The following is a 70521-nucleotide window of genomic DNA, read 5'->3' as shown; positions in this document are numbered from 1 at the left end:
GATCCCCAGTGCCGTCAGGTACCTTCCGGTGATACAATGCGTACAAGCTTTCCGCTGGTCTGGTGCTCGGCTTATTTAGGATGAAATGCTTGGGAAATGGGTCTTTGACTCCAGCTTGAGTAGAAGAAAAATACCTTTTGCCATGGCGCTTTTTGGCCACAGATGCCCTTTCACCATAAAAATACATAACTGATGATGATGAAGTTCATTTACAGTGCTTTAAAAAAAATCTGCAGCAGTTCACAAATCAATGTATACAATTGTATGGGCTCAATAGTGCACTTCTGATATTTTGCACCAGACAAATAGAAAAGCGCTAGGGGCCAGTAGACGAGTTATTTCAGTGATTATAAGATGCCAGTTTGAGCCCTCAAAATATGAACTAAAGTTCAAAGAAGTGTCTGCGGATTACATGTTGGATGCATGTTGCACGGCTCCAAAACTGACCTGCCCCTGTTGAAGCAGGCAGAACACACCCCAACTTCATGGAACATTTTATGACTATAGGAGAATATCCTGTCCATGGTTTTTCATGTTGGCCCAGTGTGCAAATTAATGCTCCAGAGCAAAAGTAACACACAAATGGTTTTTCCTGCATGTGGATTTGCATATGATGATATATGTTGGCCTTGTCTGCAAAAGCCATGGCACACGTCAGGGTGCACTGACATGGCTTCTGCCTCGTGTGACTGCGAAGATGTGCCGTTGAGTTGCTCTTCTGTGCAAAGCTCTTTTGCTGCAATGGGTACAACCAAAGGGGTGCTCTTCAGTGTGTGTCCACCTATAACACTTGAAGCTGTTGTGGAAAGGTGTGGTGTAGCCACACTTTACACAGGTACTGCTGCGTTTAGGCTTTGTTGAGGTGGTGCATCACATCAGCTAAATGTGGTGACCAAACCTGCGTAATGGAATAAGGCATAATTGCTCAAAATGAAAGGGTATGCCTCAGTGAATATATTAGCATAGGCCCGTCTATCAAGAGGAGATAATTCATGGTGACAATATTCTTTACAGTACAACGCTATAGCGCTCCACTATGGCATCTTTCTTCTTTCACTCCCACCTTCCTCCACTCCCTAACGGTGCAGTTGTGGTGTCTGTCAAGAAATGGGACAGTTACTATGCCTTCCATTTCCTGACAACCAATCCACTGAGAAGAGAGACAATTACTGCGCCCTTTATTTTTCTTAAAACTAATTTTTCTTTGACTATGAACAACAATTACCTAATGCTGCAATTAAATATGTGTGCTTGATCATGCTTTCCACAAGGACTTCTGCTGCACTTGCGATGTCTTTGGAAGACAGATCCCTGGCACGTAACAAAAGAGCTTCTAAGGTTTTTGAGTGAACCCGCACCTCTGACTAAGCATGCATGAGCATGGCACAACTGACGTCCATACGTTAAGTTTTTTTCACAACAAACAGAGCTCTCGCGGAAAGCCAGAACTGTCAGCTCAGCCTTCTGTCCGCATTGACAATGCATCAATGGGAGTGCCACATGCCATCAACACTGAACTGCCAAGTGCAGCATGTGTCAGGCTCCGACGGTTCTGCGAAAATAACCCAAACGACAAATTGATGCTTGCATAATGCCTCGAGGGCTGAATGACCCCACAACTACAGAAATTGGAAGCGCGCTTTTAAGGATTCTGCTGTGCCTCTGCACAAGAAGCGTTAAATTTCCCTTAGGTAGCGCGCCAATGCTGAAACTCTGCAAAATGTTCCGTTTACTTTTGTCTCGGGGAGCTCGCATTGAACTAACCACTTCAAGTAAAATGTCAGTTTAACTTAGCTAAAGGCAAGTGCCTTTACGTTAAACCGTTAAGACAGCCTTTAGTCTTACTATAGCCTTAGCTGTTGACCTTACAATGCTGAAAAATCCCAGAACGTCGATTATGAAGCGCCGGCATTTCGCTTGACAAGCACATCACAACAGATCTGATTTCTGCAACTTGAGCATAAAAGGTGCCGAGCTGTTCCCAATGCAAAGTTCAGTGTAAGCGCACATCATTTGTTTTCTGTCTGTACAAAATGCTTCACTGCAAACACAACACATATACACCAATGTAATGTCATTAATAAGATTGCAAACATTCGTAGTTATATTGTAGTTCATACTTGTCGCCATAGGTGATGCATACTGAGTTGGAGCTTTTTTAACCATGTAAAAGGCCATTTAAAAGCCGCTTTAATAAAAAAAATGTTTAGAAAGAAATCAAGCCACATAATTAACGGTTCAAAATGTTGAAAGCATTTTATATAGCAATGTATTTCGTTTATTGCGATATACTGCTAAACATATTTAGCATATATTAAGCAATGTATTTAGGGACGATGAAAAGAAATGTGAACAGCATGAATGGTGTGCGCGCTCACATTTTTTTCGTGATGCTTTTGCATCGGTGGCAGCAAAAAGACACTGGAGTCGTCTATGATACATTTTACGACCACGTACTCTAACATGTTTTTTTATTACCCAGGTAAAAATCACGATGTGAAAAAAACTCGAACAGCAGAGCACGTAGGCACCACGTAATTTGCATTTCTTTTCATCGCAACTGTATGTTCAGGTAATGCCATCCGAAGTCAGCAGTGCTTGTGCGGCCATACCGATGCGGTGGTTAGAACGCCCTGTTAATGCAGAAAAAATATGCACACTCTTGCATGCTACTAGACTTACTTAATTCATATACAAAAATGTGCTGTTTACAACATACCTTTGTCTGGCGGAGAAAATTATAATGGTGACAGCATATGCATCAACATGCGCGGCTAAAGGAACACGAAAAGTCTAGGGAAAACATTGTCGTTACTAACCTTGCTATGCGCTGCACTGCCTAAAAGAGAAAAAAAGAAAAAAATTAGCTGCAGTTTAACTACTGCTGAACCTGGTGAGAGCGAAAGCTGTGTATAGGGAGCTTGCACGAAACTGGCGACGCTATGCATTCTAGGTAGTCCGCCACAGCAGTCGACGCAGCCACCGCATGTGGAGCATGAAAATAGTGCTGACGTGATGGTATACTGTTAAATGTGTCATGAGCTTTAACAGCTGAAACGTAACGAAAGCAAAGCGCAGAAATTAAAGACATGACGGGCTGACTGCGGGTTGTTCAGGATACTGAAGATAAGCTTAATTGCATGAGTGCGAGATGGCAGATGAGCTCTCAGGGCGACGCCTACACGAATGGCTAACACGAACGTTTGTACGTTCATGCCACTTTGTGTCAGCTGCGTAAATGATCTGCCCCTGAATTCTACGCTTCGCAGTGCAGGTACCTGGCGACGCGTCTGCCTAGTTTTTTTCACCTCCTGCCTCTCGAATGTACAAAAGCTGAGGATTGCTGACGACACTGACTACCCTTGGTTACGCGCGTGCATTTCCCAAGTCAACCGTCGAAACTATTCGACTGTCGAAACTTTTGAACGACTGTTTGACGTGCACGCGTATCATACTCTACATAAAACAGCAGGGCAGCAAAACGCAAGCAAGCTTCGCCGTTGCTGGCCTTGCGAATGCATGCTGAGGGAATGTCGCCGTCACTTTCGTGAGGACCCACACATCCACGGGTTGCTTGTTCAGACTTCGTGAGCGGTTCACCTGAGCATAAATCATAACGACAAAAAAATAATAAGGATTTGTATCTCAGTACTAGTATCCTTGCCTGTGTTCTGAGGATCACACGGTGTCGGCCGTGTGCGTTTTCACGCATGGCTCGCGTACGCCTCTCCCTGAATCCATGGGTCCACGCCGTACTGCTCTGCCTTTTCCTCACAGCACGCCCGATCTTTCGGGCCGAGCGTCGACGCATACGTTCCCGAAGAAACTGCTCACATCTTCCACGCAGATAGGGGTGGCGCACGAGCAAACCTGTGCTGGCTTGGTTGTTTGTCGAAGACGATGCGGCACTCGGTCAGCTGTTTGAAGCCTGCATGGTTGCGCGGCATCGACTCATGCTGTCTAGGACGGCAAGATGGCGGACTACCCAGAATGCATAGCGTCGCCGGCGTCCGTGCAAGCTCACTTGGCGTCTGTAACGTTGAGTGCGTTCTGCACATTGGATAGCGCGCCCACCCTGCCACTATACCTGCCACCCTGGAAGGCACGTGCGTGGCAGTTAAGTTAATAGTTGATCGCGAGAGCTTGGTCACCAAATGAACGCTGCGGCCTAGCTCAACACCCTCTAAATACTTTCTTCAGGCCTCTCCAGGCCCTCCTTTCCACACGCGCTACGTCACGCCAAGTGTCCGGTCAGGCTGCTCACCAAGCGCGGCTCCGCTCCGCTCGGTTGTCTCCCTCGATGTGCTCGCGCTTGCCCGGGCAAGCACAGACACGAACGCAGTCTTGCAGTGAGCGTCTAGCTGCTGCTTGAGTCTTTCAGCCTGGCGTTGGGTGCATTTCCGTTCGCTCCTCGCACGGCTGTGTCTGTTTCGTGTGGCCGTTTCTTGTGTGGCGTGCGTACCTGTGCTAGCGCACGAATGGGAAACTGATTGCCTGCCGTGTAGCGAGTGCAACTTCGTGAAACATGGGCCGGTGCTGTGTTCCCGGGTGCCGCGGGAACTACCAGAATGGTCCCAAAGTACGTGTTTATTGCTTCCCAAGAGACGAAGTACGAAGAAAAGCCTGGTTGCGAGCCATTCCACGGAAGGATTTCACACCTACAGAGCATTCGAGGGTAAGACTCTGAAATATTGCTTAATAGGCGCTGGTAATTATCTTAGTTGTGAGCTGTCGCTCCCGGAAAGGCATGCTGTCTTTGTAGGCAATGATATCACTTCTTACACTTATGTATGAATTGTCCAGGAAGCATTTAGTTCTGTGGATGTGCATAAGGCTTGTGTAAAAGCTGTGTAAATATGTAAAAGCTGTTCACTATTCAGACTCTTTTTACTTAGTGTTTTAGGCAATGGAGAGTCATGGCGAATGGCCTTGCTTCATTTTCTCGTGCAGGTGTGTGAACTGCACTTCCACGCAGGCGACTTCATTACGACGTTGTCACACCAAGATGAACTGACAGGGAAAATAATAGAGGTGAAGCGTGACAGGCTACAGTTGAAGATTGATGCTGCGCCTTCTGTTTTTCCAAACTGCCCAAAATACTTGTCCTCAACGCCTGGACGGAGTGAATCGCCAGAGACGAAAAAAGCAAGAAGGGAAAACGCTGCTTTGCAGGAGGCTATGAGGAAGTCACTTCAGTCTAATGAGCTTGAACAGAAAAGAAACAAAGTTTCATCTTACGAGGAGTTCAAATCTAAGTTGCCTGGAATCTGCAACACGAAATTCTGGACCGTTTCTGTCGATGAGCAGTGCGTTAGGTTCCTTCTCATCGAGAATGATCCTTCACCTAATGTGAAATGCGCCTTGGTAGTTCTCCCTGATCTGTCACTTTCTGTTTTCTTGAATGGAGTGAAGCTTCTGTCGCTTCCTTCAGGCAGGATTCTGCCAGCTCAAGTATGCGACACCTCCAGCCTGTCCTTGCTGCTAGAAGAACTCGAGATAGGCTTGCATAATATACCTGAGGTGACGAAAGAGTCGAAACATACTAAAGTATTGCAGTTTGTCGGTTCACTGCTTGGAGACCTCATTGAGGACAGTGATACGACGAAAGAACAGTCTTCTTTGCTGAAATTTCTGGTTGAGCAGATAGAGCTTCTCCTCGCGAAACAGCATGTGTATAGCGCAGAGCTGCTGGTATTCGCCAGTATTTTGAATTCAATTTCTCCTCACGCATATCACTTCACAAGAGCTGCATCAAGAATCATTCTGCCCCATCCTTCCACACTGCGCCGTGTTTGCTCAAATTACAAAGCTGACCCTCTTGTGGAGCAAAATCAACCGCACTGTCTCTCCTACATCCGAGAATGAGTCAAATCAATGAAAGACCACGAGAAGACAGTGACCCTGATGATCGATGAGATCCACATAAAACCATACTTCGACTACAAAGGGGGCACAATAGTAGGATCGTCGGTTCATTCAACGGAACCAGCAACAACAGCCCATGTGTTCATGGTACAATCACTCCTTTCTGCAAACAAGGACGTCATTCACATATTACCTGTGAGCAAACTGAGCGCAGAAATTTTGCACGAGCATGCTAAGAACATAATCATTAATGTTGAGAAAATGGGGCTCAAAATTATCGCTGTGATAACGGACAACAATGCTCTGAACCGCAAGATGATGTCGTTATTTGCTACAAGTCCTCAGGTGAGCATTGTCTATCCCCATCCAGCCGATAACGCTCGCCCTCTTTTCTACGTGGTCGATCCTGTGCATCTCTTGAAGTGCATTAGGAACAATTGGATTAACCAGAAAAACCCTGGAACATGCCTCTATTTCCCTGAAATGGACTTGAGTGGAGCAATGCCCGAAGGGCCTCCTCGTATGAAAGCTGCTTCTTTCGCAGCTGTGCGGCAGCTTTATTCTTCAGAGAAGACGTCGCTTGTGAAGGCTGCTTACAGACTGAACGCAAAAGCCGTGAATCCAACCTCAATGGAGCGGCAAAATGTAAAGCTCGCTCTCGACGTCATTAATCAGTTTGTTTCAAATGCCCTCAGGACACATGGTTCCGCGTTCAAGATTCCTCAAGCTGAGTCGACTGCTCTTTTCATTGACGTTATCCTCACATGGTGGCAAATAGTCAATGTTAAGACCCCTTGCAAAGGCCAGAGGCTAAGGGACAGCATGCAAGACCCTGTAAGGTCTGTTGATGACACACAGTTAGCTTTCCTGAGCGGCGTTGTGGACTGGTTGGACGCTTGGGCAAGAATAAACATCACCAGTGGCTCGCTGACGAAAGAGACTCACAGTGCTTTGCGACTGACATGCTATTCTCTGGTAGAACTCTCGCGCTACTGCTTAGAAGAACTTCACTTCAAGTACGTACTGCTGGGCAAATTTCAGACGGATGCGCTAGAAGACCGGTTCGGCCGTTACCGCCAGCTGGCAGGATCACAGTACCACATTTCCGTGCGTCAGCTCTACGAATGTGAGAAGAAGCTTCGTCTTCAAAAACTTTTGACATTTCCACGCGAGGAAACAGAGTTTGAAGACGTAAGTGAGGATCTTGTCCCATGCAACTTTTCTGTGGCTGTCAGCGACGACGATATTACACACGCCCACTCTGACATGGATGCTATTGTCTACATTGCAGGATACGCTGCTCATGCTGCTTTAAAGAAGCTTTCATGTTCTGATTGCTTCAGCACATTGGTGATTGAAAATCGAGAGATCGAAGCGGAAAATACTGCCATGATAGCTAACCTGTCGAGAGGAGGGCTGAAGTTTCCCCAGCCATGCACAGTTCACATGGTACTGATGACTAAACTAGTTGCAGAGAAGTTGTCTTTTGGAGCAACCGCGGAAGATTTTCTCTCCTGTAGAAATCAACGTGGTGTCGTGATTTCACAGACGATTTCCCTCCTGGACGAACACGACATTGAGACATGTGAAAATGGCCACACTGCACAAACTCTCCTGCGCTTGGTAGTACGCGTTGCAACCAACGTTGTTCTAAACAACTTTTGCAAACTAAGAAATGATGCCATACAAGACAATGCGCAGCAGAAGGCCGCAGCCCGGAAAGCAGCAACGCTTAAGAAGAAGTAAGTTTTATTCCCAAGCAATAAAAATGCTTTGCGCACACTTCATTGCTGGTGTCTCGTCGTTTTTTATTGTAAGGGTCAGATTAGCTGTACAAATACTCAACAGCGCAACATTATTGTGAGTGTCATTATTGCTGTGTGTGAAAGCTTTAAGCAAAACACAATACAGAATAAAACTAACACAATGCGCAGTAGACGGTGTTTTTTTTTTCAATGTTCACGAACTTCTACTTTAACAACTAGATATACGCATGTGCGGTCTGTGCGGATGGATTTTACCGCACGGCAGACATCATGTACGTGATAGAACCTAATAATTAGATGATTAATTGAAATTAACTAATCAATTTTTTATTATAATGACCAATAATGCGAAATTGGCGGCCGTATGCTAAATTGTTTATTATAAAAAACTGTATTAGCAGCTCGAACTTTCTTGACAATAAGGTGTTCTGCAATAAAAAAAATATATAAAGCAGATAAAATGATAGCCTAAGGCGCGCACAAACTAGCGAATTTCTTTTCTGCAGCAACGACAAAAATGAAAATGAAGGAATCACTTATAAGGCAGCTACGTACGGCAGTACCCGAATAGTGCAGACGGGCGCGGCGCGCTGAAATCGCGGAGCGCGGGGCCTGCACGGTCCCTTGGCGTGACGTCACGCGGCCGGTGGAGAGGCCTTAGCATTGAGAGGGTGTTGCCTAGCTATTGCTGCAGTGGCCCTTGTCTGCCACAACGTTGTCTCTCACTACCGCCACGTGCCTCAAAACGGCATCCACTGAGAGTGCCGGTTATGCACGCTCTTATCCTTTCCTCAAAATCATCCGAGTGTAGAACGTCGTCAACGCCAATAACACATGAACGCCGAAGATATAGCTTCCGTGCCGCGTTTGTGCCACAATTGCCATTGCCAGCTAGCGCATGCAGCGCACATCTGTCACTACCGCCACGTAGCTTAATTAATGCGCAACTGAGGTGTCCACTGCCACAGGCGCCAGTTATGCGCCCTTCATTTCCTCAAGATCATCGGAGTCTAGTAAGAACGTTGTCAACGCGTGAACACAATGAACGCCGATGATATATCTTCAAGGCCGCGTTTCTGCCACAACGTTGTCAATGCCAACTTGCCTTTCCTTTGCTTTCAAAGCTCTCGCTCTTCATCGGTTTCGGCACAGCTCTGTAGCAGCTGAAGGTCAAAGCGGCGGAGTCTGCGAAACTCGCGGAACATATAGTGTAGTAAAGCTTTCGCTTTGAAACGAGAAAAACGAAGTTGTTACCCTCACACAATGGCACATGCCCACATAGGGAGATTGGAAAGGATAATAATTATTGAATTGATTTTTGGGGAAAGGAAATGGCGCAGTATCTATCCCATATATCGTTGGACACCTGAACCACGCCGTAAGGGAAGGGATAAAGGAGGGACTGAAAGAAGAAGGGAAGAGAGCCCATAGTGGAGGGCTCCGGTGTAATTTCGACCACCTGGGGATCTTTGATGTGCACTGATGTCGCCCCGCAATAATAATAATAATTGGTTTTTGGGGAAAGGAAACGGCGCAGTATCTGTCTCATATATCGTTGGACACCTGAACCGCGCCGTAAGGGAAGGGATAAAGGAGGGAGTGAAAGAAGAAAGGAAGAAGAGGGGCCGTAGTGGAGGGCTCCGGAATAATTTCGACCACCTGGGGATCTTTAACGTGCACTGACATCGCACAGCACACGGGCGCCTTAGCGTTTTTCCTCCATAAAAACGCAGCCGCCGCGGTCGGGTTCGAACCCGGGATCTCCGGATCAGTAGTCGAGCGCCTAACCACTGAGCCACCGCGGCGGGTTTCGCCCAGCACACAGAGTTTAATTTTCGGATAAATCTTTTCATGGACGAAAAAAAAGAATGCTGAGGAAAGAAGAAGTAAAAAAAAAAGGAACAGCGAAATGAAATAATAAAGTGTTTTGGGGGAAAGGAAATGGCGCAGTATCTGTCTCATATATCGTTGGACACCTGAACAGCGCCGTAAGGGAAGGGATAAAGGAGGGAGTGCAAGAAGAAAGGAAGAAAGAGGTGCCGTAGTGGAGGGCTCCGGAATAATTTCGACCACCTGGGGATTTTTAACGTGCACTGTCATCGCACAGTACACGGGCGCCTTTGCGTTTTTCCTCCATAAAAACGCAGCCGCCGCGGTCGGGTTCGAACCCGGGAACTCCGGATCAGTACTCGAGCGCCCTAACCACTAAGCCACCGCGGCGGGTTCGAAATGAAACGGGAAACACATAACGCACGCATTCCTCCTCGCTGAACGAAGTTGCTCGCCGGATTTGAACGATCTACAACGGCCGCTACCCGCAGCGGTGGCTCAGTGGTTAGGCGCTCGGCTACTTACGACGCGGTTTGATCAGGCGTCCCCCGAGATGTGAGACAGATACTGCGCCATCGATATATGAGACAGATACTGCGCCATTTCCTTCACCCAAAAACCAATTTTCCGCCGCGATGGCTGAGTGGTTAGGATGCTCGGCAACTGATCCGGAGTTCACGGGTTCGAACCCGACCGCGGCGGCTACGTTTTTATAGAGGAAAAACGCTAAGACGCCCGTACGCTGTGCGATGTCAGTGCACGTTAAAGATCCCTAGGTGGTCGAAATTATTCCGGAGACCTCTACTATGGCACCTCTTTCTTCCTTTCTTCTTTCACTCCCTCCTTTATTCCTTCCCTTACGACGTGGTTCAGGTGTCCAACGATATATGGGACAGATATTGCGCCATTTTCTTTCCCCAAAAACCAATTATTATTATTATTATTATTATTAGCCACAGCGTGGAGTTGCCACAATACATGCATCTCTAGTCAATTATGGCCTGAACGAAACTGTTTTCTGAACGCTTATTTCCCAGTGCAGGTCTACCAGTAAACTGAGTGTATGCCTCATAATAATCGGTGTACTCAACAATTGTAGCAAATATGTAGCCCCATCATCCGCTATAGTTCCGATCATTTTTCGACTGAATGTCTTAATTTACTGCTGCCTAAAAGTTTTAAAGCGAAAGGTTTACTACGCCATGTCCCACGAGTTTCGCCGACTGCATCGCTTTGACATTCAGCGACCTTCAGCGCGCGGCGTATGTGAAGGTGCGCCAAAATCAATGAAGTGTGTAAAACAAAGGAAAGGCGCATAACTTGCCCCCTGGAGAAGTGGACACCCCAGTGTGGTAGTGCGCTGCATGCGTTGGCATTGACGTTTGGCGGAAACGCGGCACTGAAGATAGGCCGTCGGCGTTCACTGTGTTCATTGGCGTTTACAACGTTTTAGACCGATGATTTTGAGTAGAGTAAGGGAGCATTCCCTTGGTCAGTGGCCGCCTCAATCGCGCTTTGAGGTACGTGATAGAGTGAGAGAGATATGCATGCATTAGCGCTGACAACGTTGTGGCAGACACGCGGCACTGCAGCAATAGGCTGCAGCGTTCATTGGGTGACCAAACTCTCGTGATCAACCATTAACTATCACCTGCCAGGATGGGTGTGCTGCCTATCCAGTGTGCGGAACGCACTCAACGTTACAGACGCTAAGCCGCGTATACAGTTGCCCGATACACCACAGCTTTCGCTCTCTAACAATGGTTAAACCCCAGCTAATTTTTTTTCTCTGTCAGGCACTTTCAGAACGCAAAAAAAATATGAATGCGGAAGCTCCGAAATGCCGATCTGTGCCACTTGCGTCGCTTTCCGCGAATGTCACTGACTGCGCATATACCAGCATGGCGGTTGTTTCCAGCCTAGACGCTAGACTGCGCCACCTTCCCAATACGGTTAATAATAATAATAATTGGTTTTTGGGGGAAAGGAAATGGCGCAGTATCTGTCTCATATATCGTTGGACACCTGAACCGCACCGTAAGGGAAGGGATAAAGGAGGGAGTGAAAGAAGAAAGGAAGAAGAGGTGCCGTAGTGGAGGGCTCCGGAATAATTTCGACCACCTGGGGATCTTTAACGTACACTGACATCGCACAGCACACGGACGCCTTAGCGTTTTTCCTCCATAAAAACGCAGCCGCCGTGGTCGGGTTCGAACCCGGGAACTCTGGACCAATACGGTTGTACGGTTTTACAAATTTTTCGTCCTCCATTGTTATACACCGTTTTCGCGGCGAGGAGGAAAATAGCCTCGAACTCTGCGCGCACAGCGCCGCTCCTCTGGCGGCAGGGGCACGCACCAAAACATGGTGCGCAAAATACGCATGCGCTACGCAGTCTTTTGCGCGACGTAATAACCGATTTTTGGGGAAATTATTTATTTAAAGGAAATGCCGCAGTATCTGTCTCATATAATCGCGATTTTTATTGTCTGTATTCCTGAGAATCTACTCCTGTCTTACTATTGTTCAAGCATTCTGTTATCTTTAATAATGTTCGCTGATTGTTTTGTTTTACTTTGATGTTAACTTCGCTTAATGTTCTTGTTGCTTTTTCTGTGAAAAGAACACGTTGTTTTCAAACTGTCTCGCCTGCGATAATGCTTTCGAGGCGACGCATGTACTCTGTAAATAAATAAATATATCGGCGGACACCTGATCCGGGCCGTAAGAGAAGGGATAAAGGAGGGAGTGATATAAGAAAGAAAGAAAAAGGTGCCGTAGTGGAGGGCTCCGGAACAATTACGACCACCCACGTGCACTGACATCGCACGGGCGCCTTTGCGTTCGTGTGCTATGTCAGTGCACGTTAAAGATCGAAGGAGTTGGAAAGCGTTTTGCGTCTAGATGTCGCCACGAATCGAGACTCAAGATTGTCCGGCTACCACAGGGCTGTTGGTGGGTGGAGTAACTACTGTCAGAAGCGAAAAAACAAATATATCCAAAAACATGAGAAACGCATCGACAGCCGCGGTATGCACGTGGACAAAGGCTGTTTCAGTTGCACAGCCTCACAGACGAGGGGCGCCTTTAGATTGCAAGCATCAACCAGAAGGGTTAAATCCTGACGGCCGCGTCTCATGCGTGCTCTGAACACTTTGTTGGTGGAGAACGGATGGTCGAAAACCTAAATGCGCGGAAGGTACTAATGATATTAATAATTGCTTTTGAGGGAAAGGAAATGGCGCAGTATGTCTCATATATCGTTGGACACCTGAACCGCGCCTTAAGGGAAGGGATAGAGGAGGGAGTGAAAGAACAAAGGAAGAAAGAGGTGCCCGTAGTGGAGGGCTCCGGAATAATTTAGACCACCTGGGGATCTTTAACTTGCACTGACATCGCACAGCACACGGGCGCCTTAGAGTTTTCCTCCATAAAAACGAAGCCGCCGCGGTCGGGTTCGAACCCGGGATCTCCGGATCAGTAGTCGAGCGCCCTAACCACTGAGCCACCGCGGCTGGTTGAAGGTACAAATGGCAGAAAAAGTTTGCGGGTTGCGGATTCCGGTTCCGCGCGTTGACAGAGCAGCTGCGCAAGGCCTCCGCCGCTGGCGCTCCGTCAAAGGCTGAGGCTTCATACATACCTCGCGTTTTTCGGCTTTGCTATGAAGTAGCCCTTTCGCGCTGGGTGCCTGCATTCCGGAAGACATGTGAACGATTTTGTGCATTATGGTGATGCATTTAGTCAGAAGCTGATAGGATTGTGGCCACGAACTGCAGAGAGGGTACGTGAATCGCGCAGCAGCGACTGCAGAACTGATTAACAACGAATGCACATACAACGAAGCATGGAGCTGTTATAGGCCATGAACTCAACAAACCCTCAGTTTTCTATGCTTGACTTCTCCACTTCCAGCTGCCCACCACGTGTTCGAACCGCTTTATTCGACCAGGGCATGTTGAGGACGCTGAGCAATGCTCCGGAGCCCAACGGTCCCGTGGCGTGTCACATAATGCGGCACTTGGGCTGCTTACTACCGCCGCTAGTGGTGGTAAAGGAGGAACCCGTGCGAAGGAAGCCCCTTGACTGGCTGACCATGGACACGGGCGAGGCGGCCTTGTCCCGCTTGTCGGGCACGTCGGTGTAGACGCGAAAGTAGAGAATCACGCGTGTCCGTGACTGCTGCTGGTCGGCCCCTGCTGCGTCGGGAGCGACCTCGGACTTGCTGGGAGCCGACGCGTTGATCTTGCTCAGGCCTCGGCCCGATGACGGGTGGTAGTCCACAGTCAGGGACTCGGCGCATAGGATGTTGCCGCCTGCGAACGCCGACGCATGTATACGCTGTATGAGACTGCAGCAGCTCATTAGAGACGCGTACCGTGGTTATACTCACTGGCTGTGGCGTTTGAACGCGGAAGCACGAGTTAAAGGGGGTTTATTCCCATCTTCGGCGACATCATTTCGACGAAATCGTAGAAGAATCGTGTGCCACTCACTGCGGCGGCCGCGCTATCGTGGGCCTTCCCTTGTGATCTCCACAACCAACACATACTTAACCACCGTGCAGCGGCCACTCCGGCTGACAGATATATGGCGCCATTATAGTATACGCATGCGTATTGGCCCCGTCCATGAGGTAATGTGACTGCGCTATCCCCCATGCAGTACATGAACTAAAATTGAAATGATACGGAGAATATTAGCAAGGTATCTACCCTCGCGTGCCCTACTTCTAGGAAAGCCCGGCTGCCCCTTCTGCTGTGCTCACTCAAGAGTTGCGTAACCGTCATACTATGCCGAGCTGCCACATCAACATTTTTACACGCGACTCGGGCATCTCCACATGCTTTGCAGATGGGTTTGCCTTGTTTCGTAAGTGTGAAATAGCGTGTGAGAGGTGGGTCTAATAATAAGCCGACATAAAATTACTTCAACAAAGCGTTCTTGATGACTACATTACTTCCCTACTTCGATGATCGGTTTAAATGGGTGCAGTTTGTTGTTGAGTTCGGTGTCTCATGAAGCCCGCCATTAGGCTCTCAGTTTACTCTTTGTAAACTTCATGCAATCTTTATGCGGTATAAGTACTTTTTTCACTTCGGTGTTACGAGCATGTGTGGCAGGCACGTATCCAAGGGAGGGGGTGAGCCCCCCCCCCCCCCCCCCCCCTGAGCAGTGTCCTTGTTAGGCATAGTCCCTGCCCCCCCCCCCTCCCCGGGGCTTCGCCCTAAACAACTACCTCGGGACCCTCGCGAAAAAAAAGTTCTGGCTACGTGCCTGATGTGTGGCACATTCATCAGCTCTCTCGTTCTCGCCGACCCCACGCGGCTAGGGGCCCAGCACAGCTTAATTACATGTACATGTGCTTCAGCTATTATTACACTGAGTAAAGATGAGATATGGGCGAGAACCAGAAAAAGATGGCCCGGCTCCTGGGACAAAGTTTCGCTGCAAAAAATGCAAATTCGAACCGCTGTACAAGAAGACAGCAGTGCTGTTCTACCATAAGAACAAGGTGACCAGAGAAATCATATCACGTTCATAATCTAGGACAAAATTGCATCAGCAATCCTGTGACATATTAGGTGACAAGGAAATTCAATATCTGGACTTGCACTGGCATAGGTTGTTTACCCCCTTTTGCCGTTTTTGTTTTTTATTTATTTTATTTTTATATTCTATTGTTTACGTTCACAATATATTACCACTTTTCGTTCTTCAATAAACTCAGTTGCTAGTCGTCGCTTGTCTTGCCTTCGTCCCGCCTTTGTTGCGCTGTTCACCCACCATTAATGCGCACCATGAAAGATATTATTACGTTATGTATCATGTTATATATCACGTTATGTATCCTTCAGTCTATATGTACTGAACGCATAACGGACTGGTTATTTTTTCCATCAAGTTCATTTTCACTATGAAAAATGTAGTTTTTAGAATACACCCCTGAGGTAGACATTTCTCCTGGGCAAAATTAATTGGAACAGTTCCACCTAAGGCTACTCGGAATAAGCGGTCGGCTAGGAAGTTGCTCAAGCAGTTCAGAATCCTGCCGGGAATGAGATTTGAGAAAGGGGCGTTCGTGCTGCAGGGAACGCGACCGAGCTGCGGGCGATTACAACTCACGCAGTGCGACGCTCCAGAGGCTCATCTTGGCCTTGAGAGCGCGGATGGACTCGGCGACGGGCAACTCTCTGCCATCGCTGCGTCCCATCGTTGGCAGGAACACCCGGTGCGACAGGCAGCGCGGAAATCGGAGGCTGCGGAAATCCCCCGCACTCTCGGGGAACGTGCTGTACACGATGCGCAGCACCTTCAGGTAGCGCACCAGCGAGCGAACCTTGCGAGACAGCGCCGTGCCCGGGGGAACGTCTGCGTACGTCACAAGTGCATGCACAGACGAGCCTCTAGGGTATGCGAAGGTCACCCCTGTACCACTGAGAGCCAACTGGGCCCGTGGAAAGAGTTAGGGTTGCAGGAACCGCGACAGATGACTCGTGTGTTTATTAATATGCGATAGCATTACAAGCCTCACGGGACCGAACCGCGTCGTCGATCATAAAATTCGCCCGTTGGCTAGACAGCGACGTCACCGGACCAGAGCATTCCCATTGGCTGGAAGAAAATGACGTCCCCAGACCAGATCGTTCCCACTGGTTATACGGAAGTGACGCACTTCCGGCAAAGTCATCAGAAGCTGGTAATGCTATCGCATTTCCAACACATAATAGAATGAGGCATGTCAACAATATGTGCGCGCATGGTCCGTCTTGAACGAAATGCGGTAGCCGTTGGAAGACAAACAAGGCCGCGCATTACATCATGTCTAGTCGACGCTTTTCGGGGCCATTCAAACGGTCGTAGCCAGACGATCCTTCTTGGTACACGCACAGCGCTCGGGCAAGATAGCAAAGATTAAAAGTAACACAGGGACAGTAGCTCACTCTCAATTACTGCCTTTAGCGTCATCCCCAATGACAAAAATGAAATTGGGACAAGACACTGCCGTCTTGCGACGAGGGGACATGCTCGGTATTTCTAATAATAATTGGTTTTGGGGGAAGGGAAATGGCGCAGTATCTGTCTCATATCGTTGGAAACACCTGAACCGCGCCGCAGGGGAAGGGATAAAGGAGGGAGTGAAAGAAGAAAGGAAGAAAGAGGTGTCGTAGTGGAGGGCTCCGGAATAATTTCGACCACCTGGGGATCTTTAACGTGCACTGACATCGCACAGCACACGGGCGCCTTAGCGTTTTTCCTCCATAAAAACGCAGCCGCCGCGGTCGGGTTCGAACCCGGGACCGCAGCGGCTGCGTTTTTATGGAGGAAAAACGCCCTAACCCCGCCGCGGTGGCTAAGTGGTTAGGGCTCGGTTTTTCTGTGCATCGCATTTCTCACCACAGTATGCACAATTATTTCATATTTCGCGGGAAAAGGAGAACAAGCTTAACCCTCGCGCTGGTGGCGCTTTAGATAGCTTGCACCTGCGGTCACGGGTGCCATGATCGCCAACCACACATAGCTTCGGCAGTGAGGGCCAGAACAGGTTTCCATAAGCGGATTATAGCAAAGCGCACCTTCTCGCAATGGTCGCCAGCATGGCGGCTGCTGTGACACCCGTGAAAGTTATGTATTTAAGGATTCTCTACCACCGCGTCTTACACACTGTAAACAGAAAAGAGTAAAAAGGGAGTAAGCTGTCATCTAGCACACTCCATTTTATAAAAGGGAGTGCGCTAGAAGACAGGGCTACTCGCTTTTTACTCCCATATAGGCGTACTTGTGTTTAGAGCGCACAGTTAAAGTGAAGACACCCACCGAGCTTGGCCTTGACGAAGAGCGTCTGCAGGTTGTAGAGTTTGAGCGGGCTCTCGCTTTGGAGCCACTGCGAGGCACGCCTGAGCACACCGGTGAAGTCTTCGAAGGCGTAGTCGTCCAGAGGCTTCGGCACCACGTCACGCACCTCTGTTATAGAGCGAAGGGTGGCACACGTGTCTTCTGGCATCGAGTCGTACTCAAGGGCGTTCAATGGAAGTACAACAAAATCAGGCTGCCTATAGTTTACTATTTGCTTGTTTTCGCCCTATTTTGCTCTACAACCAAACAGACGGTGCTGCCCCTGTGAAAGAATCATCGAAATAAACACCTAATGGACGAATAACTCAGAGGTATTTTGGCGCCGACGAACTTTTGCTGTAGAGAGAAAGTTGCAGGGCATTGAAGTCATCCAAAGGTGACTTCAAACATTGCATTCTAGCTAGAGCCGCATTCTGCTAGCTCCTGTCGCCACATTTACCACGATACACACGACCGTTTTCGCTATATGTGAGCAGTGGGTACGTCGTTAGTTTGCTACTTGCAACACCTGCGATATTCATACCCATCAATTCTGGACAAAAGGATTTTGAGCTGGAAACCGTTTATGAACGCAATTTTTTTTTCATATAATGTAAGAATTCACTATAAAAATCAATATATCCACAGATCACCCGACTGCAGCCTTGTATCTTATTTTTTTTTATTTACGACAGTCTCAACTGTTCGATGTGATCGCCCGCAAGTGTTAATGGGCCCTTAACAAAATGGACTCCAATAGAAGACAAGTGCAACAGTGGGCTTTGCTGCATATCAGAATAATGGGCCATTCCTTCAATATTTTCATAACACTGTCTTAAAATTTTCCCGTTTTCAAAATTTTGGGTCCGGAAAGCTGGACTTATATAGTGCTCAGCTTTAGAACCTTTGAAAGGACCGCGCACCAACCTGTACATGGTGCCCAAAGCCGAATTGCAGTTGCTGTTGTCGCTACTTTATGCTGAAAATCTCAGTCATCGTGACTTATTTCGGAAAAAAACGCTTTAAACGGGACTATCGTCAGAAAGAACTCAAGAATGAAGCATGAAAAGTCCTGAGAGGAGAATCTCCTAGAGTATCGACCTACTTTGGCATCATGGTCAACCACTCTGCACTTGGCACTGTCGCTAGTACGGGCAAGACGGTTGACCGTTGCATCATTACAATGGCATGGACGCCATTTTTGCGGGGCCTCCTACGAATGAAATTTGTCGCCCTGTTTTTGTGTTCTAAGCGACTACTGTCCAACTACGTCTACAGTAGATTAAAGGCCTCTTCCATATATTCCGCCAAATAACCAGGTCATGTTCCATGCTGTGGCCGTCGTATACCCCTGAAGACATCCTTATCTCATGAATTCAATTCAATTGGTTGTTGGGGAAAGGAAATGGCGAAGTATCTGTCTCACATCTCAGCGGACATCTGAACCGCGCCGTAAGGGAAGGGATAAAGGAGGGACTGAGAGAAGAAAGCAAGATAGAGGTGCCGTAGTGGAGGGCTCCAGAATAATTTCGACTACCTGGGGATCTTTAACGTGCACTGACATCGCACAGCACACGGGCGCCTTTTCGTTTCGCCTGCATCGAAACGCGGCGGCCGCGGTCGGGGTCGAACCCCAGTCTGACTTCCTGCCGCCCGCTGTTTCACTTGCCTTTTATTGGACACCATTCTGTTAAGGGCCCATCCACACTTGCGAGTCACAAAGGGCATATACGACCAGCAGTCGCTTGAGACGGGGCAACAGCTCGACAACACCGTTGTTCAAACTTGCAAGCACGACATGCGGGTCACCTTCTTGTTAGATTCTCATTTGAAGCGAAACTTCTAGGGAATAACGTTGTTCACGCGTTTTCGATAGTCGTCTGCTTTGTATTTATTCTATTATGCATTTCTTCTATTATGTCTTCATCTCATTACGACGAGGTTCACACCAAAACGTTGACGATAGCAGCACATTTATTACAGCGCTGGCAAATTCCGAAACGCCCTCAGCTGCGGCATCGATGTGAAATGGTTAGGCTTAGCGACGACTATGGCAACCAAGAAGCAGCTTTGCTCGTCGCCCGGCGCGTCAGCGGGCGGCGTCGTTGCGGAAAAATCGGCTCGCTCGCTGTTTGTTTCAGCGGTTTGCGACTCGCAGTCGCAACGGGCTGGAAAATCGAGCACCGAGATGCGAGCGACTGACCTGCGACTGTCGCTTTTCGACCAATGCGACCGTTTGCGACGGTCGCTTTTCGACCAGAACAGTCGCACAACCCCTGCGACTCGCAAGTGTGCATGGGCCCAAGCAGATCCGTCTATAGTTTTCCAAGTCGTTGGTCGTTTTCTTGCGAATTATAATAACGTTAGCGTTCTTTCAAGATTCCTGTTCGCTCGAGGTCGTGAGGCAACACGTATACACGACGGCGAGTTTTTCTAGCACTGTCTCTCTGCGCTGTCCTTCAACAAATATGCACACACCTGATCCTCACCATCGAGATGATTCGATGTGATTTGGCACAATCCTCAAGAGAGCGCAGTGCTACCTTTTATAAAAGGGAGTAAAGCTTACTAATCAAGCGAACTCCCTTTTTGTTCCTTCCTGTTTACTTGCGGCACCTGGACTCCTTTCCGAGCAACTCGCAGAATAACGTCTCCAGAAGTCAATTGATGTTAAAGGACGACCCCGTGCCACTCACGTATCCGCTCGCGCGTGGGCAGTCCCCGGTAGAAGAAGATGCGCAGGCTGAACAGCTGGAAGTAGCCGAAGCCGTCGCCCTGAGCCACGTCGCGGCGCATGTTCTGCGGCTGTTCCACGTCCCGCGACTCGACGGCCACGATCTTGCCCGGCACGGGGGGCCTGGCGGCCGTCGCCTGCTCGGCGTTGAACCGCTCCAGCAGGTCGGGCACCGTCTCGTAGCGGACGTGGCCTGGCGGCTGCTCCACCAGCTGCGGGTCCAGGTCGCGGAAGCCCAGCTCGACGCCGCCGTTGATGTGCGCCTCTGACGGGAACAGCCACACTCTGCATACAGTTGGATGCGCGGTGGATTGCACGGACGCCTTCTGAGCGGCGAGGCACAGGTATATACCCACAACCGCAGTAACGACACGAGGCAGCATTCAAGTTTGTTTGGGGGGAAAAATCACACCGAGGTTTTACTCCCGTACCCCGCCGCGGTGGCCCAGTGGTTAGGGCGCTCGGCCACTGATCCGGAGTTCCCGGGTTCGAACCCGACCGCGGAGACTGCGTTTTTATGGAGGAAAAACGCTAAGGCGCCCGTGTGCTGTGCGATGTCAGTGCACGTTAAAGATCCCCAGGTGGTCGAAATTATTCTGGAGCCCTCCACTACGGCACCTCTTTCTTCCTTTCTTCTTTCACTCCCTCCTTTATCCCTTCCCTTACGGCGCGGTTCAGGTGTCCGCCGATATATGACACAGATACAGCGCCATTTCCTTTCCCCAAAAACCAATTATTATTATTATTCTTTACTCCCGTGACGCTTAGAATTTTGCGAAACGGTATACCTAGTTCACTTTGACCGGTACACCGTGTTTCCTGCTGCGCTCTAAACAGAAAGGAGTAAAAAGGGGAGTAAGTTGTCCTATAGCGCACAACCTACACTCTAAACTGAACACGAACACAACTAAATGGGAGCAAAAAAGGGAGTAAGCTGTCTCCTGACGCACACCCTTTTGTGAAAGAGTGTGCGCTGGAGGACAGTTTACTCCCTTTTACTCCTTTCTGTTTAGAGTGTAGAGTGTGCGCTAGAGGACAGCTTACTCTCTTTTTATTCCCATATAGGCGTATATCTGTTCAGAGTGTGGCTGCCAGTAGAAACTCATCTTAGCAAACGGTAAGCAAGCGCAATTTACTGTGAACTCCATCCAGTACGCTCAAATGACCCAGCCAAGTACCATGCACCGAAGTTATAGAAAAAGAAGTAAGACTAAAAGTCTGATGAGGATACAACACGGGCGAAATCGGCTGAATGACATTTAGGTGGCCTGGTCATAAGTTCATTTTCGAACTGCGCGAAGAGCAACCAGAGAGCAACCGAAGAACAGAACAAAGTGTGTCCTTTGCTCTGTGGTTGTTCTTTGCGCAGTTAGAAAATGAACTTCATTCACCAAATAGCCAGCCAGAAGACGCTTCTACAGTATTTTGGTTACAAGTATTCGTCGGAAAGGTTGGAAGCGAGGGGGTCAAAGGACGCAGGTGAGGCACAGGTGTTCAAGTACCGTAGTATCTGCTGCACATTCCGCCGGTTATACATGTTTAAAAGCTGAGATTTTACGTGTTGCTGACTACCCACTTGTGGCGTATAATTTGCTTCTTCAGTGCACACATGCCAGTGTAAAATTTAAAAATTATACGAAAACAATGCGCTATAGTTGCTGTCCGTGTACCACATACTTCTGCCGTGTCTGTACGTACGTTGACTGCGAAATCTTGCTAGGCCTAGGAGATGCCTGTCTGTTGCGCGCGCTGTTATGAGTAAGATGAAAATGAAAGAATAATAACGTTCACGTGGAAACTACAACGGTTGACATTAAAACATTGCGGTCCAACGTAAAAGCCTGCATATAGATGATGCCCGCCTATGACGTTGTCCTGGTTCCCTTTCACAAAGAGAACGACACTGATGTGCGGAACTTAGTGCTACTCGAGTGAAGATAAAGAATTAACTTTAGGCAGATCCACCCTTGCACAGCCGCCATCACGCAAAACTTCGACGCACCTAAAACGCATTTTCAATTCATTCGTAAACCAGCTTGAGTTCTCCGTACACTCGGTAGCATGGTTAGTCTTCATTTAGGAAGTCATGATGACGATGATGAATTTTTATGGCGCAAGGGCATCTGTGGTCAAAGAGCGTCATGGCACAGGGTTTTTTTCTTCTACTCAAGGTGGGGTCACAGACCCGTTCTCCAAGCATTTCATCCTAAAGAAGCCGAGCACAAGGCAGGGGGAAACTTGTTGCAATTGTATCATCGGCGGGTGCCCGGTGGCACTGGGGATCGAACCCCGCACCTCCTGAATGCGAGCATTTAGGAAGTGTTGTGTGCTTTTTACAGCCAGTGAGTCAAACGGTGCGGTACACAAGGTGTGGCTTTCAAGCACTTCAGCACAGCAGACAGACCGAACATCCGGCCAGCGGAAAGCTTGAACCCATTATATTACCGATATGTACCCGGAGGCACTGGGGATTGAACCTTGCACCTCCCGTAGGCGAGGCGGATGCTTAAGCCGCTAGGACAGTGGAAAAAATTTAGAGTCCGGCAATCTTTCTCTCAATGCTATTGCGTTTGGAAGGTACACGGCTACTGCTGCAAGCCCCGAACACGACAATCGCATCTGGGGAGCACTGTGTGTCTGTGTCGGCAAAGTCGTTATCCCGAATGACAAACTTGTGCGAGGTTCGTAGAGCTGATTTCAGTGATACAGCGACTGAACACTCAGAAAATTTTTGAAAACTAATTTCGCTTAAGCAGCACCTTGCGCATGCGTGCAGATCCTAGAGACATTGGAAGGCCGCTGCTCTGTGCCAGTTCCTTTTCATTTTCATTTCATTTATTTACCATCAGGGCCGTTAGGCGTTACAGAGGGGAGTGGGAATAACATACAAGTACAAAAAACAAAAACAGCAGCTAAAAAATTTTGAATATAGTTACAGCACACACTGGTTTAAGATCAATAACAGCACTAGCAAAAGGCAGCATTACACAAAACAAACCACAAAAGAAAACAGCAGCTAATAAAATAAAACAGATATAGACAGAGACTTACATAAAATTAGTAACAGCGTTACGAAAGGCAACAGTCTCAGTAATTTCAGCAATATCGTGGGGAAGGTGATTCCAGCTGACACAAGTTCTGGGTATGGATGAATGAGAATTTTTGTGCTTGTTATTCTGGCAACACTGAAAAAAAATGATACCATGCTTGTGTTCGGGTTAAGTCTGACCTCGACAGTATCCGCAGCTACGCCTTTTTGCATCTATATCTTGTACCGAACATATGTAATGACGTCATGCGTGACCCATGGTCAAGTGCGACTTCGGCGGCATAGAGATGTGCGGCGGGCCCACCTGAGTCCGTCGCCGTAGTAATGCTTCACCGCCGAAGACCTGGACCGGTCATCTTCCGAGGTGGAGGCAGGAAGCGCCGCTGCTTCCCCGGATGAAGACGAAGCGGAGTCCCTGTCGCGAAACTTGAACTGCACCGTTTCCACGGAGACCACCCGGTAGCCACAGATCTGCCGGTACCAGTCGCTGGCGCGCTCCATCACGTCCCTGGAGCACCAGTAGAGGCAATCACGTGTTCATGTGCTTGCGGAGCTTTGGCGCACCAACGTGAGGCGAAGCCATGGGTAGGAAACCTCCTTATACACCATTGCTAGCAAATACAGACGTCACAGGCAATTGCTCCCATAGCGGCAGGAGGGAAACCAACCAGAGCGTCGTATCGTCGTCATGACTGCGGTATCCAGCAGAAAAAACTTCATCCTCGGGCGAGATTCGAACGACCGCAGTCGAAGAAAGAGCAGCTTCTATCCCCTTTCGGCCACGGCAGCACGCGCTACGTACGTGGGAATCAGTCAATTTTAAGCATCGTCAGTCAATCAGTCAATCCGAAGTCAATTTTAAGCATCACATGAACGAAGGAAGAGCTGTTTCCTTCCTTAATGGCATCAGTTCAACTCCAGTCACCAGTTGTGCTGAACTAGTTGAAACCGAAATTAATCGTATAGTTTCCTACCCTTGGCCCCTGGCGACGCATCCTGGCTCGGTAGCAGTAGAAGACTTATTGGCGTTACAGCGTTGCCAACAGAGCTGTTTGATCATGTCGGATCTTACCGCAGAGCCCAAGTATCAAAATCCGGCACTGCTAATGATCCCAAGTTAGGAGGTTACCCCAGAATGCAATCGCGACAAGGTGCTGTGCACGTTCTCACGCAACATGACATCGCGTCTGTGTAGAGTAAGCTCTGAAAAAAAAATGAATTACGCTAAAGAGACGTTTCTGGAAGCTTCGTAAGGTTGTTTAATTGTAATAAAGCATGGAAAATGACATAACGTGGACTGTTTCGCGAGCTCTCTTCAGCGCAGATCATGAAGGTGGAGAGAGAAAAATCCCCCTCTTCACTTGAAAGAAAACTGCGAGAGGGAAAACGAAGAGAGGGCGAGAGGCGACGGGGAAGACTGGAGCGGGGTACGGCGTTTCACGCGGTGATTAATAATAATAATAATAATAATAATAATAATAATAATAATAATAATAATAATAATAATAATTGGTTTTTGGTGGAAAGGAAATGGCGCAGTATCTGTCTCATATATCGTTGGACACCTGAACCGCGCCGTAAGGGAAGGGATAAAGGAGGGAGTGAAAGAAGATAGGAAGAAAGAGGTGCCGTAGTGGAGGGCTCCGGAATAATTTCAACCACCTGGGGATCTTCAACGTGCACTGACATCGCACAGCACACGGGCGGCTTAGCGTTTTTCCTCCATAAAAACGCAGCCGCCGCGGTCGGGTTCGAACCCGGGAACTCCGGATCAGTAGTCAACGCAGTGATTGGTGGTTTGGATAACGCTGCCCGTTCGGACGGTCTGAACCAATCAGCGGTAGCGCCTACTCAATCCGGTGGGAACAATAATGCTAACTCATATTCTGCCGCGTCAATCGCATTGATCGTATACTATTTTTTTAATCGTGTAGATCGGAACTCTGTATATCGGGAACGCGCGGCCCATGAGTGTTTCGTGGATGCGAAGAAATCTTGTACGAGTAGTTGAGGGTGGACACTTATTCCCGGGAGCGACACAACGCAACATTGCAGTGGCACTGACGGAGAACCATTACGCAAATAGACCAGAAACAGTGTTCGAGCCTTGTATGAAAGGCTCTGACATTACATATGAGACGGGAGTGTTCTCGGCGAATGCTATTTATGATGTGCAGACATGGAGAAATGTTTTCGGAATGCGGATTTTTTCTCTCTCTTGATAGCCAGACAGCTAGTGTACATCCAGAGGATGCAGTACGCAAGTCCGCTCATGCTTCTATACTTTTCATTGAGGCTGCTTTGCCTGACTGCGCAGAAATAATTTTTCTTCGGACTGCAGCCAACTCATCGCGACTTAGCCATTTGCTATATAGGTCACATCATCCTCATCATCATCATGGCCATGTGGTTACCACTGTTAAAATACTTATTATTTCGCGTACCGTTCGTGTTCATAGGAAGGGCGATGTGATGGTCCCCGATCCAAGACAGTGCGTGGGACAGCAGCTTAATCGCATCCGTTAACTGTATCCAGACAACACAAATACGTCCTGCGTATGACCTCAGAATATCCACGTCAGGATGTTCAGACGCCCTCAGGTTGTCCTTAACTGGTCCTCAAGGACTCCAACTGGGATCCATTTGTCGACACTTTGCTTATACTCAGATATCTTCAGGATTATGTTTGAGGACGTTCTCACTTCTACTTCAGGATTTGTATCAAGACCGTATTTTTTTCCATAGGAGTGCCGTATTCAAAGCTAATCAGAATAAGCAAAAGGAAGGGGCACTAGACGGGTTTAACATGCCCAAGGCCGCAAAGTGCTATAGCTCTCTCTAAAGTTGAATTCTGCTACTTGAATGCAAAATACGAGTAACCGAAAAATCTAAACAATCCAAGCCCATCAGAAGCATCGGGCATATAAGACCAGGTTTAAAGGGCCCCTGAAAAGGGCGTTTGAGGTTGTCTATAAAATGCTCGCATTATGTAGAGTACAGGTCAACGAATGTTCACGCCACTTACGAGACCTCAAAAGCGAGCCGATAATTTACAACAGAATTTTTGAAACTCCAGCTTCCGCGCCTAGCGGCGACCTACGTTGATGGGCTTTGGCTCGAATCCACGCTCGTTACGTCAGCATCCGCGTACGTTACGTCATGTAGCGCTCGTTACGTCACCAGCGAACTGCTAGCATTGGTTCGCGCGCTTCGGCAGCCGGCGGAGGTGGGCGAGTGCGAGGGGCCGGCGGAGGAGCGCCGACATTTCAGCGTGCAAAAAGAGACGCGAGGAGAGGGAAAGGCGCGAGGACGCGGAAATTCAAATTTTGACTACAGATAACTCAGCTTCCAGAAAACATCTAAAATATTCTTGCTGGGCAATATTTGTGAAGCGGCATCCTTTAGTATCCTAGGCACATTGCATCTTTGCTGAGACCGCCTTTCACACGCAAAATGTTTTTTTTTTCATTGCATAACCATCGTACACACATATGTGTCAATAAACACCAGTTTTTAAGTAATGAGAGCACAACGCGAGAATAAAGCTGGTTTGATCTCATTTCAGTTCCACAGTATATTCCTGCAATATAGGATTAATTTTTGTAGAACATTTGAGGAATTTTCACCCCGAGTTGTCCTGCAAAGTACGTGCGATAAATAAAGCTGGTTTGATCTCCGTTCAATTCCACAGTATCGTCCTGCAATAGTATTAATTTTTATGGGACATTTGAGGAATTTTCATCCCCGAGTTATCCTGCAAAGTACAAACTGAGAACATTTAGCCCTGATGCACTCAAAAGGTACTAAGAATGTCCTGTTCGGGTTGAGGACGTTCTGACCATTTGAGGACGTCCTCAGGACGTTTGGTGTTGTCACGGTAGCTGCAAAATACGTCGACAGTGCGAGATGGCGCAGACGCAAAAGGACTACAGCGTAGCGAAGCGTTAGTGCCATTCGCGCGAAGCTGACAGGCAGACCAACCTCTCCATCAAACGAAGTATGCACACTCACTCAAACCCTTGAAACTCGAGCAACCCAGTGGTCTTCGAGCGACGCACCAGCGGAAGGAACTCGTAGTAGAGAAGGCCAGGTACAAGGTCGTGGCTTTTTGCTTGTTCAGCCGAGTTAGACTTGTTGAGTTGCTGCAGCGAGGGCCGAGACCTGGGAACACCCTTGGACGACTTCGTCATCGAAAAGCTCTGCGCCATTTTGCGCTGCAGATGTTTTCTTCAAGCGCGTGGAGCAAGACAACGCCTCAATCGTTGGTACCAAACAGGTCTGTCCACGTCATGTCGAGTGCCACCAACGCCACCGCTAATAACGGGTCGAAAGGGCCCGCGTCATCGCCAGAAATGCCGTCCGGTAAAACGACTCTTGCGCCTAGTTTGAAGCCGGGGACGGTGTTGCAGACACTGGTTGCTCGCGAATGTGGTGCAGTTGTAGCAGCCTGGCTGTTGTCTTCTGTCCTGAACTTGTGACAGACCAATGAAGAGAGCTCGAGCTGTGCGCGGAGCAGTCCTTCTCGTAAACGGCACGACGGTAGGCCCACGGAAGCCACGCGAGGCTGCCGCGGCCAGAATCGCGCTACCGCACCCTCACCCCGTTCTTCTGCTTCCTTCTCCTTGCCTCTTCCTTGAAATGTGCGCTTCCGCCGATGGCGGCGCAGCGACTAACTGACAGAAAAGAAAGCGCGCACACAGGACGATAGGCGCTGACTAACAACTGAGTTTTATTCGAAGGTACACACATATGACATGTAGTCTCGAGGGAATCAGCTGATTCAACGAAACTAAGGTTCCTCGGCGTGGTCCCCACCCTGCTTGCTAGAATTTGTTGTCAGCATAAAGTGTGTGTAATGAATGACAAAAAAAGATGGTTAAATGAATGAAAAAGAAGTTGACCATCGAAATGAAGTTGGGTAGTGAGCGGTGACCGCGGAGGAGGAGGAGGAAAAACATTTAATCAGAGCATAAAAACTGGGTGGGTTCAGTACGAGAACCCATTGGTCGCCATCATAATCCGGCCCCTCTTAACCAGCGATTGCTGGTCGAGGGGGCTGTGGCTATGAAGGGTTGCCTCCCAGCGCTCATAAGTCGGATCGGGATTGCTGTCCAAGTCTGGGTTTTCTTGACATTCCCAAACCGCGTGAAAGAGTGTGCCAACTGCTCCACAGAAGGGGCAGGACGAATCGTAGGTGTCTGGGTACCATTTACTCATTAGGTAAGGATTGGGCTGAGTATTAGTATGTAGTCGCCTGATTATGTGCTCTTCATAATTACTTAGGGTTTTGTGAGGTGACCGCGGCAGTCCTCGCGTCCAGCCAGTAATAATGACGGATTGTTAGGCGTGTGCTTCAGTGCCGCGGTAAACCCACAACGGATGGTGGATGTCGGCTTCAGCATTCCGGGACTTGCAGACAATTCCTTTCTTCTTGGTTGTTTGTTTTTCACGGGTGGCGCACGGCCTTACTACTTGGTTTGCTAGGCGAGCAACGACTCCGACCTAGGACGCACAGTGTCAACAGAAACCACATGTAAACCTCAAGTCGGAAGTCCAGAAAATTCGGACTATCGACGCGGTCCCGGCCAACGCCTAGTGTATGGCGTTGGATGGTCGTTAATCCGGACACAGGTGGGCTCATACTGGTAAATTCGGACGGGCTGCCGTCTGGAAGCCGTGTCGCGATACAAAATACAAATGGCACAGCGGGTTATCACCGAACTATCCCACGTCACGTACGTACACAATCACGTGATAAGGAGGCCCGCGCGCCTCTTGTCATGCGCTCAACGGCAGGCGCATATATATATATATATATATATATATATATATATATATATATATATATATATATATATATATATATATATATATACAGTATTGTGCGTTTTTATCGTGAAACACAATACAACATTTTGGGCGAGTTGGTTACCTACATTCATTATTACAGCGCAAAGACGGCACAGAACAAGAAGGGGACACAACAACGCTGTTGTGTCCCCTTCTTGTTCTGTGCCGTCTTTGCGCTGTAATAATGAATGAATTTATCGTGAAGACTTTCAAAAGTTTCCCCGCCTCAACCGCTGGCTCATTTGCTATGAAACTGCACACAGAGCTTGCGTATTATGGTAACTTTTGTATCGTAGCAATTTTGACAACGGTACTTACTTAGTTGAGCCGTGCATGATGCGAAAACATAATCGTCTACGTAGAGATCGGCAACCAAAACCCGCAGACGACGCTTTTTCGCTGACCTATTGCAAGTTGAATCTTATCGTTACCTTGGCATCACAATCAATAGCAAATTAACTTGGGTTGATCATATTACAAAAATCACGGCCGACGCTTCACGTACACTTGGTTTTATTAGAAGATCACTTCCCTCTTCCCCCGCTAACATACGTAAACTGGCATATGAAACTTTTGTCCGCAGTAGGCTGGAGTATGCATCCGCGATCTGGAGTCCTCATCAGTCCTACCTAATTAACATGCTCGAAGCCGTCCAGAACCGTGCAGCACGCTTCATATCGTCAACATACGACTTTCATTCCAGCGTAAGTTCCATTAAATCATCACTTGACCTCACTTCCTTAGCTCTCAGACGAAAAGTTGCGCGCCTTTGCTTGTTCCATAAGTTATACTTCAATTTCCCCTATCTCCGTGGTTCCCTCATATCTCCTCCCTTTCGTACATCGCGCCGCCTTTTTAATTCAAATAGCGTCCAACGACTTCATGGCTCCACCAATGCTTTCAACAAGTCCTTCTTTCCGACCGCAATTGAAGAATGGAACCTTCTGCCCGACTTACTAACAAATGTGCACGATGCGACAAGGTTTAAGGCGATGTTGTTAGATCACCTGGGTTGACATGTTTTTTTTTTTTTCTAACCTCTCGCCGACGTGTGTGGTGCTTGTGGCCTAAAGGCATTTTTTACATGCACCGTTCTAACTATTCGCGTTCCTTGCTTCTCTTTATGTTCCTATATTGCATTGTTATATTTTTGTGACCTTTGTTTTTCCACATCAACCTTGTATACGCTCCCCCCTTATGTAATACCCCGACAGGGGCCTTTAAGGGACAATAAATGATGATGATGATGATAAAAAGCGGCAGTGGCGCCATCTGTTTGCGGTACCGCAAAGCGTCACAAGGCCGTCGAGGAGAGCGTTGCAAGGAGCGCGGGCCCTTTGAATATGCCGTTCCTGTCGTTTCGTCTGCTTCTACTGAAGCGCTTACAACATTTTCGACTAATTAAGCGGAAAAATATCAGAACAAATGATTTAACGAGGCTTTACCTTTTAAAGAATATTGTTTGCAATGCTCGCCTCGGCGGCCTTGTCGTGACGGTTTCCACTGCCCAAAACAGATGGCGCCACTGCCGCCCTTCAGCGAAAAAGCGTCGTCTGCGGGTTTTGGTTGCCGATCTCTACGTAGACGATTACGTTTTCGCATCATGCACGGCTCAACTAAGTAAGCACCGTTGTGAAACTTGCTACGATACAAAAGTTACCATAATACGCATGCTCTGTGTGCAGTTTCACGGCAAATGAGCCAGCGGTTGAGGCGGGGAAATTTTTTAAAGTGTTCACGATAAAAACGCACAACACTGTATATATACTTTACTGCGCTAAATATTAAAAAAAAAATGACAAAAAATCCGGCCTCATAGGGCTTGAGTGGCAGAGCCCGACAGGCAGCGGAACAGCGCAGACATACACACAGGCATAAACGCACATTAAAAATTACGAAACATCAAATTAGAAGAGTGGCAAAATAAAAATAGACAGGAAAACCATGTTACAACATGGGTAAGGGAAGGGATAACAGGAGGGACTGATAGAAGAAAGGAAGAAAGAGGTGCCGTAGTGGAGGGCTCTGGAGTAATTTCGACGACCTGGCTGCGTTTTTATGGAGGAAAAACGCTAAGGCGCCCGTGTGCTGTGCGATGTCAGTGCACGTTAAAGATCCCCAGGTGGTCGAAATTATCCCTTATCCCTTCCCTTACGGCGCGGTTCAGGTGTCCAACGATATATGAGACAGATACTGCGCCATTTCCTTTCCTCCAAAAACCAATTAAATTAAAAGATCTTTAACTTGCGCTGACATCGCACAGTACACGGGCGCCTTTGCATTTCGCCTCCATCGAAACGCTGCCATCTCAGAGCTCAAATGCCTCAGATTTCAAATGAACTGCTTGCGTAGCAACAGTACACCACCACAAACATGGAGCAAGACCTCAAAGCTCAAAAAACAAAAGTTAAAACTACAGTGGTGAAAACGAAACTGAACCACTAAAAAAATCCAATTCGTAGCAGCGTCAACAAGCCACTAGGTATCAATCCGGTTTGCTGTCTTCCCAGCATGCCTCGGACGTTCATGGTGGATGAAGTGAAAAGCCGCCAGTTAGAAAGTTTATGACCAGCACCGCTAGCTCAACCAGACCAGCATTTGAAGCCAATTTAAAGCACTCGGAGAACGGTGGGGGTGTGCGATGTCTGCTCCAGCGCCTGCTTTCTTCTCCTCCGACTCGAGCGATTGTGGAGGATCGAGCGGCAGCCAGGCGCGCTGGGCGAGCGGAGCAACAGCGACTTCGACGCCAACGCCAGCGAGATCTACCAAAGGAGGAGAACCAACAGCAGAGCGAAGAAGCAGTGGACAGTGTTCCATCGGTGAGTGGAGATTTCGAAAGCGGGAGTGCGGTGTCCAGCCACCCAATGGAGATCAGTGGCCTTACCAGCGCGATCAGACCTGCATTTGAAGCTGGTTTAGAGCGCTCGGAGAACGGTAGTGGTGCGCCATGTCTGCTCCAGTGCCTCCTTTCTGCTCCTCCGACTCGAGCGAATGTGGAGGACCCAGCGGCAAACGGGCGAGCTGGCCAAGCGGAGCAGCGACTTCGACGCCAACGAGAAGAGCTACCAAAGGCAAAAAACAAACAGCAGAGCGAGGAAACAGTGAACGGTATTCCATCGGTGAGTGGAGATTTGGAGGCAGCCCGTCGCGCTCGGCGAGCGGAACAGCAACGCATTAGACGCCAGCGCCAACGTGAAGAGGGAGATCCTGCTGTACAGCGTCGACGCGAAGCTAACGCTGAGGCAATGCGAAGAAAGCGCCAGGCGGAGGCCGAGGCGAAGAAGCGAAAGCATCGAAATTGCCAAGACAGCTGCGAGAGTGCCTCGAATTTGTTCAGTCGAATGTACCGAGACAATCCGTTCGGATACGCTTGCTCAGTATGCCACCGCCTGGGGTTTCGCAACGACTTGAGAGCGCTGCCGAAGGGTGATCATTCTATGCTCCACAAGACATTTAAGGACGTTGACCTGGAAACATTGATGCTTTGTGCTACGTGCTTCCGAACTGTGAAAGACGATAAGTTTCTGCACTTCCCGACAAGGACTGGAACCCTGCAAAACCCAACTACCTCTCGGTCCTGAATAACAGTGTGCGAATGCATATCTCCGCTCGAATTCAGTTTATGCGGATTCAAATTTGACGTTAATTCACGGCAGAGGGCAACTTCGAATTAAGGGACCAATGGTGAACGTATGCGTGGACATCAAAGAAATTGTGAAGTCATTGCCTAGAAACCGAGCAAGAACGATGTAGTGTATTCTGCCATTCATAGATAATGCCACACACCCAGTGGCGATCTACCTCGCCTGCCGTGCTATGAGAAACCCTAAACCAGGGAACTGGAAATCCAGAGCCAGGCGTCCAGGGAGGGATGAAAACAACAGACAGATGTGCACTGTGACCACAGTCTGGACTGATGCAGGTGTACTAGAATAGACCAGTTGAGTTTGATTAGAGTGCCATCCTTTCTGATTAATCGGAAGACACTACAACTGGGCTGACCGAGCCATAAGAGAGAGAAAGAAAAAACATTTATTGAAATCTCAATGATATTAGCGGTGGGCCGTCGTCTTCATCGTTGACGTCTGGCCTCTTCGCAAAGTCGGGCCCCTATTCCAGGGCTCCGCTGAGTCTTGCTGCTTCGCATGCGTGCTATACAAGGGCCCTTTGGGCTTCGAGCTCGCTGCTGGTGAGCAGACCCTCCCATTGCTCCGCACTTGGGGTTTTGAGTTTGTGGAATGCATAATTGCGTTTGCACTACCATGTAATGTGGTATAGCGTGGGGGTTGCCCCGCACCACGGGCATGTGTCATTGAATTGTGTAGGGTACATCTTGTGTAGAATGTATAGGTTGAAGAATGTTCCTGTTTGCAGTCTCCGCCAGTTCACTGCTTCTTGTTGTGTTAATGAGTTGTGTGGCGGAGGGTACTTGAGCCTCTGTCCTCTGTAGCAATTTATCAGCTCCGCATATACTGGGTCCACTATGGTAGGGTTCTCTAGGGTCTCCAACAGCTCAGCTCGGAACGTGATCTCGCAAACTAATCTGTCCACCCTTGAGTTTCCCTCTATCCCCGTGTGTGCCGGTATCCAGAGTATCCTGTGGGTTACTTTTTGGCTAGGGGGCCCTGTTTCGAGGAGGATTCTTAGGGCCGCCTTGCAGACTCTACCTTGCGCGTAGTTCCTGCATGTGGATTTCGAGTCTGTTAATATGATCAGTGATTTGTTTCTCCGATAGCCTTCGGCTGCCGCTAGTGCAGCGGCGACTTCCTCCCCCTCTGCTACCGTGTGGCCCCGTAGGGTTGCGTATGTGATCGGTTTGCCGGCGTAATCCACGACTGCTGCGGCGGCATTGATTATTCGTGTGCGTTTATCCCACAGATAAAGCGCTGCGTCCGTGTACACTGTGTTTTCTAGTTTAGCCAAAGGCGTTCCACATAATCTGCCCGCGCCTGTCTTCTAGCCGCGTGGAGATTCGGGTCCATGTTCTTTGGTATAGGACAGACTTGGAGGGTTTTACGGATGTTGTCGATGTTGTTGGGGATATCGGCGGATCGATCAAAATGCCCTTTCATGTCGTAACCTAACCTCTTTAGGAGTGTTCGGCCGGCGGCTGACGTTCGGAGTCTGGAATTCTGCGTCTTGAGCTGTGCTTCCGCTAGTTTGAAGAAGGTGTTGCTGAGCCCCAGCTGCAGCAGCTTGTCGTTTGGCATGTTTCTAGGCAGGTGCAGCGCCGTCTTGTATGCTTTCTTAAGAGCGTGTCAGCTTGTTCCCTTTCTTGCTTGTTCATGGGGTGGTACGGGAGCGAGTAGGTAACTCTGCTGACCACCAGACTTCTGACCAGTTTTATCGTATCAGCTTCTTTCATTCCTTATCTTCTTTGGGAGACCCTGGTTATCATACGACTCACCTGCTCCGTTGACTTTTGGAGCAGGCTGATCGTGTGGCTGCATTTATTACTTCCTTGGATCCACATGCCCAAGACTTGTATCATGTTTCTCTCTGGTATGTTTTGTCCCTCGAGCTTCAGTTCTAGCTCTGCTTGGGTGGGGCGTCTTCCTACTCTCACGAGCTCGGATTTCTCCGCGGCGCAGTCTAGTCCCCTTTCTTTAACATAATCTTCCACGCAGCTTGCTGCTTCTTGCAGTTTCTCTTGTTTTTCTCCCAAGGAGCCTAAGATTCCTCCTGAAATGCCACCAGGATGCCAAAAGTGCGACTTTTTTGGCTGGCCTGGTCAAGAACGAGGTCACACTGGGACTCAAATTTCTCAAAACACAGTATGCTGTGTAAATAATACAACTTTAAGATTGATTTTGGATGAAGTGGAATACATGTGTAATGCCATTCCAGCCAAAGGCCAGCCCATTGAAACAGTGCTGGAATGCAGCAGCGTCACTGTACCAGCACACGCCGACACAGCACTGTTGTTGGGCCAACACAGAATGACATTGGATGACAGTCTGCAAGTCCTTGAATATTCTGTTTGGTGAACACACAGAAGAGCTGGCGTTGTCCCAAATCAGGCGAGAGTGAGGCCGAATACTTACATGTTAATGACCGAGGTGTGCCGAATGGACCAATGAAGCGTGACTCCTTTGCACGTCCTGTACATATGCCACTGAATGGAAGCGATATGTGACCGCATAGTATGATGTTCATGTGCTTCCATAACACTGCATCTTCACAGCAAGTAGTAAAAGCGGAGCTGCAGAGCCAAGAGTTTGTGAAGAAAGCGGTTCATTATGATATCAAAATCATACATATCACCAGCATAAGAAGACTCTCTTGTCAATGATTCACCAACCCTAAAAGCCAGCTGTGTTCCTAGCGCTGCCTGCTTTTGAAGTGCATTGGCTGGAGCTACTTAATGTATGGAGCGACTGCGCCTCAAGTGTGCATCTCCGTGAGGGATATGAACTGCCTGTACGGAGCACACTGCCCTTATGAATGAAGACCTGGTCATGTGCATGACCTACTTTGATCAATTGGTCCGTGTTGCCATGAGCATTCGAAAAACAAGATTTCACTGTTTTCACCATGCACATTATTGGACCTCTAAGTTTCAGCATAAGGAAAGTGCGCACATGCTCATTCTCCTGCAGTTAGATAACAGGCCGAACGAAGAGCTCTCGATGAACAACATGCCTGACAGCTGATGTCCATGGGCCATACCATGCTTCCAAACCCACACACCCAGATCCACCAGACAAGGCATGTGCTACAAGAACACCACGAGATGTCAAGATGCCATTGAGTGAAATGACAGTGACCACTCTGCATCCACCAGCCATGCTGGAGACAATCTCCTACAACAGTATTGAGCATTTCTCAGCTCATCGCAACATGAAGGACCAAGATGTATAGAACTGTATCTTGTAGTCCAGTGTCCTATACCTGATCCAAATGCTAAAACGGAGTGTGGAGCAGAAGACCGTCACCTACTTCCAACCAGTGGATTGCTATGGTTCTGGTCTCCGACATGGACCTTCAGATGGCTCTGTGGTAGGAAGTCCACATTTATTTGACGTCCCGGTAGCCGTGGCGGCTGAGACGGTGGAGCGGGCTGTTGACGTTGCTGGCCAGCCGGTTGCCGAAATTGTTCCTGTTGCACGAGCCCGAGCTTCTGGTTTTCGCGAGGCAGGTCGCGCCAACTTCATCTTCATCAGCGCCGCTGGCGATGCCAGCGCCGCTACAGATGCTCTCCCCCTAGCGCGGTGCGCGTTAAAGGAAAAAAAGACGGTATGTACAAGTTTGTACAGGTGAATCAAGTCCAGGACACGGTTAGGTTCGTGAAGGCTGCCGGGTGGGTGAAACAAACTCAGGTGGTCAAGTCTGGCTGCTGCGCAAAGGGCGAGGGGAGCCAAAGGATGAGGATGATGACTTAAGGAACAGGCGGGAGAAGTTGAGGAAGAGGAGGCGAGCTAGGCGTTGGGTTGAAACGGGCCGGAAAATGTCATTGCAGAAAATGCACCCACGGCAGGAGTTACGGCCGATATGGGATTTGCGCTGGCCCTGCGGGTGCAGATGAAAGGATGGCATGCGTAAACACCTGCCATAGAAGAGAAGGGGACACCTCAGCCGCTGGCAACGGTGAAAAGACGGAACACGACAGTGGGCTGGAGGTCTGCAGCGTGGGATTCGGGCTGCCGCATAGGGAAGTGGTCGAAGTAGTCGACGGGGCGGAGCGGCTTTATGCAAAACCAAGCTCACTGTGGCAGTGGGACGGGTGGCTGGGGACACAAGAAGCGAGTCCGGGGCGTAGTTGTCGAAATGGCAAACATACGGTAGGGCTGTCTCGCTTGTCGCGGAGGCACAGGCACTGGTGAATGCAAGGCGCCAGGTAGACAGAGATGTGTGGCAGGCGTTGCGGGTGGCGCGTGAGGTGCGACAAGGTCCTCGGGTGGCGTGCATGCGGGCCTCGCGACCGGAATGACAGTTGTGCTCACTGTGGTCGGGCTTGAGAGAGCAGGCGAACGTGGGACTAGAAGAGAGTCCGGGCCCGGGTCGAGAGAGGGTGCTGCTGGTGATGGCCGAAGGGTAGGCGCCACAGCTGGGAAGCGGGGCTGGGCAGGAGGCGCCGTGGGACGGGAGATCACAGGTGGATGGCCGTCCATAGGGGCCGGTGAAGCAAACTTGAGAGAGATCGGGGTGTAATTTGAGGCAGCTGGTTGAGAAGGTTGGCAAGAGACTGGCGCGTCCTCGCGTGGCACTTGCCGAACCGTGTGTGGGGGGCACATACGGTGGCAACGATAGTGGAGAGACTGGTGGGGGGTGGGGCGCCGACGTAGGAGCGGGCGGAGGGAAAGCCGAAACAGCTCGGTTAGGGAATGCGGCCAGGGGTGGTGGTTCGAGTGGCGCCGCAGTTTCTGAGTCCGGAACAGGAGCGCAGAGAGTCGGCGGAAGCTCCAAGCCAAAATACGCCATCAGGCCCTTCTTGAAATCGCCGTATATGTCGGAACCGGGAGGCGGCAACCGCAGCTGTTCCAGGAGACCGGGTGGTAGTTTGTGGCTGGCGTGCTGATAGTGCAGCAGCTGGCTGGACACGTTGTGGACATGAAAGTGTGAGTCCAGCAGCGCCAGCCACAAAACGGGGTCCCTGGCATAAAATGCGGGCAGTCCGGGCAGCCGAGGATGGAAGGGGCGGTGATTTGGCTGAAGGAGCTTACCGGATGTGATGGGAGGTGCGTACATGGCAATGAAAAACTGCCGAAAGCCGGGTGCGAACAGTGGGCGTGCAGAGGCAAGGCCAAGTGGAGGGACAGGACGGGCAGGAGCGCAGAGCCGGTGGGAGCGGCGTTGTGTGCGTCGTGGCTGTCGTCCGGTGTCACCAGATGTGGTAGGAAGTCCACATTTATTTGACGTCCCGGTAGCCGCGGCGGCTGAGGCGGTGGAGCGAGCTGTTGACGTTGCTGGCCAGCCGGTTGCCGAAATCGTTCCTGTTGCACGAGCGAGAGCTACTGGTTTTCGCGAGTCAGGTCGCGCCAACTTCATCTTCATCAGCGCCGCTGGCGATGCCAACGCCGCTACAGCTCTCTACATATTTGCACATGCAAACTACATGGTGCAGTATGTTAACAAGGCAAATAGAGGAATGTCCTAACCGCAATATGCAACCAAGGAGGTTATGGATTCATCTAAAGATGTGGACATAGTATGCTCGAAGGCATTCCTTGAGCTTGCTGTAAGGATGCTTTACATTTTAGAGATGCCTGCACAAGGAACAGTGTGGTTTCTACTGAACCAGAGCATGTCTGAGACCAGCTGGACCTTCGTGTCCGTCAACATTGCTTGGCCAAAAGAGTGAATGTAAGTTCCCCACAACCAAATGGAGCTCGAGGGCCTAGACCGGTCAGGTACAGATGTGTGGAAGAAGATTGCTAATGAAAAGTATGAAGATTGACCAGCTGATCTTGAGCGCATCACGTCTGCTGAATTCATAACTGGGTGCAAAGGCAGCAGACAGCCATTGTGCGCTACTACTATTATCTGTTGACCGATGCTCGCACCTACAAATGTGAGCCCATAATGCTGATCCATTCCTTCTGGAAGAAGGTGAACAGTTTCTGGTGTGCTGTTCCAGCAAGCACCAATCTCAGTCCAAGAAATGTCTGTGTAGAATCCATTCACGAATCCTTTTGTGTGGAAGACTTGTTCACTCCCTTTAAGGTCTACAGTCGAAATCTGCAGAATGGTGAGCATCTGCTTGTTATGTCACTGCAGGATGAAGGGACAAAGTTTTGACACGAAGCAAACTTGCTTGCAACTATAATTTCATAGTGCATTTCATTGCGGCTTTCTGAGGAAGAAAGCTGGGTACAAGTATAGCCAGTGCGTGAGAATTGTTTGACTACATATTAATGCACGTCTAGACTCTAACAGCAAATATTTGTGCACATGTATGTGCGGGTGACTTATTTTGGTGGCCACAGCCTTCTTCTGCTAAGCATACGGTTGCAGCAACCGTCTTTTGAAAATGATAAAATAGAAAAGCATTCAGTGGAGTTAAAAAACCCTTGGGGGTTGAAATAATCTTGTGCTCGTTCTTATAAATGTCTATTGTATCCGCTGCCCTCAACTAAAAAATAATAAAAAGTAAGAATAAGAACTAATAAAAAAGAAGTAATTTTGCCAAACATCATCATCATCATCAGCCTAGCTACATATACTGCATTACAAAAGCCTCTTCCATGTGCCCTTCTGCCCCTAAGCATGTATAAATTTTAAAGAAATGCCCCATTCAGGTAATGTAGATTCTTTCTTTTTAGCACTGAGCATTTCTTGCTCTCTTATTACAAATCTACTTCACCTTGGGGGATTCCTCTAAACATTGGACCAGCATTTCTTACACCGGCATAAAAAACTCAGCAACAGTTCACCTTACAGGTTTAACCAATCTGCATGATTGCAAGTCCTGTGTATTCTGTTTTTTTGACAGCTTTTAGGCTTTTCACAGTGTTGACTAAGCTGCAGGCGATGGTGTGTGTCTCTTGCAGCCTCGGCACGTCACTCCTCTTCTTGGATCTCTTCTGCCAGGAATCATGCTGACAGATTCAACTTTGCCCATTCCACGGCCAGGTCTGTCCTCCCTCAAGTGCTGCGTCAGTTGCCTGAATGGTTGCTTGAGGTGTTTGTCCAGAACTGTCCAGAACAGAACTCGGGTCATACTAGAACACTCGATACCTTTGCAGGCACTGCATGCAACCATTCAGGCAACTGATGCAGCACTTGAGGGAGGACAGAACTGGCCGTGGAGTGGTCAAAATTGAATCTGGCAGCACAACTCCTGGCACAAAAGATCCTAGGAGAGGAGCGATGTGCCGAGGCTGCAAGAGACACGCACCATCACCTGCAGCTTAGTCAACACTGTGAAAAGCCTAAAAGCTGTCAAACAAACATGATACTAGGAATTGCAATCATACAGGTTGGTTAAACCTGCAAGCTGAACTGTAGCAGAGTTTTGCATGCCACTGTAAGAGATGCTGGTCCAATGTTTACGAGAAATCCCCCAAGGTGAAGTAGATTTGTAATAGAGAGCAAGAAATGCTCAGTGCTAAAAAGAAAGAATCAACATTACCTGAATGGGGCATTTCTTTAAAATTTATACATGCTTGGGGGCAGAAGGGCACACGGAAGAGGCTTTGTAATGCAGTATATGTAGCTAGGCTCATGATGATGATATGTGGGAAAAATTATTTTTTTTATTAGCTGAGTTTAGGGCAGCAGATACAATACACATTTGTAAGAATGAGCACAGCACAGTTTTTGACAAACACTTGTGGTGGAATTAGTTTGATTGTACAGTGCAAGGAAGCAATCGAAATCTTAAATTTTTGTGTTCTTCTTGAGATGGAAGCACACCTCTGACTTTCTGTTTGTTGATGTAGCTGAGTACAGCTCAGAAACAAGGCTGCGAATTCCCCTCAATGGAGGCCCTTCAGCCAATGGCGTTGACGGATGCTCATGATGTCGCGTCTAATCTCCGTGCACTTGGTAGCGTGTCATCACAGGGGCTGGCAGATGCAAGGGTATTAATTACGGATAAAGGTATTAACTGCAATGTCATGATAGTCTTTAGACGCCACTGGCCGGAGGGCTTCCTTTGAGTGGTACTTGCCAGTTCGTTCTTGAGTTGTGTCCATCTATAATGTGTGTGCCGACACGTGGTCCACTACGTGCAAAGTATTGTCCAACACTTTTTTGTGGCACAGGAAGTGTTCAGTGGGCTTTTCTCATTTCATCTGCAGATTCACTGTGTGAGCTTGACTGCACACTTCGGTGCCGTCGTAGATTTACCAGGGCTACATTCTTATGTTTTCTGTGTGTGCGTTGTTTGATGCTACAGGAAAGTGAAAGGCAGGAAGCCTCCAAAACATTTTCTTACTACCAAAGTGTTGAAATGGCATGCATTCACCACTGTTTCGCCATTTGTGAATAGTGAGGGAACCACAACATGAATGCTGCATCTCTGGAAATTCTCTGTGTGCACACAACATAGCACATCTGTCTGCGGCCATTTACTACGACCTCCTCTTAATGCAGGCCAATCTATTGCCCCTCTCTAAGCGGCGGAGATGACTTCGCTTTTCTATTTTATTGTGTGCACTCACAAATCCAAGGCACGCTGTGTATCTTGGCATTCTTCAGGCTCCGTGCTATTGTTTTGTGCTGTCTGTTTCATATCCTATGTGCAGTGATGTAACAGCCACTAGTTTTCCAATCCACTTGCCTTCTGTGGCCCTGATGTGTGTAAGGTGGGCAATCTTGCTGTAGATTAATTGTGTGCCGTCCATCTGACTCGATTTCTTCTTGACATCGCTTCCATTTTCACCATGCGTCATGTAGCCACAAAAAAGAACCATTTCATTAAGGAGATGAAATGTGTACGCTAGCTGACTTGTTTTGCAACTCTCATGGGCGCTTGAAAAAAAATTGGCAGTATATTAGGGGGACATGCAAATTTCCAGCAGGTGGGAGGGGAGTAGTGATGTTATCTGAAAGCACTTCATATGACACTTCTTCAGTTCTGTCATTTTGGTTATAACCTTTTGCATGAAAATTACTTCTGAATTTTTTAATAATTGGTGATTATCAGTTGGGGCCGCACCAGTTTCATTTATATCTATTTTGGTCTTGCTATTAACCTCATCATTATTATCGATGCTGTATCTCATCTCTGCATGTTTCAGTGCACTCGATTTCATTCTCAAAACACTTTTACGCATTTTTCACATCTCTCCTGTATATAGCAGCAAACGCTTGAGCTGTGAACCACGGTACTTACTAGATGATTGCGTGAATAAGGTCAGTTTTTGATCATGCAGTCTAACTAGAATTGATTGAACGTCATACTGCCCATTGCTTCCACCTTTTGCTGTTTGTGATGAATTCAACTACTCCTGAACAGGGAGGTTCTATATTACTATGACAGCAGTCTTCCGTCATTTATGCAGTAAAGCTTCCACCACGACTGCAGCTGTGAGGCGGCTATTGGTACCCCTGTCCACGGGATCACCCCACTTCAGTAGCCACATGCCCTGTGAGCCGACACAGTCTGATGTATCCTGAGCAGTCGCCTGCTGGTTCACTGTGCCTTCTTTGAAAACATGGAGTTTTCATATGCTGTGCTGTCTGGATGCTTTTTGTTGAGCTGTTTTTTTTTGCAAAATGCAAAGGCCCCTTCTTCACTGTGTCACAAGCACTGGTATTTGTGACCTGGCTGGGCGGCCTGAGAAGTGCATTCTATGCCTCATGCTGTTCACTGTGTTCACACTATAATTGCTGGTAGTGTATTTCTGCTGCAGTCTTTTATTTCAAACAGTGGTAATTTGATATTCAATGGTGCAAGCTAGGACAGTGTGGCCAAAGAGCTGCATGGCTAGCGTGCTTTTGGTCTGCAAGAAAGGGAAGTAAAAGACTCATTTACTTGTGCTTTTTCACCCTAGGGAAGCCAAGTAATAGGCTGGAGGCAAGTCTGTAACCATTGGGAAAACCATTAGGTACATAGTGGTAATGGATATCGAACTCTGGAACTTGTGCATACGAAGTGGATGCTGAAACCGCTACGGCACCACTGCGGTCACTTTTTTATTCTGTCACATTGCTCCGAAATCATCTTGATGAGGGTTTGCACCATAGTTACTGATAACAGTTACTTTTGAACACACAGATATCAGAGATGCCAACAGCCATTGAAACTGCCACAATTGGGAGTGGCACTGGAAAACACTTATAGCTAGGCTACATATAGCATAAATACACTCGAAAGCAGGTTAGACAGGTGCCACCATAACTGTCTGTTGGTCAAGCACCATGTGCACCGTGTGAAGGCGGCGGGTTCGGATTCCACTGGTGAGATGTTGACTTTTGTTTCATTTTCTGCAGAATTAACTTTTATCTAAATTATTGCACTACTGACTGTCCATTCTGAACACCACCTTTAAAAAAAATGCATAGCCCTGAGCTTTCGATGGCCATTGGCTTCTTTTACATCTGTATCATAATGAGCCCCTTCATATCCTTACTCTGCTTTCCTCAGTGATCACACACACTAATTTCTTGATTTTGGTGGGGTGTTTGGAAGTTGGGAAGGCTTATAGAGCCTTCCAAGTCTCCCTCTGTTGGCTGGCTCGAGATGGGGGTATGTGGTAAATCTAGTTTTGTGTCATTCTTTTCCCCCAATGCAAGTTCACTGTGCTGGATGGGCTTTCAGCTCCCTGTAGAGAATATCTCTTGCATACTGTAATGTTCTGTATTCTCCACTGTTGTTCACGGCGAAAGTGTCCAGTCAACGAAAAACAGTATCCTGACGTTGAATGCCATTTGTTGTATCGAGATACGCTAATCTTCATCTGCACTTGTTGTTGTTGTTAGCCTATCAAAAGATGGCACATACCCACACTCGGGGATCGGCCAAGAATCGGGTGGCTATTCACCTGAACGCAGTTAATACAAAAGGAAAAGCACGTGGGAGCGCAACACCGGTGAATTCTTCCTCATGAACAGTAAAGGGATGAGAGTTTTAATTTCAAAATTATATGAATAATAATAAAGAGAGGGATTAAATAATAATGATTAAGTCAAAATGTAATAATTGATAGAAAAGAAAAATTTTGGAACACTTAGCAAGGCAGCCAGTGAGATTCTATCAGGAAATTTAGAACAGCGGTACAAACAGATCTGTGGCTGAACCCAAATGCGGTGGCGCCAAGTGATAGCAAGAGTGGGCTGCTCAAACTAAGGCCAAGATGCTGCAAGGGCTCCTCCAGCAACCTTTTTCTCAGAGTTGAATCGGCGACAATACAGCCAAAAATGTTCTATAGATTCAGGCTCACGGCAAAATGCACAAAGGGGAGAGAGCGCCAAACCCGACTTGTGTAAATAGAAATTTAGAGGGGGGATGCGGCAGCGCAGCCTCGTCAGAGATACTTCAAGCTGCCGAGAGCAACAAATTTTCCTGTTCCAATAATATTTAAGGTGCTCATAATCCGCCGATGTTCCAGATGTCACCACTAATGTTTGGCAGCATTGACCTGGCATGAAGCCAGTCCTAGCCGCAGCGGCCTCATTTTGATAGAGGCGAAATTTTCGAGATGCCCGCGAGCTGTGCGGTGGTGATGCATGTTAAAAAAATCACCGGCGATATAGCTTAGTTTGGGTAAATTTGAATGAGGTCCACTAGCAGTCCATGTTGTCTGACATTCCAAATGTTAGTTTGAAATGTTCTAGTGCTAGTGCACTAACTAAAAGGCATTGAAGGTGATAGGGACAAGTTCATGTTGCCCCCTCCAGTCCTGTCATACTAGGAGCTTTTGACAGTCTCGTAAGGTGTCAGACTGACTCTGTCTCGAGACGAACGGTCGCCAACCTCCCTTGCGTCCGCCGTCCCCTTCTTCAGAACCCGCACGCGTCACTTTCGCCGTATGCGTGCACACTGGGAGCTCCGGGTCCTTTCTTCCATTTCAGAGGCCTGCATGATGGGTGCGGCCGAAAGTAAGAGCCGCAGCTTTCACCTCCCCTTCTGACGCCACATTCTTTTTCACGTGTTTCTTTGGGAAGAGGTACCAGAGTCTGGGAAGGAGTTTCCATGGTAACCCATGTGCACACGGAAGCTTATGACAGACAAAGGCGAAATCCAGGAGTGGGAGCCCTAGTGCTAGTGCACTAAAATCCTCAGAGGGTTTAAAGGAATTCAGAGCCTTCAGCTACAGAATCTCTCTTCTTTCCCTCCTTCCTTTGTCCCTTCCCTCGTGGAGTGCTTCAAACATCCACTGAGAGTGAAAGAGTTACTGTGCCTTTGCTTTCCTCATAACCAATTGTTATTATTAAGGTGAGTCCTTCACATTTTAGAAAACATGTACTTTCTTTTACTGTGCAGACCATGTCACTGATGGGGACAAGGATGAGGTCTCGCCATATAGGCTGAAATCGCAAGCAGGAGTGTGGCGGTTTCACTGCACTGAATGCGACTATGCTACGGCTATACGCACCGACTTGAAACACGAGAGGAGCCACACCGGAGAGCGCCCCTATCAGTGCAGCCATTGCAACCAGAGCTTTGGAAGGAATGATAGCCTTAAAAATCACCTTCGCACCCACACGGGCGAGAGGCCATACCAGTGTGTATACTGCAGCAAGAGCTTTAAACAGAAGAGTGTCTTGACATCGCACCTTCGCAACCACACGGGCGAGAGGCCATACCAGTGCACGCATTGCAAGAAGAGCTTTACATACAACAGAGTCTTAACAACACACCTTCACATCCACACAGGCGAGAGGCCATACCATTGCCACCTTTGTCCCGAGGCCTTTGCACAGGTGATAAACTTAAATAGGCACCTGCTGTCCCACAAGCGTGGAAAACCATTGCAGTGACACTTTTGCTTGAGGGAATTTGTGCACAGACTGCAGCTGAATTAAATGCATCATACAGAATAATTAGAGTGAGGTCCACTGTTCCAGAGAGCCACTGCATGTTCTGCCAGCATCCTGTCATGCACTTGGAGGCAATCGCTATGCGTTGCATGGATACACCAGTTTGTTTCCAAGGACTTTGTTCAAAGCACTTGTTAAAAAGAAACCAAGAGGATGGTGCCTGAGACAGGCTGCATTTTTTAATGTGTCATGCTGCCACACTGGCAGAGAGGAGCTGCAAGATGCAATGTGATTGTGGGAACAGTTGTCAGAAATTGATGTTCCATTTAGGTGCACAGGACAAAATGTAAAGCCAGTGCATTAGAGTGAGAGACAGCTGTGTAATATTAGAGTTTTCTTTAACTGTGCTATTTTTTTGTTGGATGTTCTCTGACAGGTGTGTTTGGAAAGGCAAAAGTCGCTACGAAATGGGCATTATAAAACCAGGCAGCGTATAGTCTGTGCTCCAGTATTTATTTATGGCACAAAGCTCTTCCAACGGGTTATTTGAAGAATTCCTACTTGTCAAGGAGATGTCTATCAGCAGATTTTGTGTGTGTGTGTGTGTGTGCTAGTGACGTGTAACTGGAAAAAGTTACTGTAGAATGATATGGTGCTTAATTTTGCCATTTTTAATCTGCTATGGTTCATATCTTCCAACAGTGAATTGCATTCCAGAAGGGCTGACTTTAAAGGACCCTTGGTAGAAAAATTATTCCTCTCCCTCTCTCGGAGTTAAGCACAACAATGATAACCACTGAAATAACTTGTGCAGTGTGTTGTGTTGTATGTATGTAATGTACCAGCGTTCCTAAACTGAAATATTTTATTTGGTTTTCATGTCTCACAAATAGATTGCACACAGGAAACGTTCCAAGCTTCTATGCACTCATTGACACGTTGGGTCTAGCCATGTGTGAAATTGCCAGGCAACTCAAAAGAATATAGTCATTAAAAGCATCCTATAAGCAGGTGATACGGTAATTCAGACGTGCAAAAAATTCCATGGCGGACCAGAAAAAAATTTCAACTATGAAGAGTCCTCTCTCAGTTTGCACTTCACTGCGCACACACTGGCTATTTGCAAAGCTAGGCTTCAAAAGGTACAGAGAGCCTTCAGTATTGCAGCAAGGACCATGAAGGTAAGAACCCTGATGTGCATGTCTGCAAATCAGAAATGTTGGAAAACAATACCAAATGCCAATAAAAAAAAGGTGCCTGCACGTCGAAAGCAGTCGATTAAACTTCCAGGTCTGAAATTTTAAAATAATGCCAAATTAGATGTTTCGGTAAAACACTTTAGAAAACAAGACAAAGTCATCTACATAATGAAAAGTCTAACTCCAAAAGTGAAGGAGTCTGATGACATCAGGTTCAGAGATCCGTGATTAACATCATGATCAAAGTGTTATCTACTCTGCCTGGAACTTCAACCCTTCAGAAAGTTGCAAACAATTGGAATGTAAAAGAGAGGAGCAAATGTTGCCCAGGGCACAGCTGAAACAGTGGGGAAAGATCTGCCGAGGCAAACGGGTCAGCGTTGCACTGTGCATGGGCTTATCTCATTTCACACAGGCAGCCAGTTTTAGTGGCTGCTAAACGCTAAGCAAGAAATGTGAATCCTCCCATCACTAGACTACATAGTAGCAGAAGGCCAAACACAACACAAACACACTGCAGGACACTATACTGGATCCACTTCCATTCATACAACTACGATGATATGAACCCAGCAAAAGTACTTGAAAGGTGAGCTTTGAGCACTCTACTGCTCAAAGAATTGAATGCCCATCAACAAGGGTGTTGAAAATCATCACATCCTCTTTGCTGATGATAGTCTCCCCAACGTGACATCGTAATTGGGGATGGGTCCAATGCATCGGTCATTAGCAAGCTTGGCCATTGACAGAAGAGAGGTACAAATGTTGGGTAAAGCTGTGTTCGCCATAGCTGAAGGCTCTAAATCTGCATATGAGCTATGTCAGCATTAGAATAGTCCACCTCCCAATGTATTTGATGCAGAGACATAACTACCTCTAGCAGACAATGTACACAAGGGTACTCGGTGTGAAATTATCGGAATCACATTACATAGCCATATGGATAAGCTTTAAGTTAAAATGAAACAGCAAACTATTCCCAGCGAATGATTCCCAACATAAAGGCAAGCAGTCCATCCAGCCAAAGCACTGAAGTACCTCAATTGCATATTCTTGCCACACAGGGCACTCTCCAGAGAACAAGCATCAAGCTACTCCGAGAAAGCACAAACCGAGACCTTACACATACCATTTTGACCTCATGAAATGTATGGTGCAAAAAAGCCAACCCCCAGAATGTACGTGCTGCACTGACCTTCCCTCATAGCTACTATATTTTCTGGAAATGCCCTTCATGTAAAAAGCTTACTGCCAAAATCGGCTATGGTAAATCCCTCCCTGCTATTGGATGTGTGGAATTTGTTCAAGCTAAAGCTTCAAACAATGGGTCAACACCACCTCTGTAATAAAGCCCTAGAAAAAAGGCATAATCACAATGCTATTCTGAAGTATTTTGTAATAACTACTTAAGGTAACTTTTTGTTGCTTCAACTAGTTGTAGCCTGCCAAAAAGAAACTAGCCTCATTGTTCAGAATGGGCCCCAAAAAAAACTGGCAATTTGCCCATCATAGCTAGGCACGGTAGCAGTGCTAATACAGAAAACTGTGGTTAAGGGGGGACACGGCATGCAGCAAAAAATTTATTTACTCATATTCATGAAATTTGTTTTGTATATTATAATTATTTGATGACCCCTTGCACAAAATTTCGCTGTTATATCTCTAGCAAATTGCTCTCAAATACTGTCACGGAGCTTTTGTATTTTGTAAAGAGTGTACACAGCCCTGTCTTTTCTCGTTAGCTCTGATCCTCTTCTTGTCCCTTTTATTTTCGCTGGCCGCAGTTCTGATGCTTGAGATGCTAAATAGCAATTGCAGCAGGAGGCGAAATCTATTCCTTCCTTTTTGTATTTTTTTCTTTCAATAAATCACTATTACTAAGAAGAGGAAAAGCACAAAAGTAAAAGATCCTTTGTCAAGGCAATTTGGGAAGCTCTGTTTCTTTATTTGAAATGGACTGTCTGAGTTTTTAAATGAACTGAGAGGAACTCTGTGCGTAGTTGAACACAATCAGCACAACAGTCTCCAATTTGGGAAGCTCTGTTTCTTTATTTGGATGGACTGTCCGAGTCTTTAAATGAACTGAGAGGAACTCAGTGCGTAGTTGAATACAATCAGCAGAACAGTTGTCTAACTACAATCAGCAGAACAGCTGTGCTGATCTAGCTGCTTTATTGCTTTGTTATGAGGTTTTATTGTCTTGATGTGCTCAATGGGTTCACGTGAGATCTCTTTTTAACAAATATGAACCTTCTGCCACAGAAGTTCACTAAAGTTCATTTATTATTTAACAAAAAAACTCTGTGACATGCAGCCGCCAGGTGACACTGCAGTGCAGTCTTCTCTATAGTTTTCTCTAGAGTACCCTAAATGCCAGTGCTGGCTCCTAGGTTTTTTTTTCATTTTTTTGGAAGTTGATGGCATAAGCCATAATTGCTCCTGAAAACCTTGCACAAATGACAGTTGAAAATTAGAATTTGTTGTTGCATTGTAGGAACTGGAAAGTGTTCGTTTCGACTCAACTCCATCCACCAGCCACGGCCCCGGCTAATATGCAGGTGCCAGGGCTGAGAGTGGGAGGGATATGAAAAGCTCTGTCTCCCTACTGTGGAAAGTAGTGGCCTCATAATTAAGCTATGATGGCAGGATTCACTACACTCATGGTGTTGGTTACTGGGGCTCCATATTCGACAAGGGGGCATCACAGTGAACTATTAATGTTTTGTGGCGAGTTGGAATGAAATGCAAATGCCCATAGTAAAACATGTTCCGCACCAAATTTTACCGCAAATTTAGTTCAGTGTAAGATATGGTCAGTTGTAATCGAGTCCATGAAAACCAAAACATGTTGGATTTAAAATGTGTGGTAACCCAATAAAATTAGTCATAATTTACTGTTATATCCCGCAGTTGGTTTTATATGGATCCACTGTAACGAGCATTGACTGGATACATTCTTCCTCTGAATGTTGTTAAAATGCTGCAGTTATGAAAATGTGCCAGAAGACTAGTTCAGCACTCATTGTGTTCTCACTTGTCTGCTTGAAGTCGGTACATTAGAATTTTTTTTGTTTGCAAAACACAGGCTTTAGTTTTAAATTTTTGTCATGCAGTATCCATTGACATATGTAGTGTCAAGAAAATTTTATACAAGAAATTTAAATATTTGAAAAACAAAGATTGTCTTGACCTAAACTACGGCCCTAGGAGTACAACAAAACGAACAGCATCAATATAGATGGTAGTCGTGAAGAAATCTGCTCCACAAGGCGAGTATCAAGGCAGAAAACGGTTACGGAGAAAAACCCGCGGCGGCCGCATTTCGATGGAGGCGAAACGCAAAGGCGCACGTGTGCTGTGCGATGTCAGAGTACGTTAAAGATCCCCAGGTGGTCGAAATTATTCCGGAGCCCTCCACTACGGCACATCTTTCTTCTTTTGAGTCCCTCCTTTATTCCTTCCCTTACGGCGCAGTTTAGGTGTCAGCCGAGATGTGAGACAGATACAGCGCCATTTCCTTTTCCCAACAACCAATCAATCAGTTTTCAAAAACAGCCGTTGTTCAACCGTTTCCCCACAATGCAGAGAGAAGGGCCGCGGTTCACGAAACAATTTTTAAAGCGAAAGCTTTACCACGCAAGCCACGAGCAATTCCGGCTCCTCGCAAGCTTCAGCTACCCTACTGACAGATTCATTGTAGACTTGGCTTGGCTAGCTTGGAATTCTCAAAGCTTTTTTTTTTTTTTTTTTAAGCGTGCCGCCAGAACGTCGGAATCCAGCGGAACAACCGGAACCGCGGACTACTTGTTGCATGTCAACGCAGCACACGTCAACTAATCAGTTAAACAAAGTTTGCCTCAAGCTTTCTCTAAATTTGTTTCGTTCACCGAAGCCGCATGACTTCTTGCAAGACGCGAACAAAGCTGGATAAACTTCCATAACCGACTTGGTTCGCCGCCTTCAAGTGTGCAGCACGTGTCAAACGAAACGTGTGCAGAAGAGCGGGTCGTAAGGTAATGCGTGGTGATTCTGGGTGAACTGGCTGTGAACGTAGTCAGTCATGGCGTACCCCACTACCTACTACCATAGGATGGCGCCGCACCCGACTCCGCTGTACGCGGATATGCCAGGCTTCAGAAGAGCTTGCACGGCCTCTTCGTCAAACGACTGCTGGCTGTGTGATGTGTTGACAAGCTGGAACAGTGCTTTGCGATACTGCCGTCTCAACTTGAGGGAGGAGGAGCCTGGGAACTTGTGCCTAGAGTCTTTGCGCGGTGTCTTCCTTGCCGATGACGGTATACCCAGGGACAAAGCAGCGGTCCACAGCGCTGCTTTCTTGCTGGCCTATCTCCCTCGGCAACACAAGTGCATCAGAAGGATAAGCCTTCGTCGGGAGCATTTGCCTCATCAGAAAGCCCCAGTAAGGCCCCTGCTCGGAGCTGATTGGTGGCCACAACAGCCAGAATGCAACGTGCAGTACCTCGAGATTTCCGAAATCGTCGATACCGACTGGAACATTCTCTTGTGCGGCCTGGGTCGCGTCAGCGCACTCAAAGGCTTGATCATTGAACACGCCATCATCACCTGCAATTACGTATCGAAACTCGATCAACTCCTCGCAGCGAATTCAGAGGGGCTGCAGAAACTTGTGGTTTCCGCACGTCAGATTGTATCCCCCGGAATCTCCGACAGGCTGATCAGAGCTATCTCAAATTGCACTCATCTCACTGAGCTTTCACTTGATGTCAACTTGACGACAACCGGTGTTGGCGATTTGGGTCGATTGCTACTGTCATCCAAGAATATTCAGAAGCTCCATCTTCGTGATCAGTTTGGGGGCGAACGCAGGCGAGGACTTTTGGGTGCCCTCAGCAGGTGTGTCAAAACTAATGCGTCGCTGTTGGAGCTACATTATGAGAGTCTAAGCTTGGACGTCATAGAACTGCTGGATGCATTGAAGTTCAACGGCACCTTAAAGCACCTAGTTTTGAGTGGCTACGAACACAGCCAAAAAACGTTTGGAAGGGAACATGGTGCAGCTTTAGGGGCCGCATTGGCAACGAATTCTGGTCTTCGGAGCTTAGTGATTTCTCACTGCACCTTCAGCGAGTTAGCTGTTGAAGATATTTCAGCTGGGCTCGCCCTTAACACCTCCTTGGAACGTTTTGATCTCTCTCATTGCAGAGTAAACTTTGATGTGGCATCAGCATTGTGCCGTGTACTTTACATTAATCGCACTTTACGAATGGTGGTGCTTGACCCCAAAGGAGAAGCCATTTCTGAACGGTATGTATACAGTGTGCTATAACATTACGGAGTTGAATCACAAGTCACAATTTTGTTCATTTATAAATTAACTTGAAATGGTCCTCACTCTTAATTTTTAAACCATGGATACAATGGAGGTTCATTTTTGTATTAATAGCTGTGGCAAACAGAAGAATGCCGGCAGCAATGAAAATGCTGGCAGGAAATGTTGAAATGAGCCTCGTTCATGCTTGAGGTTCCGTTCTCACAAACAAGCATTGCAAATAAGGCTTGTATGTACGATGTAGGCTGTAAAGCAGTTTCTCAACATCTCAGCTGGTAACTCTTTCTTTATGTCATCTTATCAAAAGTCTAACTTTTCAAATTGAAAGCTTTCATTTATCACAAGTAGTTGCTTCTGGGTTACTAATTCTGTGCACTTCATGATCTATTAGCCTAGTACACAGGACTCGGAGAATTTGCTTTTGGTGTGTTGCTGGTATCTTTTTTTTTTTTGCTGCCACTGCCCTCACCTCCTTTGCAAATGAAAACATCTGACATGTGACCCCCCCCCCGACAACTTGGTGCACTCCAATTTAATAGGTACAGTCAAAGTACCAAATGTTAAACTACCATGTAGCAATATGTTAGTGGTTCTTCTGGCTAAAATTATGGCTTGCTTCCACTCACGCAGCACTTATACAGTTGGTTTAGTTCAATGCATCATATCACTGCAGCACTCTCCTTTTTAAAATCTAGGTGACAGATCCAAATAAGGTGCCTTTCTTTGGAAACACTGGCCTGGAAACGTAGCACAATGATTGGTGACTGTCTTCCGCAGTGGTTTCTGAACTAGCACTCAGGAGGACTGAAGGACTCCATGGCTTACATAGTGTTGCAGGAGTAATATCCAGAACCTCGTACTGTCACGTTCTCTACTCCTGAATGCGAAGTCGGCAATTTTTACATCTTTCATTCCCTGTTCCACTCCCCTTGTGCGTAGTAGGAGTCAAGACCTTCTCTATGCAGGCCAACCCTTTAGGTAATTCATTGTCAGGATTCACTTTCACTAGCAACAATAATAGAAAACTTGCCATTTTGAGCCTTATGTGCTGGAAGGACACAGAGTTTTACGTGATAGTGTTAGGGCTGCCGTTCTGCAGAAAATTCCTCAGCGGCAGCGCCCTAGTCAGCAGAAAGCAGGTTGCCCATCAACCACCTAGGTCACAAGACCTCGTACATCACAAAGTGCCCACCAGATTTTGAGCAAACTACCCACCATGGCAGGTGGCAGTTAAAGTAATGTCTGGTCGCGAGAGATTGCTCAGGAAGAGCAGCGTGGTTCTCGCAAGCCCCACCGGTGGATGGATGGATGGATAAGCCTGAACCCTTTAAATCGGGTGGTGGCTCAAGCCACCTAGCCGTGACATGAAATTTTACTTGTGTCTTGATTTTAGCCACCATTCAGATAACCTTCACTTGGTTACTTCTGCCCGCTTTAAATCTACTTTCTCTTCACTGCCCTTAAACCCCAATGCCTTGGATAAATCAGCCCCGCTGCTTTTCACTGTAGGGTAAAGACCTTTACAGAAAAGTATCAAGTGTTCAGCCGTTTCCTCCTCCTCTCCGTACTCAACGCACAATAGTGGTTGTGTTTGAAAGAGCCACCTGCTGGGGCTGTGGCACATCGCTTGACTGCTGCACCACTGCGCCAGTAGTAGTATGAGGACCCCTCTGATCTGTGAATGTATCGTTAAGAATGACCAACGCTGCATATATGGGCATGTAAGCAGAACTTAGGCGAAGTGATGTACTAAGAGGCCGCTGAAGGGACTCATTAATGCTATCACGTCAGTGTCCCCTCAAGATTTTTATGGAAGAGAAATGTCTATCTTTGTGTTGATGATGTTTTCTGGTGTTTTAACGAGTGTAAAAGGCACATTGTTTTTGATGACAAGATTACTTGGTTTGCTCACTAAATTCACATAAAACTAAACTGAACTTTTAGAGAGCTTCCCTCCTGTTGTTCAATGCCAGAGCTGTACTAAGTGCACACTGCTTGTGAAAAAGAATAATTGGTGCATAAATGCTTCTCCTTGCAGGGTCGGGTTTTCCGAGCAGGTGGCAGCAGCCAATTGCTACCACCGTGTGTTGATGCCCTGGGATGAGACCAGCATGCCAAACTTTGTAAATGCGCTGCAGCAGCCGTCACTTTGTCCAGTAGAATGTCATATTGACTCCATTCGTTTCTCGATTGAGTCACTCTCACAGGTGTGCTTAGCGCTCGTCTCGAGCACCGTGCAGTCACTCTCTGTGAAATTCATTGATTGCAACTTCAACCAGGCAAGACATCATTATGTGCACAAAGCGATCCGCAAGAACCAGTCCATTGTGAGCCTCAGTTTGCAAGAAGGCAGTATGTCCTCTGGAGCTTGCATCTTTGTGGCCAAAGCTTTGTTAGAGAACAGGACCGTAACAAAACTTTCCTTGAGGATCGACGATTTCCGCACCAATGTGGCAGAGACTCTTTCAAAGATCTTGTCCAAGAACCATACTCTAGAGGAACTGCTGCTCAACTGCATTAATGTAGATCTACGGTGTGTAGATGTCATTGCCAGTGGGCTTAAAGAAAACCGTACTTTAACTCATTTTTCCATTGTTCGTGATTGGGATAACGGCAGTTGCTCAACCATAGCTGTCGATGAATGCGTGGACCGGAACCTAAGCAGCTGGAACTGTGCAGTGCAGTTTGTGCTTGAGGCCTGCATCAGCAGACGGCAAGCAGAGAGTTTTGAATCACTGCAAAGAATGCCCTGCTTCGTTCAGCGTGTTGCAGCAGCGTCTGGAAAATCTCGGGCAGAAGCTGCAGCAATGGTGCAATCTGCAAAGCATTTCATAAGGAGTAACTATCTTTTCATAACTGGGGTGGTGTGTCAGAACCTCTGCTGCTATCCTAGCGGACAGATGCAACTTGACGATTTGAATAGCGAGTGCTGGCATGCGATTACTGCGTATCTCAGGGTGTCTGATGTGATTAGGCATTGACTGTGGCAGAGGACCGCCAAGGAATGGCCGTCTTTTATTGTGGTTATAAAACACGTTATAAGCTCTAGAATTTTGATACTTGGCTTGTTTAATAAAGTCAAACATTAAAAAGCTGATTTCGTTTACTGTTGTGACTGGCTAGCAAAGTAATACAGTAGGCTGCGGACCGTAGCCGAGTGTTAGCAACTGCTGTTTTCTATAGAATCATCTCTTTCTCTTCTTTTACGCACTCATCTGTGCCTTTGTTCCATTTACTGCGTATCATGGCTCTTGAAAGGCTGGACAAATTTAAGGTATTCAGTTAATATATTTGTGTAAATTTGGTTCCTGAGGATGGGATAATAATTGTAATAATAATAATAAGACATCTATGCCTTGTTAAACAGTTTAGTGGCAAAGCAAAAGCACAGACTAATTATGGCAAACAAATCGCTTCTTTGCTATCGCCACTGAAATCACTAATGCCATTGTATAAGTTTTAAAAAATGTTAAAGCAGCACATATTTGAATTCCTAGGTAATTAATGCAGTTTTGTCCTTAGCTGCTGTGTATTGCATCCTATTACACTACATTTCTCTTTTGTTGCTTCTTTTCTTTTTATCTGCTGTTCCTGACACACGTCACTACTGCTATCTTTTTACTCGCGACTTTACATACCCAGTGTGCCCGTTATACACAGCGGCACAGGCTGAGGTGTTTTATCTTTCAATCTTCTTCCCCTGTCCCAACATATTTTCTTATATATACCTGTAACCATGTAATGTACCGAAAATAGGAAATAAAAAATGCTTAAAAGATAGCAAAGAGCTTCACACCAAGTACCTGTCCTTGTGAAGCCATCCTGAAAGGGGCACTGAGGAGAAATTGAAGTTGGCTTGTATCGATAGTATACCAGCCCCTGATTACAAAAATGCCACTCTTACTGAAAACAAAGCTCTTGTAAGGTAGAAAATAGCAAGCACCAAAATACAGGTATAGCCACCACAGGCCAATCTCGCAAGTACAAGCGTGGTGACGTCTTGGGACAAGAGACGCCACTTTGGAGGAATTTTCCTTGCAACATGAGTTGCGAATCTCTGAGGCTGACAAAAGAAGGTTGCGCTGTTCAATATTGAAGTAAGTTTTGTTTTAAAAACAATAGTGTACATTTATCACTCAAGGGAGGCAGACAAAAGACAACCTGAATGAATAAATAATTGGTTTTTGGAGGAAAGTAAGTGGCGCAGTATCTGTCTCATATATCGTTGGACACCTGAACCGCGCCGTAAGGGAAGGGTAAAGGAGGGAGTGAAAGAAGAAAGGAAGAGAGAATGTTGGAAGCTAAGAAACCGATGCTTGGCGGCGCCACTGGCGACCAGGGGAGTTTCGATTTTTTATGGTTCTTAGCGTCTATGAGCTTTGCGTGCCCCGTGGATTTGTTTTCGACGCGCTTCGATTTACAAGCGCCGAAAAGCAAAGGAACACCAAGTGCCGCTCCAAGTGCTGGTTAACCTTTGAGGGAGCCTGTTAAGGCTTGTCAGATGATCGCCACGGTCGATGAAAAACTATGATGGCACGATGGTCGGTGATCGTGCAAGCAACACTTGTGTCTTCGCACGTTCGCCCGACGAAACATTCCCGGCTGTGCCAGTAAACTTCAAACTACTTAACTGAAATCGTTTATTAGGGGCGGGAGACAAAGTACAAGGCAGTTAAGAAAAATTGCTGATGGCCTAGCTCTGTTAGGCCAGGATATACGTAGCGAAAGCGCGAAGATTTCTGCATAGGAAGAGTGCATTCACTAAGTGCGCCTTTAATTTATTAATGGTTATACCTTGAGGCGTCGTGGCGGAGTGGCAGCGTCTGCGCCTCAAACTCCAATGGCTCTGGTTCGGTTCTGAGCCTTGGCACAGGATTTCTTTTTTTATTTAGTGGGCGGGGGGGGGGGGGGGGTTCAGTGGCTCCCACAGATGCCGCCACCGAATACGCTGGTTAGCGGTTAAGCGCAGGTTAAGTGAATGGATTAAATTAGCCGAGAGCTCGCAAGGAATAGCTTCGCCCAACTGCCGAAGCTATTGAATTACGTCACAACGCGCACCTCGCCGCGGAGCCGAATCAGTCTCGCCGACGCGTTCGGCGGCTTCGGCGCACTCTGACCGCACTGGCGGCGACATGGAGCATGTCTCTGTTTCGCGCCGAGTGCGCCAGCCGCCGCCGGCCCGGCGAGACTGATTCGGCTCCGCGGCGAGGTGCGCGTTGTGACGTAATTCAATAGCTTCGGCAGTTGGGCGAAGCTATATTCCTTTCGAGCTCTCGGCTAATTTAATCCATTCACAGCACACATCTGAAGGTACATGCAAGTGGGCGAGAGAGCCCGATCCAGTGGACCCGTTGGATCTAGCGGAATTAAGCCGTTGAAGCGTAGTGCGCCGGCTTTAGTTTCAAGCCGCCAACTTTAAACGCGACCGCCCTTGAAAACCCATCAGTTTTTTGTGGCAAGAAATAAATAAATAACAGCCCTTCCGCGCCGTTCAAGGAATCGCAATCCGTTGGCCCAAAAGCCCTGGCCAGCCTCCGATGGGCGCAACGCGCCGACCTTGTCCTGGCCCCTCGCGACTCCCTGCACTGGGGTTATCATATTTAGTTTGCAACGACTACTCACTGAGGAAAGGGGACGACCCGCCGGCGCCTAACCTAACCGTGCTCTCTCAAAAGCATCGCACGCTCTGTGGGGCTGAGGTCGCTGAAATGCAGGCCGGAGTTTTTGCGAGAACTACGTCGTCGGGTTCGGGAACGGGATCCATCGTAACGCTGACAAGACGCCGGTGTAAACGTAAACGAAGTGACGGTAGCGACCGCCGATAGATGCTTTCAACGTGCGGCGGCGGTAGCCTCCATTTCGGCAGCTGCTAGACCGCACCGCTAGCCACCAGAAATCACGGAGTCTGCGCTTACGTCACGTATCACGTCACTTCGTCCTATGACGTCATAAGAGAGTTCTCTGTAACGTCATAAGAGTTCGAGTTTGAATCGGAGCGGCGAGAAAAACTTTTTCAACTTCCAATCCAAATTTCTTTGAAATAAATGCATCTTTCGCTCCCGGACAAGCGGCAACAAAGCCATGAAATGCCGAACTATCAGATTTTGCTAAAAAAAAAAAAATCTGATAGAGTTCTCCTCAGTGTCCGTTTAATATACAGGCTACTTAGTACAGAGCTTTAGTGTGTTCAGTATTGGGGCCTGTACTTCAGCATTTTGCTCTGTTCTACATGCAGAGCAGTTGCACGATATTAAAGGACACATTGTTAGCCAATGCCTTCTGAAATGTGTTTTGCTTCAGTAACCCGCTCCACTCTTCCCCACTCGTTACCTCCCATCTCCCTCTCACTTCCCTCTCCTTCCTTTCCCGTGGAAGTGGAGAGGGTCCTTTCATGCTCTCCATTATGCCATTGCCAATCGAGGCTTCAGACGGACTGAGGCGTTTTTCCGAAATGGGGGCTCTAAGAAACCACTCACCTATGTTTTCAATGTACGCATGTAAGGAATTAATTCATGAATACACCTGGACACAGATGACACCTGCATCATTCTCCGGATAATTTTGTTTTTATATATACGGGACAGCGCGCCACTCAGTCGTAATGCGCATGAGGCGCGTCCATGGGTGCACTTTCCAAGCCGCGATAACTGTCGACGCTTGAAGTGCATGTTGAGTCGGCCGCAGGTGCCAGATCGCTACCGAGGAGGTGTTCTCTCCACAAGTGCGCGGTTGCAAGTCCCATGAAAGCCCCGGTCACGTGGCAGAAGCTCGCACCATAATGCATGTTCAAGTGCAGGTGCGCCAACTCCAGCAGCATACCGGGCCAGAAGCGCATGTTGATGGGGAACGATGCCATCAGGTAGCCCGAGTGCGGGTGCCATATATGGTGGATGGCCTTGAGGGCCAGCATCGTGCCGACCAGAGCGCAACCGCAGTCGCTTGTGTGTACCACCGCTTCCGGGCTCGGCGAGTCGCTTCGGGTGGCGACCAGTCTCTTCCAGTTGACGAGGGACAGGAAGTCGCCGAACACGCTCAGAGAAAACAGCAGTCCGACGAAGAGGCCCGAAAACCTGCGGCGGTCAGTGCCGAAGCGAAACGGGCATGTGTATAACCGCGTACAGTTGCTCCTGGAGAGCCTGTGCAGGTCAAGAATTTTTGCTCCATAATCATGATCAGCCTAACTACGCCCACTGCAGGGCAAAGGCCTCTCCATTTCTCTCCAATTAACCCTGTTTTTTGCCAGCTGCGCCCACCGTACGCCCGCAAACTTCTTAACCTCATCTGCCCACCTAACTTTCTGCCGCCCTCTGCTATGTTTGCCTTCTCTTGGAATCCACTATCATGCCTTCGGATAACGGGCCCTGCCCAAGCCCATTTCTTCCTCTCGATTTCGACTAGGATGTCATTAACCCGCGTTTGTTCCCTCGCCCACTCTGCCCGCTTCAGGTCTCTTAACGTTACGTCTATCGTTTATCTTTCCATAGATCGCTGCATCCACGTTTCAATTGCCTCCAAATAAAAAACGAGTAAAAAGGGAGTACACTGTCAGAGAACGCACTCCCTTTTATGAAAAGGGGTGCTCTAGAGGACAGATTACTCCCCATTTCACTCCCATATAAGCGTATTCGTTTAGTGTGCAACAATTGTGCAGTAAAATGAAGAGGCCATTGCTTTTTCATTTAATTGGATCACCGTATACCTGATCAGACTGACTTCAGTGGAAACCTCAACTACATAGCAATGGTCCATTTAGGATCCCAACAGTGATTTTAGAGGACAGTTTTTCGAGGAGGCTGAAGAAAATACTCGAGATTACACTTAGGACAAGCCAACGGAATATGGAAAGGAAAATGATAGATTGCGTAGCCTTAAAACACAGGGAGTGGCCAGAGTGGGTTATGGGGCGAAAAGAAGTTTATATAGACATAAAACCAAGAATAAACGGACAACGCAGGTTGCATGTGATGTGGAGAACGTACAGACTATGGGCTATTGGGGTCGTGTGGTGGATTAATATTAGAGACGTAGCAGGGAGCGGCAAAAAGTAGGGCGGGGGGAGGGGGGGATGAGATGGAATCACTGCAGGACAGTACAACAGTACAGATTAATGGACGTCATTGGCAGAAATCTTCGTCCGGCGATGGGCTCAGCTCGGCTGATGATCAAAGAAAACGGAAGAACCATGACAGACTGTCAAATTCAAAGAGTTTGAAATAAAAATCAAAGCTCTTTAAGTTTAGTTTAAATCGATATTAGTCTATATGTATGGATGATCGCATGGTCGTTATCTCAATGGTAATTTTCATGTTGGAATGAAAAACCAATGAAAGAACAATACTCATGTAACGCCTTTCTTTTCGCACGGTGCTTCTGGCTTAAACTGCCCGGCTGTTGTATAGCGTGCCGAAACACTCCGCCGTGACCAGCATGGCAACCACTGAACAACCCTCGGCTGAGCTCTTAAGTCCTTATCAGCTTTGTCAGCATGCATGATTCCCAAATGGACGGCAATCGCTGTGCGAAACGCAAATTAAGAACAGCTCCGTCAGCGAAACGCTAGAAAGTGTTACCTGCGGCGCCCCAGGGTTCTTTCCAGGTTATGGCCGACCGCTATCAGCGAGAGGACGACGTATGCCAGGTGGTAGACGTTGCCTACGTAAAGTGCTCCGGGGATGGACGGTTGCCGGAACGAGTCCCCAAAAATAAGGGTCGGCTCCACTGCGGCAGAAGGTTGGGGGAACGGCCCGTACAGGTGGGTCGCGCAGATAGAGGCGACGAAGAGGCACGTTACGGGCGTCCTGGGAATGGCGCTGAGGTGGAGCTGGCTCCGTGCTGACGGGGTGCTGCAACAGGGCGAGGTTACAGCTAGTTTTGATGCAAGCAGGATGAACGCACATGCATGATGTATCGTGTTACAGCGAGAACCGTTAATAGGAGCCCACCCTGAGTCGTCATGTAACTGAAGCCCGTTGTAGGTGGCTTGTATAACGTCGACTTTTTTTTGGCGCCTATTCGCTTGGTCGCCAAGCCAAGGCAAGCCAAACCAATAGCCAATCGAGGAAAAGAGAAGTGGGAAGAAGAAGAAAGCTGAAAAATTGTATATTGTGGGGTTGAACGTCAATAAGCGACACATTAACTATGAGGGACGCCACACCGTAGTGGTGAAATACTCCAGAAATTTTGACCAGCTGGAGTTCTTTAATTAACGTGCGCTGGCAACGCATAGCACGCGGGCGCTTTTGTATTCCGCCTCTACCGAAGTACAGCCGCTGCGACGTCATTTGGTTCCCATGATAGTAATAATAATAACGCAGCAGTCGAACGCCAAAACCACTGAGGCACCGCTGAGGGTGAAAGAAGAGGCGAAGGAGAGGAAAACGGAAAAATACGAAGAAAAAAAGGCAGAAATGAACAATCCGAGAGGAGGAATACAAGAAGAGGAAGACAAAATGGAGGGACATCCTTGACGGAGAAATGGTGACCCTCGCAGAATGTTATAACTAAGCAGTAGCCTAGTTTAGCCAGATAATTTTCAATTAGTTTCACTTTCGGATTACAAACGCTATTGGCTGATATATCAGCTGTGGTCATGTATTCGTTTGACACGTGCGTGTCATGAGACTGGAGTCATTACCATGTTCCCTTCAATAAATCGCTTTGGTTTCACCGCCGCACCACTGCCGAGTCTCGGTTTCACTCCGACGACCGCCTCGGGGCCGCCGACACTAGATGGCGACGAGGATGGGATTCTAAGCTACGATCGGCACGCGCATGATTAACAAACGAAGGCGTGGATGCATAGCCAGTTCTTAGCAAAGAGTATTTGGAACAAACAAATACATGATATAACACATACAGAATGACGATGTGTTGCAGTGGTTTCGGCCGTGTTCAGGAAACAGTGGTGAGCAATATGAATGCCAACAAAGTCTGAGCATTCAGTCATTAATTACTTCATAATTTGGTCAAATGTTTAGAGGAATCTCCCAAGGTGCAGTAGATTCGTCGAGCACTGTGTCGCAAGCACAGTTTTTTCTGTTTTCTAACTATTTTTCCTCTTGAGGTACAATATCGAAATGTAATTCTCAAATTTTACACAGAAATAATCAGGAAATGAGCAGTTTTGTGGAAAATATTGTTTCCACTCATAATGCTTACGAGCTGTTGTGCGGAACAGCGCTTGTGAGGACTGCTGCAAGAAACTAGCTTAATTAAGGAATGTCCAGAAAATGTGGTACAAGTAATGAATGTTTCACTGGGAAATATAAAATGAGGGGATATTTCCAAGCGTAGCAACTCGTTGTGAGGAACACCAACACGGCACAGAAAATGTGTTTAAGCTTATGTTTCCACAGGGGCAAACACGTACCAATTTATAAAGTACTTGGATCCCTCCAGCAACATCATGGGTGGACTTTCGAAAAAGAGAACTCAGAAGCGCGATTTGCATGGTACATCTTGAGCATATATTCAGGTTAAGAAATGGGACAAGATTAAAAACGAAATTATTTTATTGCCATAGTCCTTAGGCTTGTAGCATATTTAAAGGGGCACTTTATGGGAATATCACCCCATGACAGCTAATCCGCTCCTTACAGGCCATTCAGACAATTCCGAATTTTCAAATCAAGCATTGGGACTTCTTGCATAAAAGCGTCCTTGCTAAGGCTATACCCCCATTAGGTTGGGGGCAGATTCCTGGCACTTGCAGAGGCTAAGGGAAGACGGTTTTCCGGACGGGACTCTGGCGTGGTTTTGGCGCAACTTATTCCTTAAGTTGTTTTCATACTCGCTTGGGCGATCATTGACAGATCATCCTGTCTCGCCAGTGTGGCCGCAAGACATCTGAATATTGTAACACATCGCGCCGAGACAGTCGACATGCTTCTCCTAGTGGCTCTTATCAGAACCTTTCTTCGGTTCTTCCTGGTTCAACCTTTCGCACAATCCACGCAGTTTGTTGCACAATCCTCACAAAAGCATTCTCACGACCACTTTGCTTACACTCTGCCCAAGTGACCACTTTTCTTAGACTTTGCTCAAGTGAAGAGATTGGTCCCCACAGGGTTCTCGATTAGGATGTTGTTGAGCGTAGCGGAATCTTTGCTTACAAATAAGACCCGGAAATCTGAATAACTTTGTGAGCAAAGTGGGCATCGAACTGTCTTTTTCACCCGAAACAGACTGGCAGGACTGTTTAAGAGGGTCAACCAGGAATAACGATAAAAGGCTCTGGGAAGAAGAACAGAATACGTGCATTTATCGTCGCTGCGATGTTTGACAAGATTCCACTGTCGTGTGGCCAGTTTTACACTGTCGAGAGAGGATGATGCATCAGTGGAGCAACTAAACAGGGTCTGATACCCACTTAACAAGCATTTGATTCACCCCAGAGCAGCAGAGCACCGGGCCAGGGTGAAACCGGTGGGCACCCGGCGGCACTGGGTGCCGAACCTACACCTCCCTCTTAGGAGCTGGTCCTCTGCATACACTTCCGAACCTGTGTCAATAAAATCATTTGCTTGTTAGTCAGCGCAGTCGTCTGCTTAGTTCTCCCGTTTTATTAGCACTGTTAATCGTTCCCCGCTTTTATACTTAGGGACGACTTTATTGCATCATCATCAGCCTGACTGCGCCCGCTGCAGGGCAAAGGCCTCTCCCGTATCTCTCCAATTAACCCTGTCCTTTGCCAGCTGCGCCCACGCTGGTGATGACCCGAAAATTTCTTAATCTCATTCGCGCACCTAATTTCTGCCGCCCCCTGCTACGCTTGAACTTGTCCTTGAACGCGCAAAAATAAACGTACGAAATTCAAATGGAAGTAAAGGACAGCCTGGCATGGAGCTGACTTTTTAGAAGGACAGTAAGAGCAGACAAGATAAAGTATAATGTGCCTCACTATGTTCCTTATATACGCCTTTTTTTGCAAAAAAGCTTTTGCGTCTTCATCACCCACATACATAGATGCAAAGTTAAAATGATTCATTGTCACAAGGCGTCGCATATACGGCATACAATGTAGCAAATGAATCTTACTAACTGTACACAGTGCCTGCCCTGTGGACTTTAGCTTTCATGGTGAATCGAAATAGTGTCTTAACGGAGGCGCTAACACAGAGAAAACGTGCGTTAAAAGTGAATGGCAGGTCCTACCGGATGATGACTTCTCCCGCCGAGGTCTCAGCCAGAAGAAAACCGACGAGGAGGCCACTGATGATTGGCAGAAGGTTCTTCGACGAAGACACCCACAGTACGAACAGCTCGCACAGCACGAGCACCGCCGGTCGTGCCCCGATCTCGAACTGCATAAAGTCAGCCGTCACGGTGGGGAACCTCCTGCGGTGCAGCAGTTCCAGCGTTACTGCGACTCCCGCGAAGGTGTTCAAGTCCATTGCTTCCAGGGAGGCCACGCTGGTGATAGCCTGCAGATAGTGGACGATGGCGGCGTTGACGAGGCCGACCAGGACCACGACAATCGCGAAGACGTGGGCGAAATGCGTCGTGCCGAGGGCAGTCTCGAGGACAAGCCCCTTGAAGAGGAAGGACACCACGTTGGACGTGATGTGGACAACGTCTCCGTGGTGGAAGGCGGCGAAGGCAAGGCGCTCCCATCGGCCTTCTCCTAATATGGTGGCGACGGTGGTGCGTCTCTCGGGGCAGTGCTCGTACAGGAATTTCCAGTGAGTTAGCAACTGAAGCACGATGACAAACATCGTGGCCCACGGCAGGCCAGGGGTGTTAGGAAGATCCGCAGACTGAGCTGCTTCCTGCGGAGGCGCGTATGTGGACGTGACCCGTCGCCGGGATGAGAAAAAGCCGATATCAATGGGACCGATGGAGACGTCAGACTGGGTGCTTTCAAGGGACACAATTCCTTTGGAGGCTGCCCGACTATGAGAAGTCTTGTCGAAGCTCCTGAACCTTTCGCTTTGATGCTCAATTGCTGTCGGGCTAGAGGAACGTTGAGGTCCGAACAGAAGCTGCTGTTCCCTGCTGACTGATCCAGCCAACGACAAAGTTTTGGCCAACGCCGTGCCGATGGTTTGAGTTAAAAGTTCCTCAGAGTGCGCGTGCTTCGGCGGATGGGTTTTAAGATTGCCGACGTGCTGACAGGAGGCAGCCTGGTCTGCGAGCGTTGGGAGGGACTTTGAGGCGGACTTCTTGGGTCTGGCTGACGGCACTACTTTTGCAGAAAAGGCCATGTAACCAACCTTCACTTGTGCTGACTCCGGTGATGAGGTCACGGCTTGACGAATCTGGCTGTCAACTCCCGCACTCGGCGTGACGCTTGTAGATGGCTGCAGCCCTGATGTGGACTTTTGGTCAAGCGGAGTGGGCGAGGGAGACTGGCGAGTCAGAGGCCCGCTGCCAAGGCAGGAGGGCTCCGGGGTTTGTGCAGCCTTCGTTTGAGGATCCGGAGACGAACTTGACGGTGCTGAGAGCGAGGTACACGGGACTGGCTGGTGCAATGATGATGAAGAGGCCGGACACGTCAATGTCGGAGGCTGTTTTGAACAGTCATACTGGCCTACGTCAAATAGTTGCGAGCCCTCCCGCTGCGGTAAATTCATGTCACGATTAGGCGTAGCCAGCACTGCTGCTTCAGCGGCTGCATCTGATTTCACCGTCGGCTGCGTATCGTCAGGGCCTTGCGGAGCATCTTTTTCTCCTGAGACAGGGCTGTCTTTTCCTCTGCCAACCTTGAACGGTGTTCTCGTGAGGCTCTCGGTGCTTGACATGCTCGCTGCTGGTGCTCACGCAAGGAACCGGGCTGTGGTGCTCGCAAAGTAAGGCAGCTTTAGGCGTACTGAGCACTGTTTACTTTCTATTTGAATTTCCCGCAGCTTGCCTTTTCTTGGCGGTGTCCCTTCGAAGCAATGGTGAACAACGGTTGTCTCGCCCCGTGCTTAACTGGCCTCGCGCATTTCGCGACCTTCTTTTTTATTCCTTCACGCGCCCAAGCGCCAACGCAACATGGCACTATTTCAGGGTAAAAAATGTGGGCAGTTTCGAATTTTAATTGTTTCTGACAGCCGTTGTCAGGACCATAGAAGTCTAGAAATGGCAGCTGATGTGTTTCACTGCATTGAGAAAGGCTGCACCGCGGCGCTGCGAGCACTGCAAGCACGACAAAATGGCGGCATCTAGGAAACCGATCCTATAGGTCGCCGCGCAAATCTCGGGTGATGCTGGCGCCTTAGATGACACGAGCTGATGACACTGGAGGGTAGCAGTGGTGGGCGCGAGCTTGGACTGGATGCTTCATTTCAACAGACATCAGGTTCACTGGGTGCGGGTTTAGTAGCACTGCTTTCGCAGTAAAACAACAAACGAAAACAAGAAAAAAAACTACCGGGGGCACTTAAATCTGCTTACGTACGTGCTATGAACGCGGAAGCATTGTGCACTATACTGCTGTTTCCGTTGTGACTTAGCGTTCGTCACCAAACCGCACACCATTTGGAGATCAGTGGTTTAATGCCACCCGCCGCGGTGGCTCAGTGGTTAGGACGCTCGGCAACTGATCCGGAGTTCCCGGGTTCGAACCCGACCTCGGCGGCTGCGTTTTTATGGAGGAAAAACGCTAAGGCGCCCGTGTGCTGTGCGATGTCAGTGCACGTTAAAGATCCCCAGGTGGTCGAAATTATTCCGGAGCCCTCCACTACGGCACCCCTTTCTTCCTTTCTTCTTTCACTGCCTCCCTTATTCCTTCCCTTACGGCGCGGTTCATGTGACCAACGATATATGAGACAGATACTGCGCCATTTCCTTTCCCCAAAAAAACAATTAATAATTAAAAAATTCTAAGGAACTGTTAGGGAAATACTGGAGGAAAAGGTCCATTATTCAGATATGTAGCAAAATCCTTCTGTTAGTGTTTCCAACGATCGCATCGAGCAGTCAAAACTGCCATAAAAAACCAGTGGGGAACGCTTTTGACGATAGCAAAAACGTGAATAGTAAAAAAAAAAATACAAGACTGCTGTCGGGTGATCTGCGGATATATTGATTTTTATAGTGAAACCTTACATTATATGAAAAAATTTCTTCATAAACGGCGCAGTATCTCTCACATCTCGGCGGACACCTGAAGCGGACGCGCAGTAAGGCAAGGGATAAAAAGGAGGGACAGAGATAAGAAAGGAAGAAAGATGGGAGTGGAGGGCTCCTGAATTATTTCAACCACCTGGGGATGTTTAACGTGCATTGACATCGCGCAGCACACGGGTGCCTTTGCGTTTCGCCTCCATCGAAACGTTACCGCCGTGATCGGGTTCGAACCCTGGTACTATATGTCGTTTTTTGTTTGTTTGTTTGTTTTTTGCAGCGTGAGCTATTATACGGAGCCTATTCGTATACGGATCAGTAGCCGAGCGCCTAACCACTGAGCCACCGCGGCGGGCCCATCTCATCTTTCAATCTCTCTTTCGACAACAGCGTCCCTCCATTTTCTACCCCTACTACTTCCCTTCTCCCTCCTGTCGCCACCCCTCTAGCTATCTCATCGCTCACTCTTGGCCGCTTCGATCCGTTATCGAAGAAAAGAGGAGATGCATGTATCAGTGATTCTTCGGCTGTACTGCTCAATAGTGAGGTAGCCTTCCTCGATAAGACGATGCAAGTTCTGGCCTTAGTGTGCTACTGATTGTCGCATGCTCTACCCTTTCGCTGCGCATGCTCAAAGTGCATTCTTTTTCGTTCAGATATGTGCTGGGTCCGTTGAATAAAACCAGCTGAAAGTACCGTACCCTGTCTGGAGAGAGTGTGTGTTTGTGTGCGTGTGTGTGTGTGTGTGCGCGCGTGCGTGCGTTCGTGTGTGTGTGTGTGTGTGTGTGTGTGTGTGTGTGTGTGTGTGTGTGTGTGTGTGTGTGTGTGTGTGTGTGTGTGTGTGTGTGTGTGTGTGTGTGTGTGTGTGTGTGTGTGTGTGTGTGTGTGTGTGTGTGTGTGTGTGTGTGTGTGTGTGTGTGTGTGTGTGTGTGTGTGTGTGTGTGTGTGTGTGTGTGTGTGTTTCGCGCAACCACAATGTCTGAAATCTTGGACGGACTTCGCCCACGCTACGGCTCAGAGTGGGCTCAGTATAATGGCTCACGTGCAAAAAAAACACACCAAGAAACCCACAAGCACTAAAGGCATCCGCTATGTAAGCGATAAAACTTAAACGCAGAAAGTTAGCCGACGCGGTTCGATCCCGGCCGCGGCGGTAGAATTTCGTCGGAGACGGAATTCTAGAGGACCGTGTACTGTGCGATGTCAGTGCACGTTAAATGACCCCAGGTGGTTCAAATTTTCGGAGCCCTTAATTCACAACGGCGTCCCTCACAGCCTGAGTCGCTTTGGGGCGTTAAACGCCTGCAAACCAAACCAAATGCGGAAAGCATAAAACGAATCTGGTCTCAACAGCAAAAACAATGCAGCCAACACAGATGAAACAAAGACGTCTCCGTGACTGGCGATATGAATGAGCGAATGACACAGGAATGCTTTTCATATCTGCGAAGAATCTTTGCATGAGTTCACGTGAGGTTTGGTAGTAGTAGTGGTTTTACTAAAAATAATAGTAAAAAGGAAGGAAAAGATTTTTGCTAGCCCCGGCATCTGCCATCGATACTGAAGCACCTGAGCTGGGGCAGCGGAAATAAAGGATAGCAGGCAGAATGGAGAAATGAAATGAAAGAGGTGAGGGGACAGGAAGAGAGGATAGGGGGAGAAGTAATATGTACAAACTATTTACACAATAAGAAATGTGTCCAGGTTGTGCGCGTGATTAGTTCATTTTAGAGGAATTAAATCACACACGCGCACAGCACTGTGTTGGTTACAACTGGAGTGGGGCGTCCAGTTATTAATCGTTCAAGGTAGGTTTGGAGTTAGCGTTTTTCAAGAATCGTCATTTCCATGAAATGCGGTAAGCATTTGCATTTCGTGCTGTGCGCAGTCAGGCTTGCTACCTAGTTTTCGCCCCCATGTTTTGTGACACTCGCGCGCAGATCCACACGCATGCAGGCAGATATAAAAGTGACTAAGTGGCACAACGCGCGGCGGCTGGTGGTGCATGCACAGCTCGACAAGGTTTTCTCGCCATCGCCCTTTCCCCCCAAATACATTGAGGTAAAACGCGACTTGTCTTTACCCATTGTCTTTACCCACCTCTTTCTTCCTTTCTTCTTTCACTCCCTCCTTTATCCCTTCCCTTACAGCGCGGTTCAGGTGTCCAACGATATATGAGACAGATACTGCGCCATTTCCTTTCCCCAAAAAATAATAATAATTATTATTATTATTACCCATTGTCAGTGCACGTTAAAGATCCCCCTGTGGTCAAAATTATTCCGGAGCACTCCACTACAGCACCTTTCTCTTTCTTCTTTCACTCCCTCTTTTATCCCTTCCCTTACGGCGCAGTTCAGACGTGCACCGAGATAATTGAGTGAGACAGTTATTGTGTCTTTTCCTTTCCCCAAAAACAAATTTTCATTTTCATCTTTTTTTTTCACAGCACATGCTGTGCACATGCAGCGGATAGGAATTCCTACGGCTGATGAATATCCGCAGTTTTCTTCGTTTACGGTGCTGGTTTAATGATAATGAACCAGACAGTCTTATCAAAAACAGAGACCGCATTTAAAAAAATTGGTGCCTTCTTAACCACATTTTTAAAGAAGGAAATACGGCATCATTTCGAAGTCGGCCCGCCCCTAAATATTTCTAAGGACCTCCCCAAATTTTGGAATTAGACCCACCTTAAAAACGGAATAAGGTGGGTTATTGGTGGTTAGGGGGTGGGATAGCCTATGGTATTAGTCAGTGGATTAAGGTTAGTGGGAATTAGTGTGTGGATTAAGGTGAATAGTGGGTCTGTTTAGTACGATCCTATATGATAACTCAGTGCGGAAGGTACTCAGAACGTTCTAGTCCTCAAGTCTTTAAACTTGGTTGTTCTGATGGCGTCACGACCCTCTCGACCAGTCAGGCAATTTATTTACGGAAAAACCCTGTTTTAAGCCCTTTTGGCTCTTTTTTGTGGGTTTTGGAAATTCTGTCTTTCATTTCTGAATATTAAACGTTTCTTAAAAATTCTATTCTCTTCTGCGAGAAAACGTCACTATGTCGCTGTAAGCGCATTACGTCGCTGAGATGCCTAGTATTGTATCGATTTTTGCGGCACTTTTCAACATAGTTCTCGAATCTCCCGCGCGAAATGGGACCTGTGAAGTATCTACAGAAGGTCAGGAAAGAGTGGCTGCAGGACCCTAAGCTTAGAAACTGGTTACTGGAAGTTTCAAACGATGCCAGACGAGCGCGACGCCGCTACTGCAAGACGGAGCTTTCTGCCAAGCATGCGGATGTGGTCGCGCATACCACAACGAACAAGCACCTCTCGGCTGCAGCGCCGTTTTCTTCCGGAAGGCAGACGACTCAAGAAGTTGTAAATCGAAAGTTTGACAAGTCACGCGCTGCCGAAGGGTCCCTTGCGTTGTTCGTATGCGCGCACTCCGCAGTTTTTGCATCAGATCACCTTGGTGAGTTGTGTCGCAGCCAGTTTCGCGACAGCGAGGCAGCTAAGCATCTCCAGCTACACCGATCAAAGTGCAGTGCTTTGATCAAGAACGTCTTCCTCACTTCACTGAGGATTTGCTGTCCGACTTGGGATCTGGGAGATACAGCCCGATTCTTGATGAGTCAACGGATATTTCTGTGACCAAGCTATTGGGCGT

General features: G+C 47.8%; 4 protein-coding genes across 6 annotated transcripts; 2 read left to right on the top strand and 2 right to left on the bottom strand.

Moving 5' to 3' along the window:
* Positions 1-13352: 13352 nt before the first annotated feature.
* Positions 13353-27731, bottom strand: LOC144106793 (uncharacterized). Its single transcript, XM_077639736.1, has 6 exons — positions 27089-27731; positions 23382-23585; positions 19991-20313; positions 17277-17423; positions 15585-15830; positions 13353-13774 (listed from the first exon to the last, which is right to left on the bottom strand). Exons 1-6 carry the CDS (start codon positions 27283-27285, stop codon positions 13464-13466), a joined length of 1428 nt encoding a protein of 475 aa, XP_077495862.1. The 5' UTR covers positions 27286-27731; the 3' UTR covers positions 13353-13463.
* Positions 27732-31440: 3709 nt separating this feature from the next.
* LOC144106795 (uncharacterized) lies at positions 31441-46518 on the top strand. 3 transcript variants are annotated; one of them, XR_013309117.1, is made up of 3 exons: positions 31441-31746; positions 41875-41960; positions 44799-44933. XR_013309117.1 is itself a non-coding variant. In XM_077639739.1 (3 exons), exons 2-3 carry the CDS (start codon positions 41954-41956, stop codon positions 45293-45295), a joined length of 504 nt encoding a protein of 167 aa, XP_077495865.1. In that variant the 5' UTR covers positions 31441-31746; positions 41875-41953; the 3' UTR covers positions 45296-46518. The 3 variants fall into 3 exon arrangements, 2 of the variants coding, with proteins under 2 accessions (XP_077495865.1, XP_077495866.1); XM_077639739.1 differs by having other exon boundaries at positions 44799-46518; XM_077639740.1 differs by lacking the exon at positions 44799-44933 and having other exon boundaries at positions 41875-42044.
* A 3709-nt stretch (positions 46519-50227) lies between these two features.
* LOC144106198 (uncharacterized) lies at positions 50228-55580 on the top strand. Its single transcript, XM_077638935.1, has 2 exons — positions 50228-51780; positions 53844-55580. The coding sequence occupies exons 1-2, from the start codon at positions 50555-50557 to the stop codon at positions 54784-54786; spliced, it is 2169 nt and encodes a 722-aa protein (XP_077495061.1). The 5' UTR covers positions 50228-50554; the 3' UTR covers positions 54787-55580.
* Positions 55581-58360: 2780 nt separating this feature from the next.
* On the bottom strand, positions 58361-65716 carry LOC144106369 (uncharacterized). Its single transcript, XM_077639149.1, has 3 exons — positions 63959-65716; positions 60376-60648; positions 58361-58875 (listed from the first exon to the last, which is right to left on the bottom strand). The coding sequence occupies exons 1-3, from the start codon at positions 65542-65544 to the stop codon at positions 58398-58400; spliced, it is 2337 nt and encodes a 778-aa protein (XP_077495275.1). The 5' UTR covers positions 65545-65716; the 3' UTR covers positions 58361-58397.
* Positions 65717-70521: the final 4805 nt, after the last annotated feature.

The sequence above is a fragment of the Amblyomma americanum genome, chromosome 10 (assembly GCF_052857255.1).
Source record: "Amblyomma americanum isolate KBUSLIRL-KWMA chromosome 10, ASM5285725v1, whole genome shotgun sequence".
Taxonomy (NCBI): Eukaryota; Metazoa; Arthropoda; class Arachnida; order Ixodida; family Ixodidae; genus Amblyomma; species Amblyomma americanum.
Note: the sequence above shows the minus strand (reverse complement) of the source record. Positions and strands in the feature narration are given on the sequence as shown.

What these genes read in the sequence shown, in the direction of transcription:
- LOC144106369 (XM_077639149.1), bottom strand. Translation starts at nt 65,544, where the DNA reads ATGTCAAGCACCGAGAGCCTCACGAGAACACCGTTCAAGGTTGGCAGA. An exon ending in GCGGGAGAAGTCATCATCCG is followed by an intron (nt 60,649 to 63,958) that starts GTAGGACCTGCC and finishes GCCCTGTTGCAG; the next exon opens with CACCCCGTCAGCACGGAGCC. An exon ending in AGAACCCTGGGGCGCCGCAG is followed by an intron (nt 58,876 to 60,375) that starts GTAACACTTTCT and finishes TGACCGCCGCAG; the next exon opens with GTTTTCGGGCCTCTTCGTCG.
- LOC144106793 (XM_077639736.1), bottom strand. Translation starts at nt 27,285, where the DNA reads ATGGCGCAGAGCTTTTCGATGACGAAGTCGTCCAAGGGTGTTCCCAGG. An exon ending in GCCCACGCGCGAGCGGATAC is followed by an intron (nt 17,424 to 19,990) that starts GTGAGTGGCACG and finishes GCTCTATAACAG; the next exon opens with AGGTGCGTGACGTGGTGCCG. An exon ending in CCTCTGGAGCGTCGCACTGC is followed by an intron (nt 13,775 to 15,584) that starts GTGAGTTGTAAT and finishes CGGCGTTCGCAG; the next exon opens with GCGGCAACATCCTATGCGCC.
- LOC144106198 (XM_077638935.1), top strand. Translation starts at nt 50,555, where the DNA reads ATGGCGTACCCCACTACCTACTACCATAGGATGGCGCCGCACCCGACT. An exon ending in GGAGAAGCCATTTCTGAACG is followed by an intron (nt 51,781 to 53,843) that starts GTATGTATACAG and finishes TTCTCCTTGCAG; the next exon opens with GGTCGGGTTTTCCGAGCAGG.